Source organism: Humulus lupulus, chromosome 7, assembly GCF_963169125.1.
Source record: "Humulus lupulus chromosome 7, drHumLupu1.1, whole genome shotgun sequence".
Classification (NCBI taxonomy): Eukaryota; Viridiplantae; Streptophyta; class Magnoliopsida; order Rosales; family Cannabaceae; genus Humulus; species Humulus lupulus.
In genome coordinates, this window is record NC_084799.1 from 69,583,828 (window position 1) to 69,655,916 (window position 72,089).

The 72,089-nt window shown below is 39.5% G+C and overlaps 1 protein-coding gene across 1 annotated transcript; it reads left to right on the top strand.

Moving 5' to 3' along the window:
* The first annotated feature begins 19,648 nt into the window (after window positions 1-19,648).
* LOC133788259 (uncharacterized) lies at window positions 19,649-23,846 on the top strand. The gene is made up of 8 exons (XM_062225673.1): window positions 19,649-20,773; window positions 20,946-21,022; window positions 21,100-21,268; window positions 21,944-22,032; window positions 22,123-22,287; window positions 22,415-22,492; window positions 22,991-23,094; window positions 23,290-23,846. Exons 1-8 carry the CDS (start codon window positions 20,206-20,208, stop codon window positions 23,393-23,395), a joined length of 1,356 nt encoding a protein of 451 aa, XP_062081657.1. The 5' UTR covers window positions 19,649-20,205; the 3' UTR covers window positions 23,396-23,846.
* The last annotated feature ends 48,243 nt before the right edge of the window (window positions 23,847-72,089 follow it).

Genomic DNA, 72,089 nt, shown 5'->3' on the forward strand with positions numbered 1-72,089 from the left:
CTCGATGTGGAAAGATCTTGAGTCAATCGAAAGCACGACTGTTACAGCTCAAATCACAACTTTCCAACATTCAGAAAGGTCCCACAAGTATTTCTAATTATGTTGATAAGATTAAAACCCTCTGTGATTCTTTGGCTATTGTTGGTCACCCTGTCAGCAATTTTGATGTTGTTATGAAACTCCTCAACGTTCTGGGACCTGAGTTTGATCCAGTAGTTTCTAGCATAACTTCACGCAGTGATACTCTTAGTCTTGAAGAAGTTCAGGCCTTGCTCATGTCTCATGAAACACGTCTTGAGCGCCATCACTCAATGGTTGATTTGTCTACCAAGATGGCTGCCAACTTGACCTTTGGGTCATCAAGAAATGGGGGCTTTCGACCGTACTCCAATCCAAGTCGTGGGACTGCTTCTTATTCAAATCAATATCCTACTCGTGGGTACCCTCGTTCCCAGACTATGGTGTCCCACATGGAATAAGTGTCAAAATATTGAACCATTAATAAGAACATGTGTAACTCCACTAATCACCAATTGGTTTTTAGATGGAGCCTCATGATTCTTGTCATGGTATCAAGAGCCAATTCCCTAGCGGGCATTCAATCCACACCGATCCAAAGAGTGAGCCAACCCGTAAGAGATCCGCATAGTATGAAAAGACACTTGAGATCCAAAAAAATAAGCGAGCTGAAAAAAGGGGTCACTTGTGATCAGGTGATTCAAGATTGGTGAGCGAAAAATCGCCACTATCTTAAGGGGGGATATTAGACTATGGTGTCACACATGGAATAAGTGTAAGAATATTGAACCATTAATAAGAACATGTGTAACTCCACTAATTACCAATTGGTTTTTAGATGAAGCCTCGTGATTCTTGTCAGGTCTTATGCAGAAATTCAACTTGGTTCTTGCCCTGACAGAGAACTAATGGTCGCATAGGAAAGAGATAATCCGAAGGCATCTTGAGAAGCCCCAAATGGTTATGAATTCTATAGATCAAGCATGGATGATGGATCGAAGTATGCTTTCGTATGTTATCTTATTCTTATATAAGGGTTTGTTAGAATATTTGGTATGCATTAAATATCAGAACACATCAGCAGAGTTACGTTTTTTCTTCTAGTCTTGTCTACTATTTCACCAGATGAATCTGGGTTTATTCCTGGTATTTTTAAGTTTGATGACAACTGTAAAACCATCTATAAATAGGTCTTATTATCTCAGTTATTTGATAGTGAGAAGAGAACATATTTCATTTGTAAATAATAAGAGATATTTTAGAGGGAGAAAGAGAGAGAGCTTAAGAGAAAAACACTTGGGTCTTGGGTGAGAGATTTCTTTATACATGGTCAAGTGTATTTGGGGTTTTGCTTGGGTTCAAGGCATTGTAATCCATCAAGTGTAGAAGTTCTCAAGTGGTGACAAGTTCTAATCTCTATTGTTGTTTCATAGTGCAGAGAAGAGCATCCCAATGGGAGTTCAAAGAAGATGTAGGCTGAAGTTTATTTGGACTGAATCTCTATAATTCTTAGTATTAATTTTATTGTTTTTCTTGCTGATTTTTCTATTGAATTTGTGCATGTTGTGTCTACTAGTCTGTTGATTTTGTATTTGTAGATGAAGCTGGTGTGAGGAATGTGAATTTCCTAATAGGGTTGAAGCTCCTTTAGGCTTTTATAAAGGTTTTGATTTGATTCATATTTATTAATGTTTTTGTCATATTCTAACATTATAAACCACTAAACCACCTCAAAGAAAAAGAGGTAAGAAACGAGAGAGATAGATTGGGATTGAGATTGCATGCCCTCCCAATTTTTACATTAAATAAGTTATTTGCTTGAAACTAAAGTTCTTAAAATTAGAAGAATATGCATATTATATTTATACATACAAGTACAACCGCCCCTCGAGAATGTTGGGGAGGCAGATCCGCTACCTACCAAGCCAAATATCCCATTGAAGATTTGGATACAAAAAGTACAAAATTGTCGTTTTTTATGTTTTTTTAATTATTACTATTTACCGAAAATAATATTATCTTTTGAATATAGAGAAAATCAGACTAATTTGGTTTTAAAAAAATATATATTTCACCTTTTCATGTACTACACAGTTAGATGAATCAAATTACATTGCAATTTCTCTTGCCATTTTTGTTTTTTAATTAATAATTAATAATGATCATAATAAAGATGATAAGAAAAGTCCAAATAATTAAATTTGTTTTCTCTTGTCGAAACTATGAATATATACAATTAAAAGTGCCGACATCTCATGTGGTATCTGGTGTAGATGGTTTTTTTTTTCCGTTGTCTATTAAATATTTTTAAATACGAAATTTAAAAACGTGAAAGTTTCGAGTTTTAAAATATAGATAGATTTTAATTTCAAAAATATATATAGAAAGATTTACTTGTATTGTTTAGCTTATTATTAATGGTAATAAATAATAATATGCAAAAATCTATATATAAATATAAAAGAGAGCTTCAAATTTATATAAGATATTTATAAATTATGTATTTAAATTAATAATATTATATATAAATATTTCATGTTATATATAATATTATAATGAGTTTTTATCACAATACACTTAAAGTTTTTTTTAAAATTTTTTTTTTTTTTAAAATTACACAATCCACCTTAATACATTTATATATTTTTCTTTAAAATAAATTTAGTTACACATGAGTTTAAATTTAGTTATACATTAGTTTAAATTTAAATAAGATATTCACAATATATTATTTAAATCAATAAAATTATATATAAATATCTCTTCATAATTTTATATATACAAGATACAAGCAACGTGCATTATGCATGTTTGCTTGATTTTGTGTGTAGAATTTATTAATTATTTTTATTAAATTTATATTAATGTCATATAAATTTCAAATAAATATTCTATTTTAATTAAATAATTTATTTATTTTTGTTTAAGTTTATGTTTGTTCTAGTTTTTAAATTTGGGAGTGACAACAAGAGATTATATATTATACGTTTAATATAGTATTAAATATTATACGTATATTTTAAATTTAAGTTTCTTACTAGTTTTAAAAAAAAAACAATTTGTTGCTAATTGACAATAGATTATATTATTATCATAATAAGTGAGTTTAAGTTTAAGTTTAATTATATTTTATTTAACTTATAAAACATATGATTTTGTTATTTTTAAATAATTATCATTGTAAAATACCTCAAAAATATCATATTTTAATTTATTTAATTATTTATTATTTTTAAATAATTATTATTATAAAATATCTCAAAAATATCCCATTTTAAATTAAATATTCTGTTAAATATAATAATATTCTGTTAAATATAAAAATATTATGTTAAATATAAGAATATTCTGTTAAAGTTAACATTAAGAAAAATAAAAAATCGTTAAAACCAAGAATTTCCATTATCTACACACTTATTATATAGAAGAGATTATAAACATTCTTTATTAATCTCATATTTTACTCTACTCTAATTTCTTTTTTTTTTCTCTTCTTCTTCTCTCTTTGATATTCATGCGTGCGTGGAAATATGCATGAATATCAAACTATGTTGATAGTGCAATATATCTCAAAAAGTATTTTCAAGTAAGCTTTATGCACATGACAAATATAAAGAGAACTCACTAATTGTGCAATATATGTATATTTATTTATGGTTGATTTATAGATTTTGATATTTTTCTTACATTTTTTTAAAGCAGAAGAAATTGAACGTGGATCATGTTGTTGTGATATTTTTCTTACATGAAGATGCTCTGTTTTTCGATTTGAGTTTCGGCTGGATTTTTAGTTGGATAATGGGAATTGATGGGAATTTTTGGCAATGGTTACTTGGGTTATGATGCCTAGGGCTTGTGTATATGATATTTGGGTTCATTTGGGGGTTTGAAAGAAGTTTGGAAGCTAGTTTTCAAGTTGGAAATGGAGGACTCGAAGGAGGAAAAAACCAGGGTTGAAAACCCTGGTTGTAGCACTACAACGCCCATCAGTGGGCGCTACAGCGCTAGTCAGGGGTGTTTCACTCCGCCAAGGGCGCTAGGGCGCTAGGGGGGTAGGGCTATAGTGCTACCCTACTTTTCCATATTCCTGTTTTAGGCTCTTTTGAGGGTTTTTGGCTCGGGGTTTCAATTCCTAACGCTCAGGATTTAATCTACTCACCGTTTGGGTACAATTCGGGGTCCCGGGAGTGAGGTTTAGGTCAAGACCCTTTTATTGTTTATTTCATTAATTAGAGATTTTAATTGGTTATGACTAGGTGACCCCTAAGGAATCAAAATGATTGATCGTTCTCAAGGGTCGTTTAATTGTTATTAGAAAACTGCACCAAGTATGTGATGCACGAAAAACATGAGATTAGGGCATGCCATGAATGTTGAATATGAGATTGATCAGAGCTTGAGTCTCTGTGTTTGTGCATGATCATAATTATGTTAGCAATTGTTAAGTAAGCAAGATGAATGCCCTACATTTGGATATTTGACATATGATATATACCTGGTTTCATTGCTTACTTGTGCGTGGCGCTGACCCATGAGTCAGAAATTGGCAATGGTGTCGGTATTAACTATGAAGTTGTGACTCACTAGTCAAGTTCGACAGTAGTATTAAGCACTGGTCATATGGTATTGGCTTAAGAGTCAAGAACGGTTTTAGCGTGTTTAACGCAAGCCGAAAAGATTAGATCTAATCAACATCTGCATTGAATGACTCATCATGAGCATTAATGCCGAACCAACCTCATATTTGATGAAAATTAAAAGCGCTTGTCTAGCCTATTGCTAGTCACTTAGAGCCAGGGCCAGGATGCCCATGTGACTGCATCATCACATGGCTATGGATGCTGAGCCCCCGTAGTGACTCACTCATCTATTTAAGTTAGTGACTCACTCATCAGTCACTCATCTGGTTTACGTTAGTGACTCACTCATCAGTCACTCATTTGTTTAAGCTAGTGACTTACTCATCAGTCACTCATTTGGTTTACGTAGTGACTCACTCATCTGGTTTAAATTAGTTACTTACTCATCAGTCACTCATCTAATTAGGGCTATACGCCCCAGCATGGTTAACAGAACCTCAAAGTGTTAAATCACTCATCTTATTAGGATTGACTTGGTAGTCATCCATTCAGGAGGGCGGGATTCCCCATCATGGATCCCCCATCATTATCTGAACTTATTTGCATGCATGAATAGGGCTATCATTGTTAGGCATGCACATTATGATTTTGTAACATGTTATTATAGTTCATGAGCATATTGAGTTTTCTTGTTGGGCTTCGGCTCACAGGTGCTATGTGGTGCAGGTAAAGGCAAAAGAAAGCTGGACCATCCTTGAGTTGGAAAGCTTAGGTGACGATGTGTACATATGCGGCTGCTTGACTGCCACAACCAAGGGTTTAAAGAGGAACTAGGGTTTAACCCTATTTTGCCGCTTAGGTCGGTTGGTTGTAAATATTTTCTTGTAATTAACCTTTAAATTATATTTTTTGGATTCCAATGTATACAGTAAACGTTTTAGTGAAATGTTATATCTTAACCAAAAATTTTAACCCTAAACTGCTAATCATACTTAGTTACACGATTATGGCCAAATGACTCGATTAGCGAGTTTAGCACTGCTCAAAATGCACACCGTAACGGTCCCTGGAGGTTAAGGTGTTACAACTTGGTATCAGAGCGAGCCAAGGTTAAGGGTTCCTGAAGATAAGCAGGGCATGTACACTCGTCATCAAAGATAGCTTCACTCAGGGAATGGTAACTATTTATGTAGTTATGTACTTAACTGCTTAAATAGAATGTAAATGTTTTACCTGCACATTGTATTAGGGAGCATGAGATTCTGATAGAGCCTGGCTCTTGAATATATGATTACCTGCTCCATGAATATATATATATATATATAATTGTGATATTTGCATGCTGGAGTTGGAGGCATGGTAGGTATGTTGGAAGAGAAGGAATTATAATTAATGTATGAATGCCATGGGCATTTTTTTAGCACTGCAGTGGTTTGTGAATGTAGTGTGGTAAGATTGTTCCTGTGAGGGGAAAGCTCTTGATATGCTCATCATGTTTAATGGGTCAAGTTATTGACTGTAGATTCAATCAGAAGGTATGTATCCAAGGTAGATAATGAGATCTGATGGTGGTTATACAGAGGCTGGGAGTCTCAACCAGGGGTTGATTTCTTCATCTGCCCCTCAGATTATCCAGCAAATGATTATAGATTTGCAATTAAGATTGCAAAGGCAAGAGGAAGAGATTTGGTGTTTGAAGCAACAGCAGAACCTGTCGAGGAACACATCTTCCTTTGCTATGCCAGGAGTGGCACCAGTTTTGGCTCAGCCTAGGGTTGAGAGCAGATGGGAATTTCTTTGTGGAAGATTCCAGGATTATTACCCTCTAGTCTTTGAGGGAGGCCTAGATCCATTCAGAGCTGAGCAATGGATGAGCATGATCAATTCCATTCTTGATAGTATGGGGCTGGTGGGTCACGATAGGGTGATCTGTGCTACATATATTGTGGGATGATGCCCGGACATGGTGGGAAGTAATATCTCAGACGTGAGATACATCTGTGATGGATTGGAAAGAATTTAGGCAGCTGTTCAATGAAAGGTATTACTGTGATGCACCCAAGACTGCTAAGATGAATGAGTTTCTGAATCTTGTTCAGAGCAATGCAACAGTAACCGAGTATGTTATCAAATTTGATGGGTCGGGCAAGTTTGCTTTTGACATGGTACCCACAGATGTAGCTCGGAAGGAAAGGTTTATTTAGGGATTGCATTCCAGGATAGCTCAGGGCATTAGAGTTGCCCTAATGCATGAAATCTCTACCTACGCTCAGGTGGTAGGGAAGGTTCTTGTTGTTGAGAGCACAAGAAATCAGATTGAGAAGGGGAGTGCTGGAGAGCACAGAGTTCAGATAGTGATACCTCCATTTATTGGAGCGAGCAAGAAAAATGACTGGAGGACTTATCCTTTATGTGCTTGGTGCAAGAGGCGTCATCTGAAGGGATGTCGACCAAAAGCATGTTTCTTATGTGGAATGGTTGGGCATTTAAAGAGGGATTGCCCAAGTCGAGAGACAGATGAGCAAAAGAGGATGGACAGCTCGACTCCAGCTCGAGTGTTCATTCCGAGGAGTTAGAGTCAGAGACTGAGACTAAGACTGAGGTTGGTTCCTCAAGGGTGGTAGGTCAGGTTTCTAGTTTTGACTTTTGTATTGTGCTGGCTAGTTTGGTGCCATGTTGTTCTTTGTTTGCTGCATCTAGGGAAGCATAAATTTGATATGCAGATTGCATGGTTATGTTGTGATGAGTTAGGTTATGGTGGAAAGGACTCATCAGTTGTTTTGATAAAGTTGGTTATGACTGACTTCAGTAGGATCCTAGATATGGATTGGTTAACCAAGTGTGAGGCAATGTTAAATTGCAAGAAAAGGATAGTCATTCTTGGGTGTGAGAGTGGGAAACCCTCGTGGTAGCTGGCACGGTGCATGGATTTGGTATGCTGGTAACATCTGTATTTAGAGCTAAAGATCTATTGCAGGAGGATGCATAGAACTCTTAACTAGTGTGGTGGATACCACTTAGGTTGTGCCAGTGGGATCAGGACAAACTGGATTAGTCTGTGAGTTTCTGGATGTGCTTCTAGGGGAATTGTCAGAATTATGTTTACATAAAGAGATAGAATGGTGATTGGATTAGTGCCAGGAATAGAATCAGGTCCAGGGTGCTATTTTGAATGGCTTCAGTAGAGTTGTAAGACCTAAGGGACTCAGTTATTTAATAAGGTGGTATTTTCCAAGGTGGATCTTTGATCTAGTTAGTACCAGGTAGAGATCAGGGAGAGGAATATGCAGAAGATTGTTGTTATATTAGGTAAGGGCACTGGGAGTGTTGAGTTATGTTATGAGAATTTGGTTAATGCCAAGTTGTTCTATGAATCATATGAGTAGAGTATTCAAGGATTATCTGAATTGGATTTGTGATCATCTTGATCAATGGTATTGTGGTATATTCTCAGTTGGAGATTTTCCAAGGTCAAGGAATGCCTTAGAGGGCAGGAGTTTCCTTGGACGGGCAAGATATTATATGTGCTTTAGGAAAGAATTCTGAGCCTTCTTGCAGATCAGAATTAGTTTGTAGGTTGTTATGACACCTCAGTGACAGGGAAAAATGATTGCCTATGCATCATGTTGGTTAAAGGATCTAACCAGAACTAGAGTAGAGTTCTGATGGGCCAGGTGACCAGCTTTATACTTGAGTTTACTCCTTTAGAGAGGATCAAAGGAAAGACAATTAAGTGATCCACAGATAGGAAGATTGAGGAGAATGTCTTAGCTGGATTAGCTAAGGATTATGCAGTGTCAGATATGAGGTTATTTTGGTATAAGGATTGGATTTGGAATCCGATGGACACTGGGATTAAATGGGTGTTAACAGTCAGAAAATAATGCCAATACGTTACAGGAGGATGTTTCTGTTTCCTAAAGTCTACAGAAATTCTCTTTTATTGTATTTATGGTGTATTAAAGATAGTTTAATGTGTAAATCTGTATATAAGCCTAAGTTCTAGTTTGTAAAAATACACAGAAAAGAAACCTTTTTCTTCTCCTCACCATTTTATATGGTATCAGAGTCGTACGATTCTTTTTTCTTTCTATTCTCTCTAATTGGCTCCTGGCAGCTTCTTCAAAACCAGGTGACACCTCCGGCGCTCCAGGTGGTTGTCGCAACTTCCGGTGTCATCTTCGGCGACATCTTCGGTGCTCCAAGCGGCTTCTGCAACTTCCAGCGTCATCTTCGGCAACATCTCCGGCGCTCCAGGTGGTCTGCAACTCCAGGGGCAATCTCTGTCCAGCCCTCCTCGACAATCTCGGTCTTATATTCACTCTCATGTATTCAGCCAACTCTTCCTTATCCTCTCGCATTTCCTTGCCATAAAACAATTTTTATTTGATACATCCCCACTTGTCAGCCATCCCTAGCCACGTGCCATCATGTCAAGTGATGAAATCTCTTCTCAAACTAGTGGGCCTAACTCAAATCCAGCCCAAACTCAGGCCCAAAGTCAGTTTTTTTGGCTCCATTTATAGTCATGATACCAGCTCTCTCCACATTATAGGCCACAAACTTGATGGTAGAAACTATTTACAGTGGGCACAGTCAGTAAAGTTAGTCATTTGTGGATGTGGAAAACTCGAATATCTCACCGGTGACCTTCCTGCCCCTCGATTGACTGACTCAACCTACAAGGTATGGCAGGCTGAGAATTCTATTGTACTTGCATGGCTTATTAATTCAATGGATCCAAAGATCAATCGCAGGTATTTATTTTTTAAAACTGCTAAGGAAGTATGGGATGCTGCAAAAAAGATGTACTCTGATCTTGGGAATGCCTCTCAGATTTTTGAAATTTGTACCAAACTCAAAGAAATCAAGCAAGGTAATCACACTGTTACCCAATATTTTTCAGACTTACAAGACCTGTGGCAAGAACTCGATTTGTATCTGGATACCACTCCTTTGTGTTCTACCTGCACCACTCTTTAGCGCCAACAATTAGAAAAAGAGCGGGTCTTTGAATTTCTTACTGGGTTGAACAATAATCTTGATGAAGTTCGGGGTCGTTTGGTAAGTCGTTCTCCATTTCCTGACACTAAAGAAGCTTTCTCTGAGTCAGACGTGAAGAAGCACGTCGTCGCATCATGCTCACTACTCAAGAATTACCGCTCGTAGAGAGTTCAACTCTTGTCTCAAAATCTGGTCCACCACCGTTTGGCAGATCAAATCCTAATCCTCGACCTAATCGCAAGGGTGATCGACCTTGGTGTGATCATTGTCAACGTTATGGTCACACTCGCTCCACTTGTTGGGAAATTCATGGCAAACCACCAAATTGGACTCCCCGTCGCCAAAATGACAGAAAGGCCTACCAAACCCAGTCTGAGAATAACACTACTCATAGCGGTACTGCTGCCCTTTCATTCAGTAAGGAACAACTCAAACATTTATACACACTCCTTGGTCAATCCTCCATAAAAACCAAATCTGGTCCCGAGTCTCATAGTGCTTCTGTTGCACATTCTGGTAATTTCTCTTCCACTTCCCCTACACCATGGATCATCGATTCAGGGGCGGCTGATCACATGACAGGTTTACTTCATTTATTTGGTTCTTATAGTCCCTGCTCTACTGCCTCTAGTGTTAAGATTGCAGATGGTACTCACTCACCTATTGCAAGCATTGGCACCATAAAATTGTCTACTGATTTATTTCTTAAATCTGTTCTCTTTGTTCCTTCCTTAAAATGCAACTTAATCTCTGTTCAAAAATTAATCTTTGATAATCACTATCTTGCTAAATTTATGTCCGCTTCTTGTCAATTTCAGGATCTATCATCGGGGAGGACGATTGGCAGTGCTAGGATTCGTGACGGCCTTTATTTCTTTCAGCACCCAAACAAAGAGTTGCCTTACCTGCACTGTTTAACTTCAAGTTCTATTTCTAATTCATCTTTTGATGCAACTTCTCAAAATATTATGTTGTGGCATTGTCGACTTGGACATCCAAGTTTTTTATATTTAAGACATTTGTTTCCTTCTTTATTTTTAAATAAAAATGTTGCGGATTTTCAATGTGATATTTGCCAACTTGCTAAACATACTCGTGTTTCATTTCCTCACAAACTGTAAACACCCTCTAGTCCTTTCTCTCTTATTCATAGTGACGTATGGGAACCATCCAAGGTCACGACTTCTTCTGGTAAACATTGGTTTATTACATTCATTGATGACCATACACGAATTACTTGGGTGTACCTTCTTAGGCACAAATCCGAAACCTGTTAGGTATTCCAAAACTTCCACAAAATGATCCAAACACAGTACCAGACATCTATTCGGACACTTCGTACCGATAACAGTACTGAATACTTCAATACCACTCTTGGTCCCTATCTTCTACAAAATGGGATTGTTCACCAGAGCTCGTGTGTAGATACTCCGCAGCAGAATGGAGTAGCCGAAAGGAAAAATCGTCACCTTTTAGAAGTAACCCGTGCTATCATGTTCAAAATGAATGTTCCAAAATATCTTTGGGGCGATGCTGTACTCACTGCTACTTATCTAATCAATCGCCTTCCCAGTCAGCCTCTTCAATTTAAGACACCATATTCTATTCTTCAGTTTCTTTATCCTCACATTTCCACAAATACTCTGCCAGTAAAAGTCTTTGGGTGCACCACCTTTGTCCATGTGCACTCCCAACACCGGAGTAAACTTGATCCTAAAGCCATAAAAACAGTTTTCCTAGGATATTCTGCTACACAGAAAGGCTATCGCTATTACTGTCCCCTCACCAAGAAAATCTACATCTCCCACGATGTAACTTTTTTTGAAAATACTACATACTTCACTCCCACTCCGCTTCAGGGGGAGCATATTCACCACGAGCAAGAAGCTCAGTGGTCGTGGGGTTTAGAATTACCCCTAGACGTGTCCTTTCCTCCAGTGAATGAAATCATTCCCAAACCAGAAAATCTTCCACCTTCTTCTCATGACTCTCAAAATCAAAACATGCATAAAGAAATTCGGGTGTATACCAGAAGAGAAAGAAATAAACAAGTGATGAATTCTCATCACAGTCAAGAGGCCGATCTAGTGATAGAACCACCTCAGATAAAAAATTCAGGTACTCTACCCTCAAACACTCAATCAGATCTAGATATTCTTATTGCTTTACGAAAAGGAAGTAGATCTTGCACCCAACACCCTATTTCAAAATTCATCTCTTATGCAAAATTATCATCTCCATTTAAAGCCTTTACCACTAGTCTATCAGATGTTGTGATTCCCAGAAATATCAATGAAGCACTTGGTACTCCTCAATGGAAGACAGCAGTTCTTGAAGAGATGAAAGCACTTGAGCAGAATGGTACTTGGCAATTAGTGGAGTTACCACCAGATAAGAAAGTAATAGGGTGCAAGTGGGTGTTCACAGTCAAATATAATGCAAATGGATCTATTGAAAGGTACAAAACTCGGTTAGTTTCCAAGGGTTTTACTCAAACCTACGAAATTGACTACACTAAAACATTCGCTCCGGTTGCCAAACTCAATACCATCAGAGTATTGCTCTCGCTTGCAGTCAACTTAAATTGGGAATTACATCAACTTGATGTAAAAAATGCATTCTTAAATGGTGAGCTAGAAGAAGAAGTGTACATGAGTCAGCCTCCGGGTTTTGAAGAATCTCCCAATACAACCAAAGTTTGCAAGCTAAACAAATCGATCTACGGTCTAAAATAATCTCCTCGAGCATGGTTCAATCGGTTCTTGAAAGTTATCAATGGACTTGGATACATACAAGGTCAGACTGACCATACTCTCTTCATCAAACACTCAGAAAGAGGGAAAATGTCAGTTCTGATTGTATATGTTGATGATATCATTGTCACTGGCAACCATACTGAAGAGGTGATTCGGATTAAAGAAATGTTGGCAAAAAAGTTTGAAGTCAAGGATCTCGGTGAACTCGGATATTTTCTGGGAATGGAATTTGCTAAAAGCAAAAAGGGAATTTCTGTTTCTCAAAGAAAATACACTCTTGATCTCTTGAATGAGACAGGAATGCTAGGCAGTAAACCTAGCAAAACTCCAATCGAGCTCGGAGACAAGAGGAAAATGTTTGAAGGAAACCCAGTTGACAAAGAAAGGTACCAGCAACTAGTAGGAAAGCTTATCTACCTCTCTCATACCAGACCAGATATTGCCTTTGCAGTAAGTCTGGTCAGTCAATACATGCATGATCCATGTCAAGGACATCTTAATGCAGTATATAGAATTCTGAGGTATTTAAAGCAAACACCAGGAAAAGGTCTTTTCTTCAAAAAGACTACTGAAAGAAAAGTTGAAGTATTCACAGATGTAGACTAGGCTAGGTCAGTTGATGATAGGAAATCTACATTTGGATATTGTACAATTGTATGGGGCAATGTGGTAACATGGCGAAGTAAAAAGCAAACAGTGGTTGCAAGAAGCAGTGCAGAAGCAGAGTATAGAGCCATGGCCCATGGAATATGTGAAGCGATATGGATCAGATGCCTTTTAGGAGAACTAAAGATTGAATATGATGCTCCCATTCAGCTTTACTATGATAATCAATCTACCATCAGTATTGCACGCAGCCCTATACATCATGACAGAACTAAACACGTGGAAGTAGATCGTCACTTTATTAAAGAGAAGATTGATGGGGGAATTGTCAACATCAAATATGTTAATATGGATCAACAGTTGGCTGATATTCTCACAAAGGGGTTATCCGAGCGAGTATTTGAGTTCCTAGTAAACAAGCTTGGACTCATCAATATCTATGGTCCAGCTTGAGGGGGAGTGTTAACAGTCAGAAAATAATGTCAATACGTTACACGAGGATGTTTCCGTTTCCTAAAGTCTATAGAAATTCTCTTTTATTGTATTTATGTTGTATTAAAGATAGTTTAATGTGTAAATCTGTATATAAGCCTAAGTTATAGTTTGTAAAAATACACAGAAAAGAAACCTTTTTCTTCTCCTCACCATTTTATAATGGGAGATTCTGGATTAATTTTGTATTACTTTCTTATTCTCTTAATCCAGGCGTCAGGAAAAAGGTACCAGAGTTTGAAAGCTTTATATTGATGGCCTAGGATGGAGAGGGACATAATGGTATATGTGGCAAAGTTCTTAACCTGTTAGCAGGTCAAATCAGAGCATTGGAAATCAGTAAGGCCATTGTAGCCTTTGAGTATTCCATAGTGGAAATAAGGAAACATCGTGATAGGTTTCGCAGAGTGGCTGCCTAGGATAGTGGGTCAGTGTGATTTGGTTTGGGTCATTATGGACCAGTATTTAAAGTGAGATCACCTCCATCAATAAATTCATAACAATGGAGCTTTCGATCAAGATGTTCTCGCCTCCCCCATTTGGGCTCTCGCTCGAATCGGAACCTTTATGCAACTAAATTACTAGATTCTCCCGGAACGCTAGCTAAGCTAATAAAAAGTCTTAGTTCCCTTCAATCAAATCAATAATCTTATTAAGTAACACAGCTGATAAGTATGCAGATCTCTATCTGAGAGAGATCGTGCGCCTTCATGGAATTCGGGGTCTATCTTATCAGATAAGGACTCAGTTTTTACTTCTAGGTCTTGGAAATGTTGAAGAAGACGATGAATACACAGTTCAATATCCTCAGACTGATGGTAAATCAGAGAGAGTTATGCAATATGAGAGGGGCACTCTATGAGATGGGGTATGGTAGAAAATGTTTATCACCCATTCATTGGAATGAGATGGGTGAGATATTATATCTGGATCCTGAGGTAGTTCAGGGGATCATTGAGATTTCTAGAGGTTAGAGCTTAGATGCTCACTTCTCATAGTAAATGAAAAAGTTATATTGATTTGAAATGCAGGAATGTGGAGTTCCAAGTAGAAGATTGTATCCTCCTTAAAGTATCACCATAGAAAGGGGTGAGGAGTTGAGGGCAAGTTGAGCCCTAGATTAATATGACTGTTTGAATCCTGGATAGGATCGATCAGGTTGCCTTTGGATTGGCCTTATCTTTGGAATTGTCAGCTGTATACAATGTATTTTAGATTTCCATGTTGAGAACATTGGTTAAAAGAAACTCATGAGTTGAGTTATGAGAAACTAGAGATTTAGGCTAAGTAGCCAGTTCAGATTTTGACAGAAGGAACAAGGTTCTGAGGAACAAAGTTATACCTTGAGTCAAGGTAATGTTACAGAGATAGTGAGGCCGAGGGAACGACCTGGGAAACTGGAATCAGTTGTGCGGAATTCTTATTCCGGTCAGTTCAGATAAATTTCGAGGACGAAATTTCTGTAAGGAGGGGATAGTTGAAATGCCCCAAAATCCCTAATAAGGTTTATGACCTTGATTAGGAGGTCGGGAGGGCCATAATTGATTTATTATGCCATTAAATGATTATATGTATGTTTATGTGAATTATATTATAATATGATAATAAATGCATGCATATGTGTCCATTTTTAATTATAAGGGCATTTTGGTAATTTGGCATGTTGAGGGCGTAATTGTGTATTTTCATTCATGTTGGTGAATAATGAATAATACCACATTATATGTGGATTTTTTCGACCCATTCGGCATGAGACAATCTTTGAATGCAAGTTATTGGTCTGGTCATAACAAGGTTAGTTTCGGGCTCGGTGTGAGTCTCGTGGTAATTTGGTGATTAGAACATTACCGGGAATTAAAGGGTAATGAGATATGATTTATTAGCATTTGTGAATATTGAGAATAACGGAAATTGGAGGGTGTTAATTATGATTAACGAGATATGAAGGAAATTACGATTTTGCCCTTGGTGGCTATTAAGGGTTTTAATTAGGCATGAGGGCATTTTGGTCTTTTGACCTTAAGGATAGATATAAACCATTAAGTTGCAGCAAAATAAGATGCATCTTCTTTTCGGTAGCCCATCACTTGAGAACTCTAAAGTTAAGCGTGCTTGACCTGGAGTAGTCTCATGATGGGTGACCTCTTGGGAAGTTTTCCCAAGAAGCGTGCGAGTGAGGACAAAGCACGCTGGAAAGACTCGTGTTGGTTTGCAGGGCCAGTCGTCATTCTAGGAAGCAGCCATAGTGACGTGGGGTGTTATAGTTACAAACTTAGATGACTTCTTCGAAAGAGCACAGAAGTACATACGTGTGGAAGAGGGCCATAAGAACTTGCATGTTGAGGGAAGCGAACCTTCCTCCAGTCACCCTTCTACCGACACGTCTGAAGATTCCATGTAGAAGAGAGCGTCGTGATGGAGGAGTAGTTGATCAAGTTGAAAAGTTGAAGAGGACTATGAAAAGGCTTCAAAGAAGAAGCTAGTAGGATTCATCAAATCATCGCAATCGGCCCCTATAAAGATCCAAAGAAGTCGCCTAGTTGATTCCTGAGATCTGGAATTGTTAAAGCATATGGGAGAGAACGAAAAACAAAGTGCTTGGTAAGAAAGATCCGAAAAACAACTTATGAGGTATTGGACCTGACCTCAACATGCACCTATCCATGTGCAAAATAGGTGCCTAGCCTCGCGAGCCTTAACATGCACCTAGCCATGTGCGAAATAGGTGCCTAGCCTTGTGAGCATCAGCAAGCACCTAGTCATGTGCAAAATAGGTGCCTAGCCTCATGAGCCTCAATAGGTGCTTGCCCAAGTGCAAAAAAGGCGTCTGGCCTTGTGACATATATACATATAAAAATACTTATATTACATAGATGTGAGAGCAATGAACCTTATGAGACAACATTTGAATCTATAAGGACTAGCTACCCTTATAGAATCTAAAAAAAAAAAAGAAAGTCAAAAGGTCCCTCAAAAATGACCTCTTCACTAACAAACCCATCCTGCAAAAGGATCGCGTCGTAGAAGACAAAAGGGGAGCCCGAAGATATCCCCAAGCCTAGACCGACTAAGTTGCCTTGCCAAGGGTAAAAGGGCCTTGAAAATAGATGTTCGCAAGGTTGCACAAGGACCATCTCCCCACAAAGGTCCCGACCCGAGGGGAGATCACCCCAAAAACCAAAAAATTATCTCAAAGAAGACGCTTATGAAAATGGTGTCAAAGAAGACACTTATGAAAACGGTCTCAAAGAAAACGCTTGCAAAAGGGCCTCAAAGAAGACGCTTGCAAAAATAGTACTATGCCAAATGATGAGAAGGACGCTTCTCGCAAGAAATGATAAGCGTGCGCAAAAGTATACAAAATGATGACTAGAACCCAAATGGTCAACATATCCTTATAAATACAATCAAGGTGCACCAAAGAGAGATCTATCGAACCCCTTCACGTGGGCTCAAAAGGACCTCGAGCATAATAAATACAAAAAAAATAAGAAAGAGAAGAGTTTACAAGATCGCCGAAGGCCTCCCTATAGATTGGGGGGCAAGTGTGGATACCGAAAATCCACCAAGAAAAAAAGGTTTGGTCCCTTATTGAAGTAAGCGGCTAAGGGGAACCAAAGGCGCCAAGTACGCGATAGAGGCAGAGGTTATTATGTGCCACCAAGAGGCCACATATTTGCAAGGCCCTAGGCCTCACAAAGACATTCCATGCCAATGGGAGACAAGAATTTCACACCGATAAAAGGTCCAAAGCAATCAAGTCTAAGGCACCGTAAGGCCCACTCGCATTGCAAGACTATTACACGGGGCATCAAGCGCCTCACGCCAGGGTCTCGCGGAGGTCATCTCGGCCACACCCAGCGCCTCACGCCTGGGTCTCGTGAAGATGTATCGGCCACGCCCAGCGCCTGGGCCTCGTGAAGATGCCTCGGCCACGCCCAACCACTCACGCCTGGGTCTCGTGAAGATGCCTCAGCCATGCCCAGCGCCTCGCCTCGTGAAGACGCCTCAGCCACGCCCAGCGCCTCGGGCCTGGGCCTCGTGAAGATGCCTCGGCCACGCCCAGCACCTCGCACCTAGGCCTTGTGAAGATGCCTCGGCCACGCCCAGCGCCTCGCGCCTGGGCCTCGTGAAGACGCCTCAGCCACGCCCAGTGCCTTGCGCCTGGGCCCCGTGAAGATGCCTCGGCCACGCCTAGCGCCTCACGCCTGGGCCTCGAGAAGACGCCTCGGCCACCCCCAGCTCCTCGCGCATAGGGTCACATGTCGCTTGCCAACGCACCCCTAGCCAAAGGCATGCCTCGCCATAAGGCCCATAAGCCTCGCCATGTGAGACGATGTGCCCTACGCTCAAGGGTCCATGCGAGGCCTCGTGTCTTGCCTGGATGGAGACCCGCAAAAGGCGCCTTGCCTCGTCATATGAGGGGAACTAGTAAGCGCCCAACCATCATTTGGTATCAAACTAGGATTGGTGAAGGAAGCTAGGTATGTTGCTCATGATGGCGTGCAAGCTTTCCCACACTTAGCGAGATACAAGGGAGCTGGGAGAAAAGATATGTCTTGGAAATGTAAGAAGGACCATCAGGTACGAGACACGCATACTGGTACGAGAGGTACGGTTCTGAGGAAGATACAGGCGTGACTCTGACATCCATATTCGACAAGTAGTGGTGGTACGAATTAGTACGAGACGTGGTGGCATGACCTGCATGCTTCTGACCATTTATCAACATCTCCACCACAACCCTCTACTCCACCACAACATGTGCCACTACCATGACAGCGTACCTAAGTACCTTCTTGTCCCCTGGGACCACCTTGTATCCATGGCCATTAGAGCCAAACTATAAATAGGATTCCACCCCTCAAACTAAGGGGTTGGAAAATTCATTGTATACTAAGGCTATTAAGCAATGTATAAATGTTTACTCCATTGTTGATATGCATTTATTTCTCCTTAAGTCTATTCTATGTTCTTATCCAACTATTTTCTTACTAATCTTTGGGTTTTTCGATCTAACATCGTTGACGAGTTTTTGCCGTCAACAAGTATTAAATATCTAATATTGTATTAAATATTATTGTAATAATAATATTTAAATTCATGTTAATATAATTAGTAAAAAAATATGATTATATATTATTATCATAATAATATTTTATAACATTTAAATTTGAATTTATATTAATATAATTATCATATATGTAGTCTTATATTAAATATTATTATAATAATGATATTTTATAATATTTAAAATTAAGATTATGTATTATATATTATTATTATTATTAATATTTAAGTTTATATTGGTATAAGTATTGAATATTTAATTTTGTATTAAATATTATTATAATAATAATATTTTATAATATTTGAATTCATATTAATATAATTAGTTATCATAATAATATTTTATAACATTTAAATGTATATTAATATAGTTATTAAATATCTAATTTTGTATTATATATTGTTCCAATAATGATGTTTTATAACATTTGAATTTAAATTTATATTAATATAATTATTATATATGTATTTTTATATTAAATATTATTATTATAATAATAATATTTAAATTTATATTAATATAATTGATAAATATTTATTTTTAAATTAGTTTTAAATGTATATTCCATTAATTATTTAGAATATTTTGTTAAAGTTAACAAAATAAATCGTTAAAATAAAAAAAATTCATTATTTTCACACTTATTATATACACGATATATATATAAAATAATAATGTTTTTTTGAATAATAATAATAAATAAAAACACTTTTAAACTTTATTTTTGAAAAATAGTCTCTACCCACACTCTAAAACTCTAAAAAGAGAATATATTTTTTTAATAATTATAAAAGATGTTGATAATCAGGCTTATGTGATATTATGTTGATAATCAGGCTTATGTGATATTATGATTGGTATAATTTAATGTAAAAATTAATACAATAACACGTAAAGGAAGGAAAAAGACAAGTACCGATGAAATGTAACGGCGATGCCAAATATAACGTAGGACCCACTCATTCATTCTTTAAATATTCATAATAATAATAAAATAAAAAAACTATAGGATAATTTCATTAATTATTATTTATATTATTATAATAATCATCTGACGGTGCCATTGGTGGATAGAAAGAGACACAGCCCACCACACACACCCCACCACACACACCCCACCGAGGCTTCTCTCCCTCACACTCGTTTCAGGCTTTCACTTCTCCTTTGCCTCTCAACCATAATCATATTTTTTGTTTTGAAAAGAAAAAGGAAAGAAAGAAATAAAGGAAGGAAGAAAGTTAAGTAGTAGTGAAGAAAGATATGATGTTTCATTACAATTACACCACTCTTACTGCTTTGCTTTCTACCACTAACAAGTAATACTACTAGTGCTACTCCTCTCTGAAGACGACAGGGCACAGGGACTCGTCGTAACCAGGAAGAAGCCCACATTCCTATTCTTTCTTACGGAAAAGGGTTTTCCTTCAAAACCCAACTTCTACAATAAAGCTCACTCTTTGTGTTTCAGTCTCTCTCTCTCTCTCCCCCTCTTGTACGCGTAAAAGGTGCATTATTTCGCATGTTTTCTCTCTATTCATGTTGGTTTTGAGCAACTGGGTTGTGTGATTTTATTGGGGTTTCTTGTTTTTTGAGATCGGAAATCGGAAAAGGGATTTTTTTTTTTGGGTAGGGGGTGGGGGGGAATTGGGTGAGGAAGGAGCTTTTTAGGTGGGCGGAGATGGATTCATCCCCGGGAAACCCAGAAATGTATGGAAGAATTAGTAATAATACGAGGAGATTTGGAATTCAAATTCCGGAGTCGAATTTCATAAGGGCACCTCTGACTGCATTTTTGGAGCATACGGGTATATTTGGAGGAGGGAGCTCTGTTTCTCAGGCGACACGTGGGTTCGTCGGGAGCCGGCACTCGCTGAATCGTTCTTCGAGGGACTCTCTTCAGGAGGAGGAGGACGATGAAGATGACGAATACGATGTCGTTCCGGGGGACGGTGAAGATGAGGAGGAGGTTTCTATTAGGATCATTGGAGCGGCAGAGCATCAGAATGAGCTTCCCGCCGTAGATGGAGCTAACGTCGTTTTACGCAGTGGAAACGACAATGCAGGACCCAGTTCGGCGAGCGAAGACGGCGAGGGAAACGTTGAGTCTGGAGCCGGAGCCACGAATAATAATAGCAGGGACTCTCCTTATCAGAGATATGATATCCAACACTTCGCTAGGTGGTTTGAGCAGATTCTCCCTTTTACTTTGCTACTTCTTCTTGTCTTCATTAGACAACATTACCAAGGTAACTGTTTTTTCTGATTCTTCCTATTTGATTAAAAAAAAGACAAGATTTTCTTTGATGATTTGCAATGATGTGATATGATTACATAGATGGGAATGAGAAAAATACAATATCAGAATGTCTGTTCCTTAATGCTAAAAAAAGGTGGTACTGACCTTGATTTGAGTTTCAGGTTTTTCAATTACTATTTGGATCGCTGCAGTCATGTTCAAATCAAACGATATCGTGCGAAAACAAACGGCTCTAAAGGTGCTGTAACTTGCATTTGGCCATATCTAATTATGGTGATTATCAGATTGGTTTATGGGTCTGTGAATTTTCTGCAGGGGGAGAGAAAAATACCCATTCTTGTGTGTATCAGTTCAGTGTTCATGCTTCATGTGACCTGCTTTTACTGGTGGTACCGAAAGGATGACCTTCTGTACCCTTTGGCTCTAATTCCTCCTAAAGCGGTACCTCCCTTCTGGCATGCCGTATTCGTCATCATGATAAATGGTAATTACTAAGAAAAAGTCACAATTTAATGCTGTTATCTATTGAAGTTGAAACATTGGCTGTGTTATTATTGACAATTCACACTTTGTGGGGACTGTATTATGCTCAATGGAGTGAGATAATACAATTCTATGAACGATTGCCATTCAGTTGGATTTTCGTCTGAATGTCGTTCTGGTGATGATGAATTAGGGTAAAGATTACGAAGAAATTGATTCAAATCATTGGTGTAGTTTATATTATCTTTGGCAGCGGAAGCTTTATTTAGATATGAATGAAGTATCCCTGAAATTTTTGGTGCATTGTCCTTTCTCTAATCTCTTGAAAATGAATTAAATTACCTTGGGCTTTGGAGTATTGATTTTGTTATGAAATATATCAGTATTCCGCCAGTTTTTTTCTGTATGCACTATAGAATATTAATATAATTTTTTAAATAAGATGATCCTGGTATTAAAACCCTTTACTAGATCAGTTACTTATCTAATATATTTAGAACTTGGCAAGAACTGGTAGAGTAACTTGCCAATTTTTTTCTTGGAGCTTTAAACTCCAACATGAGGGGATAAAAGGAAAGATAAGAAGAGAAAAACAAGTGCTTCTCACTCTAGAGTAGATATAATTGCTACAATGATAATGTCATGATATGTTCTTGGAAACTGATTTTTTTGGCAGATATTATGGTCCGGCAGGCTGCAATGGCCCTCAAATGTATGCTTTTGGTGTTTTACAGAGATAGTAGAGGCCGTGATTACCGCAAGCAGGTTGCTTTCTCAATAAAGTTTTCTAAGTTGCATTTTATATTTAATATCTCAAATTTGCCACTTTTTGTTGATTGTGCTAATTTCTTCCAGGGTCAAATGCTAACTCTTGTTGAGTACCTGTTGTTGCTGTACCGTGCCTTATTGCCTACTCCTGTATGGTACCGATTTTTCTTAAACAAAGAATATGGGAGCTTTTTCTCTTCACTAACTACTGGGTTGTATTTAACCTTCAAGCTCACATCGGTTGTGGAGAAGGTATCAATTTGTTAATGTGAAACAAATTCTATTATTTATGCAGGGCCAATTTGAAATTCAAGATCTTGAAGAAATCTTAGCTTGAAATTATTGTATTAATAATCAAAGTTTTATTTTGAAACTTTAGGTTCAGTGCTTTTTTGTTGCATTGAGAGCCCTGTCTCGTAAGGAAGTGCACTACGGATCTTATGCTACATCCGAACAGGTCAGTGTTTCACCAGTCGTATAGTTATATTATGCTAACATCTTTCATACAAATACCTGTCAGAGCGTGTACACATTTCATTCAATGGAATTTTACATTATAGAAACCCATTCCACAGCTTGATTCACTTTCATCAACAATTCAGTACTGTCGTTTAGTATCAACTAAGCCAGAAATAGGAAAAACTATCTTCCAGTTTACTTGGGTTTGGTAATATATAACTCTAGATGTTGAAGACATCCATATTAGATGAGAACCAAAATAGAAGTGAAATTTGGTGAGACCGCTTTTTCTGAGATTTGTTTGATTAGTGTCTTTCTATATCATATCATGTTGTGACCTTTAAGATGCTACTTCCAAATGGGTTGGTTAATAAAGGCTAGTATCTGACAACATATACTGACATATTATCTTGCATATTGGTACATGGTAGTTGTTCTTTTCTGGATTTGAAGTTTTACTTATATTAATTTATCAACTGACAAAATACAATTTCAGGTGAGCGCCGCGGGAGATCTCTGTGCAATTTGCCAGGAGAAGATGCATGCTCCTATACTTCTTCGTTGTAAACACATATTCTGTGAGGATTGTGTATCAGAATGGTCAGTTCCTTTACCTTAAATCCTTTTCTTTTAGAAGATTTTTACTTCTTTCAGCACAAGATAACATGGTTTCACTGCGTGTTATTATAATTTACAGCTAACATCAAACAAGTTGAACTCCCATGAAGTCGCATTTTATTTATTCCAATTTTGTTTCTCACAAAATTTTATGGTTATTGTACTTGTCAACATCAGGTTTGAGCGCGAAAGAACTTGTCCATTATGCAGAGCCTTGGTGAAACCAGCCGGAATCAAATCATATGGGGATGGAGCAACTAGTTTGTACTTCCAGCTATTTTAGGACACACCAACCATCGTTGATGGAAACCTGAGCTTCTTTGAGAATGAAAAAAGGTCTCATGTGTTGCAAGCAAATGGATTCATACTACCGATGAAATTCTCATTCGCGTTCCAATGAACTTGGAATAGAATGTTTTGGACGTGATGAACTTGAAATCATCCCATACCAGCGTGGTTTTTCAATCCATTGTAGATAGCCTCTGCATGTAAAAATTGAAGAGGTTTATATCTTATTTGTATTCGAACCACACAAGGTTTATTTTTACTTGTGAAATACATATATAATAATAATATATACACGAAATATACGTATATGTAGATAACAAATAAAGGAATACTTGACATATGAAGTCACACTCTACGTTAGACCTTACGATTCATAGTGTGGAAACTGACATATGTTATTTGCATGATCATTTGATTTATTGAAGTTTCCTCTCAAGTTTAATAGTCATTAACTTTATGGTCACAGTCGATTTATTGTTTTTTTATGTCCCGGGTTTAGTAATTGACGCGTTATCCTCTTTTATTTGCCCAATACACGCAAGTGTCAAATGTACATTATTAGTATTAAAATGTTGACTTTTGAGTATTTTGACTTAGTATAATCGGTTGTGTTTTTTTAGTTGGCACTGTTTAAATAAGTAGGGGTAAAAGCGTAATTTTTGGTCCAATAAATAGTACAAAAGTAACTATTATAATTGACTTAGACAAATGTATAATAAAATAACGTAACAAAAACTGAAGCTGTTATATTTTTTTTATGCTGTATAAGAAATGAATATAATGTGGCGTCAAATTTTTAATATAAATAATAATTTTTTTTAAATATATTAATTATTGAATGACACACCCATTACCATTTAGTAGTTAATTTTTGCATGAGCTTTTTCTTTTGCATGAATATTGGGCATATTGGTATATGTATTAGCCACGTAAGAAGTTTTCCCTGAATAAGTCAACACTCTTCATTTTGGCCCCTTGGCAACAATGGCAAAACCTTCTCTTCTTTATCTCGTCAATGTCCGTTCGGAGATTGAACAACATGCTGAAAGCCACTTTCTGGAATGTACTCCTGCTCATGTAAATCTCAGGGTCCGATATCTCTGAGTCTGAAGAGGAGGAAGGGACCATTTTTGCATTTGACTTTTCCCGTCCAGCACGAACAGAACTCGCAGGGATGGGGTTTTTCCGGGGTCGTCCTTTGTTATAGCAAACAAAAAAACAGAAATGTCAGTATGTGAAAAAAAAAGTTTACCCAACGTGCATTGACTACCCTCTTCTCTTTTTTTTTTAAAAAAGATGTTCTTTAGCAAGAGGAAGGGCAACTGCTACATAAAGTCTTTACCTCGCTTACGCTGTGGTTGGGTGGTGGAAGGATGCCCTTGGAGTTCGCCACCTTCCACACTCTGTGGCTGTACGCCCTCTTCCACTGGGCTTGCATCACTTTTGATGGTCATTTTCCTGGGACGATCGACCCGTTGGAGGGAACGAGGCCTGTGAGAGTCCTTGATCTTTTCGGCCGTCATTGCGGGGGAGCGGGTGGCCAAGGCTTTGTATCTCATTTTCTTTGGAGTGGGAACTCAAAGTAAAGTCCAGGGGGAAAGAATTCATGAGTACATTTTCAAGTTTATTAAGTAATGTGAACCCTTGTTCTTCAAACAGAGAAACTGAACAGTCCTTATCAGAGTTGGGGAGGAGAATAACCTTGTTCGGTTAGTCGGGGGAGGGAAACAAACTGATTCAATTTTCATAAGTTTTTTTGAAAAAAAAAATGCAGTTAACACGAAGATAAACGGTAGCCGGTTAATGGGTACACATATGGGGTATTTAAGTATTTTTGCACACCCAAAGCCTTCAGATTAAATCCAGCCGTTGAACACAAAAAGTGCACACATCCAACAACTCACATTTAGTGAAGGACTAAGTCCTCCCAATGGAACTGAAGAACTTTAGAAGTACCTCTATATATATATATATTTTAAAAAAAAAAAAAAAAAAACTTGATATTAGAGCTGCAATTGTGAATATAAATTAATGAGCAATTTAGGCTGTAGGGTAGTGGACGTAAATTGAAGTATCATAACAATTGTGGTGATCAACAATTCATCAAAGACTTACTAGTCAAGTCGGTGGCTTTAAATTCCAACTTGACAATTATGGTGGAAATTGACAATGAACCATAAATATTGGATTCTATAAAGGTATGATTCTAGCTGGCTCCACTAGTCTAGACAGCAGAGTTTGCACTGATGTATACAGGTGACATTAGCGACATTTTAAATACTTGTGCAATTTACTCGTATCACTTGTATGTAAATGATATCCTTTTATGACAAAATGAGACTTAACCGAAATAAAAACTTCATATCAATCTCTCCCTACATTTATTTGTTGCTTATATGAGACTGTCCCTTTTTTTTTTTACTTTTGTAAGAAAATTGTAAGATATCTATCAAATGTAAAAGAAATAATCTATTTGACATAAAATTAATATCTATTTCTTTTTTTTTATGATAAAGCACTTTTTGTTCACAAAATGGTGTTCTTGGCTATTAAGTGTGTAATGCCTCAAATTTCTTAATAAGGTTTAAGACCTTGAATAGGAGGCCGGGAGGACCATAATTGATTTGTTATGGTATTTAATGATTATATGCATGTTTACGTGAATTATATTATTATATGATGGTGAATGCATGCATATGGGAGTATTCATTATTATATGGTATTTTGGTAATTTGGCCACTGTGGGCGTAATTGTATATTTTGGGTGCATGATTGTGATTAATTAATATAGCCACATTATAAGGTGGATTGGTTCGAGCTATTCGGCATGAGACGATCATGAGATGTAAGTGTTCGGTCTAGTCATAACGGGTTTAAGTTCGGAGCTCGGGGTGAGTCTCGGGGTGAATTTAATGATTAGAGCATTACCGGAAATTAAAGGGTAATGGGATATGATTTATTGGTATTTGAGAATATTGAGAATAGCGGGAATTGGAGAGCGTTAATTATAATTAACGAGATAGGCGGGAAATGACGGTTTTACCCTCGGAAGCTTTTAGAGGGATTTATTTGGCTTAAGGGCATTATGGTCTTTTGACCTTAAGGATTTATATAAGTTTTTGGGGGTTTGGAAGGCTGTAGAAACAGAACTAAAACAGAGCCTATCCTCATCACTTCTCTTTCTCTCCCATGCAAGTCTTCCTTCATCCTTTTCTTTGAATTTTAAGAGCCACCTTGAGGAGTTAAGCTTGGAGATCAAAGGGGGAAGCTAGGGAACTTGTCACAGCCATTAAAGGGGATTCAAAATCATGTTTGAGGTGAGTTCCAGTCTTGTATTTTATGGTGTGCTCTGTTTTTGAGTTAAGTTTTAGTTGATGATTTGTTAATGGATAGCTTGGATTACTAGAAGTTTGGGTGATGTTTTCTTTGGGCTTTGATGAGGGAGAGTGGTAGAGGATGTTTGGTGGTTGAATTGGGTGTTAAGTTGTGATTTGAGACAGGTTTGAGGGGCTAGTTTTAAGGGAAAACGCAGGGGAAAGATTCAGGTGCGTGCTAGCTTTTTGCCTGGTCTGGGCTGAGCGCCGCGGCCCTTGGCGTCTGGCAGGGAGGCCCTCTCTGTTTGAGGGCGCGCCGCGGCGCGGCTGGGGAGGGCCGCGGCTCTTAAGGTCATTTTAGCCCAAAATGATGTTTTAAGCTTGGGGATTCAAGCCTTAGGTCTCGGGGTTGTTCCTAGTACCCGGTTAAGTGGGGATTGATGTCCCGGAGGCTAGATATTGGTTTGGGAACTTATGCTGATCATTTTTATTTATGATATCTTATATTTGGTTATGACTAGGTGACCGCTAAAGGACTAAAAGTTGATTGTTCTCAAGGGTCGTTCTTTTAATCATTCTAGCTCGAATCTGAGGTAAGAAAACTGCACCCTGTGTATATGTGACATGCACGGCCATTATCGATGCATGTTGGTTGATTATTGAGTATGACATGCATGGTTATTATTGATGCATGTCGGTTGATTATTATGTGTGACATGCATGGCTATTCTTGATGCATGTTGGTTGACCATTAAACGTGACATGCATGGTTGTTATTAGTGCATGTTGGATTGTTGGATATATTGCATATGATGCATGAGAAACATGTGATTAGGACATGCTTTGTATACTGGGTATGATATTGTTCAGAGCTTGTGCCTCTGTGGTTGTGCATGGTCCTAATTGTACTAGTATCTGTTTAGTAAGCATGATGAACACCTTGTTTACGAGTATTGGACATGTGATATATAATTGGTGGCATGACTTACTTGTGTATGGCACTGACTAGTCAGGGACCGACCCTAAAGTCGAGAATCATGCATTGAATGGCTCTATGGCATTAATGCTGGACCGACCCTAAGGTTGATGAACACGCATTGAATGGCCCTATGGCATTAATGCGGGACCGACCCTAAAGTCGAAGAACTTATAAGTGCTTGCCTGGTCTAAGACCAGATGATTTCAGCCAAGGTATATGACCCCGGTGACTGCTTGTCACATGGCTGGGGGACGCTGTCCTTAGTTACGACTCTAGAGCTGGGAGGATGGTTATGTTGGTGACCTATCACCATGCACCTATCCTGATCAAGCTTATGACGGAACCACTTATCAATTAAGCCCTGGTGACCCTATCGTCACATGGCTAGAGGGAGCTGTACCCACTTCTGTGACTTTTGGCTATTGTCACCTACCTGTTTTGGACCGTTGGTCCTGAATGGCTGTTCAATTACTGTTGATATTATATCATGTTATATGTTGATATTATATCATGTTATTGGTTGATATTATATCATGTTATTTGCTGATATTATATCATGCTATATTGTGTTTTCTTGCTGGGCTTCGGCTCACGGGTGCTATGTGGTGCAGGTAAAGGCAAGAGGAAGCTGAACCATCCTTGAGTTGGAGAGTTTAGGTGATGATGTGTACATATTGTAACGACCCGAATTCACTAATAAGGCTTAAGGGCCTTGATTAGTGTGCCAGGATGGCGTGTTGGGATTTTTGTGTGATCTTATGAGTTAAATGCGCGGTTATGATTTAAAGCATGTTATTTGGCTATTTGTTTAACTGAGATGCATGGCTATGTTTACTAGTATGCATGTAGGCCCGGATCGTGTTAGAAGGGCGTAATTGTAATTTTGGCCATGTTGGGCATAACTGTATTGATATGTGATAATTGTATTCTGTGAATTGTACCACGTGGGTGTGGTTTTATTATTGTGATGCACGTGCCGAGACGGTCCTAGAGAGCTAGTTAACTTAAGAGTCACAACGAGATTTCTATACCCGGCTCGGGAGGAGTCTAGGGGTACCTCGGGAATTTTATGGTTAAGTAGAGAATTAGCGGTTAATGGTTATTGGTGATTTAGTAACTTGGGTAACCATTAGTTACTGCTGTGGGTAACAAGTTTAGTTGGAAAATGGTAGAATTGAAATATTAGTGAAAGGACTAGAGTACCCTTGAGGAATTAGTTGAGAAAGGATCATTTGGAGGGGTAGCATGGTCATTTGGCAAGGGTAATAGGCAATTCTCAGCTGGGTTTTAGTGGGTCACGGTTTGGGTATTTAGGGTCATTTGATGCCTTGATAAAATTGGAAGAGAAGAAGAAGAAAGGAGAAGAGGTGTAGATGGGGCTGAAGTTTTGAGACCTAGGAGGAGATTCAAAGGGATTTGAGGAACCAAAAACCAGATTTGAGCTAGGACTACTCAAGGTAAGATTTATATTCTGTTATTTCTTGGGTTCAAGGTTGATTTCTCAAAGTTTTAGTGTGGAATTTAAAGATAGGATGGTTGGTTTAAAGTTTGAGGAATTTGAAACTCTAGATGAGATTTTTAGGTGTGATTGTGTTTTGATCTTGATACTAATGTTGTGATTATTAATTGGTTTTGATTTGGGAGCTTTGGGATGGCTTAAGGTGAGGTTTTAAGCTTGAAAATGGTGGGTTTTTCTGGGTTCGAAGGGTCGGGCCGCGGCATGGTTCTTGGAGGGCCGCGGCCCTTGAAGGCTAAGTTGTGCTGAGGATGGAGGGCGGGCCGCGGCATGGTCCTTGTAGGGCCGTGGCCCTTACCTGTTTCTGGGCGTTTTTGTGGCCCTGTTTGGGGGCCATGCCGCGGCATGGTTGGGCCATGCCGGGGCGCTTAAGGAATTTTGGGATTTTGAGAATTTAGGCTTGGGAATTTAACCTAGGGTGCTCGGGGTTGAGTCTTTTACCATTTTTGGTGAAGTTCAACGTTCCGAGTACTAGAGCTTGGCTTGGAAGCTCATTTAAGGATGTTTCATGTGTGTTGTGACTAGGATATTGGAGAGGCTCGTGCTAGAGGACCGTGCTCGCGGCTTGAGTGCATCAGGAGGCTCGGAATACAGGTAAGAAAACTATAACACCCGTAGGATGGGGCGTGGGCCCATAGTGTGATTGCGGGGCACGGCCCTATATTGCATGTTGCATGATGAGATGATTGCCGGGCATGGCCCTATACTGCATTACATGTTAGGGTGCAGATTTAATTGAATTAGCATTTGTTTGAATGTTGCTTGATTTATGCTATATGTGGTTATAATGAAATGAACGGCAAGGGCCGAGTGCGGCATAGGCCGGGTACGGCAGCGGAGCCGGAAGTAACACTAAGCACATGGGATGCTTATGGTCAGGGCAGGGCCCGGGACCCAGAGGATATGTGTGAGATCCTTGCGGTGAGAACCGATACCCCAGGGCTTTGGTAAGGTTTCTGGGGCGGCATGGCCGTGTTTGCTTAGTCTAATGGTTGACTTGTTTTTCTATGGATTATCTGTTATGATTTACTGTATATTTGCATATGTTATGTTCTGCATGAGTTTTCTTGCTGGGCTTCGGCTCACGGGTGCTCCGTGTTGCAGGTAGGGCAAAGTCTGAGTCAACCAACCATGAGTACGGAGAGCGTGAAGCGACGCGTACATGTTTGGCCTGCCCGACTGCTTTGGTTGGGGGTTTATTTGAAAATGGCTGTAATAATCTATGATTTTGTAACTGATCAACTGTAAACTTATTTCAAGATGTAAATAGTTTTCAAACCTTATTTTGGGATCCCAATGGTCTAATACTAGAAGTTTTTATTGAGTCAACGCATTTTCAAAGATTACAGCCTTAACTTTTATTAGTCACACTTTTGCTTCAAAACCTCGGTTAGCGAGTTCATTGCACTGTTTTGTCTTAAAAACTCACTTAGTAACGGCTCTAAGGAAGTAGGGCGTTACACATATGCAGCTGCTCGTCCGCCACGGTCGAGGTTTAAAGTGGAACTAGGGTTGAACCCTGTTTTTCCGCTTAGAACGGCCTGTTGTAAATATTTTCTATAATAGACTCTGAAATTATATTTTCGGGATCCCAATGTATATACTAAACGTTCTAGTGAGACATTACATCTTAACCAAAGTTTTTAATCCCTAAACCGCTAAACATACTTAGTTCACGATTTTGGCCAAATGACTCGGCTAGCGAGTTTAGCACTGTTTACAAGGCACACCGTAACGGTCCCTGGAGCTTGGGGCGTTACAAAGTGATTGCATGGGCACATGTTAGCACCTAATTAGTCCAAGTGTAGTAAAATTAATTATTTATTACAAAAAATTATTTCTAAACAGATTTAAGTAAAAACAAAATTTTAATAAAATCAATTTTTAGTTAAAATCTATTTACAGATTAATTATTACAATTAAATTTAATCAAAACTTAAAATTAAACAAACATCATCACATACAACCATAAACTAAAATAACTTAAAATCCCTAAGATTGAAGATGAACACAATCCATTCAAACCCAGACATCATCGACAAGCTCGTATGAAACAAATCCATCTCAAACTCAAAAATCAAATCTTAGAATGATAATAATAAACTAATCAAAATTTAAACTTGATAAAAAAAAATTATATCAAATTAGAATCAAGTTAATTCAAACTAAAAAATGTAAATAAGAACATTAACCAGAATCAAACTCAAATTTAGTCTAAAAAATATATTCAAACTCAAAAATAAAAAAATAAAAAGGCCAAAGGCGTCTAGCTCACATTGTCGAGCTTTGACAGTATGCAATAGTAGCAGATCTGTGTTGCGAAAGTGAAACTACACCAAAATATTACAACTCAAAACAACAAAAACAATTGAACTATTACAAATGAAATTTCGTTTTTAAAGATTACCAACTGAATTTAACAAACAATTTAATTAATGCGGAATAGTTAAACAATTGATTGATCAGATTGATATTCTGATGAATCAAGACAGATTGTTGATGAATAAGAATATACGAACTGAAAGTAAATAAACTAAAAGTGACGCGACACAAGAAGATTTTTACGTGGTTCAGAAAACCTAGTCCACGAGACCACGCCCAGAGATAAAATCAATTAGTAAAATCTCAAGAATACAATAAGTAATTGGCTTATACAAGTTTAGACTCCCACTAAATCCTTGTTGCAACCTTGAAGTACTCCACTTTAATAATATGATTTTGATAAACACCAAGAACACAAAATCCCTTATGAACTTGATGAGTGCTTGCTTCCTCCCGAAGTGAGACTTATGGAAATCTTCTCTTGAAGATTGTATGTCACGTTCACAAGCTTTATGACCTGTTTAAGAATAAACAACACAAAGAAAAATAAACAAACAAAGAAATAGTTGAACAAAGACTACTCTTTACATATAAAAGAACTCTTCAAAAGATCAAACGTTAGAGCGGTGAAGAGATGAGAATGACTGCTGCTTAGGTCTAGTATTTATAGAGTTTAGAAACCCCTAAGCCAGCCAATCTCGTTAATAGCCCAAATCAGACCAAATTGGGAAGTTACTCAAAATAACTTCTTGTAACGCCCTGGTTACTCCAAGACCATTACTGTGGACTTTAAACAGTGCTTAACTCGCTAAATGAGTCATTTAGTTATAAACGTGCATCTAGGTGTTATTAATAGGTTAAAGTAAATTTTTTTTTTATCAAAAGGAATGAATATATTTTATTTAAAACATAAAACCAGACATGGGCCCATAAAAGTGTTTACAAAGTTATTTACATTCCAAAATGGTCATTATAGTGTAAAAATTACAACCCGTCGACTTAAGCGGCAAGACAGGGTTAACCCCTTGTTCCTCTGAGAAACACCTTGGCCGTGGTGGTCAAGCGGCCGCATATGTACACATCGCCACCTAAGCTCTCCACTCAAGGCTGGGTGAGCTTTTCTTTCCCTTTGCCTGTACCACATAGCACCCGTGAGCCAAGGCTCAACAAGAAAACTTATTATTGCATGTATACAATATCAATAAATGATTCTAGTAATCATACTGGAGCTTACAGCCCAATCATATGAGTAAATATCAATAATGATTATGGTAATCGTGTTGGGGCTTGCAGCCCAATCGGATAAGTGACTAAGGAGTCATGAACTTGGGTTCCACACCTTAACCAGATAAGTAACTAATAAGTCATGAACTTGTGCTTTGCACCCTAAGCCATGTGACGTTACAGTCACCTGAGCCTTTTGGTTCTGGCTCTAAGTAACTAGCCTTTAGACTAGACAAGCGCTTTTGTTTTCATCAAACTTGAGGTCGGTCAAGCATTTCATACTTATATTGATAATGCTTATGTTGATTAGATCTAATCTTTTCGGCTTGCGGTAAATACACTAATACCATTCTTGACTCATAAACCAATACCATACGACCAGTGCTCAGTACTACTGTTGAACTTGACTAATAAGTCATAGCATCACAATCAATACTGACACCATTGCCGTTTCCTGACTCATAGGTTAGTGCCATACACAGATAAGCAAAGCTTCTATGCATTATGCAATCAATGTCAATATATAGCGCACTCAACATGCTTCATCAATAACCATGCATATCACATACTGGGTGCAGTTTTCTTACCTCTAGTTTGAGTGAGAAATAATAAAAGAACAATCTTTGAGAATGATCAATGTTTTGGTCTCTTAGCGGTGACCTAGTCATAACCAAATATGGAATTCTATTAATAAAATAAATCATAAGAGGTTCATGGTCTAAACCTCACTCCCGGGACCTCGAATCATACTAAAACGGTTAGTAGATTCGATCTCGAGCCTTAGGAATTGAAACCCCGAGCCTAACCCTTGAAAAACTCCTCCTGGCACAAAAAGAAGGGGCGGGCCAGGACTTGGCCTAGTGAGTCGCAGCGCGCCCCCAAGTCAGAGAGCACTCTGCCTGGGTACGAGGGGCGGGTCGCGACTTGACCCCATGAACACAACACCCCTGCCATTTTCTCCATTAAAACCAACCAAAAACTTTTACCAAACAACTTAGAAAACACACCCAAGCATTACCCCAACTTACCCAACATTCAACCAACAAAACTTAAGCTTAAAACCATTTAAAACCTCATCAAATTCCCATCTATTCAGTCCAAAATATCAACTAAAAACCAGCTGAAAAACACAGCAAAAACCAGAAAAATAATGGCTGAAACCTTACCTCCAACTCAGAATTAAACCTCCTTCAATGGCTGAATACTAGCCTAGAACCTCAAGCTTTGATCTCCTATCTTGAACCCTCAATCACAGCTTCAAAAATTCAAAGGAAAAGAGAGAAGGAGATGATCGGGGAAGAGGAAGAAGAGTACTCTATTTTTGCTGCCTTATTTCTTCTACAGCCTTCTAACTTAAGTAGATAACCCTTGGTCGAAAGACCAAAATACCCCCAAGCCTAATTTATTTCCTTAACAGCCCCCAGGGGAAAAATCTTCATTTCCCGTCTATCCTGTTAATTATAATTAACGTCCTCCAATTCCCGTTATTCCCAATATTCTCCAATAATTAATAAATCAAATCCCATTACCCTTTATTCTCGGTAATGTACTAATCATCAAATTACCCCGAGACTCACCCCGATCCCAGTAAATAACCCCGTTATGACCAAACCGCTAACTTGCATTCTAAGATTGTCTCATGTCGAATAGCTCGAACATATCCACATAATAATGTGGCCTCATTCATAAATCATAAACATGCATGAAAATATACAAATATGCCCTCAACGGGCCACATTACCAAAATACCCTTACAATGAAAAGTGGACCCACATGCATGCATTTATCATCATACAATAATATAACTCACATAATCATGCATATAATCATTTAATTGCATAATAAATAAATTATGGCCCTCCTGGCCCCCTAATCCAGGCTCTAAGCCACATTAGGGAATTTGGGTCATTACACTTCTCATTTCATTTACTGCATAAATTTTCAGATGTGACAGACGACCATTCTGTAGCATCAGGAAATGGATGAACCTGATCTTAAAGCTCAGCCAGGTTCATTTTCGAAGTTTCCTTTCTTGGGCATCAAGACTTACTGATTTTTCTCTTTTTAAATAAACTAGAACCAATCAAAATATTCAGAGAATAATCCTATAAAAAATTCATTCTTAAAATAGACAAGTTACCATAAACAAATTAGGAAACTTGACTAAGAATAAAATGTACTTTAATAAGGAATTGATTCTTACCAAAATAAGACACAATCACACTTAATTACCCAATATACAATTTCGAAAAATACCCATTAAATAATAAAATATATATTTTTTTAAAAGTTAGCCAAAATAGAATTTTACAATCTCTCCCTTTGGCAACTTTTTAGACAAAATATATTTTCAGCAATATGAGCTCAAAACCTGCAGCAAACACTTTGTTAGAAAAAATACAAGTTTTTAAGAACTCCCCTTGCAAACAAGCATACTAACAAAGATAAGATTTGTCAACTTTTTGGAAAAAGTTTAACAAGACATACCATACAACTCCCCCTGAAAATAGGGTCTAGAGTTGTACACAAAAAGCATAAAAATAAAAACAAAACTCAAACTACTCCCCCTTTATGTCTATCAAGGTGCCAAAGTCACGAAAAAACAATAAAAGACAAGTGATCTTGTTCCTTGGACACAGAAACAAAAAATTACCAAGACAAAAAATAAAGCAAGATAAAAAACTAAACACCCTTGGATATGGCAGATAGCTGAGCAATGATTGCTTGTTGGGTGGCCTCCATGGTTCCAACATGATTATTAACCATTGCAAGATCAGTTTTGACAGTGAGAACCTCTAATATCTCAGGAATAACACCAGATGGAGCAGAGGAATTGAAAGCACCGGCAGAGGGCTGGGGATAACCGATGGTCTTGGTTCGAACCATTGATTCCTGCACACTAGGAAGTACAAGAAAAAAAACAACAGAGAAGAACCAAGGAGAAAACAACCAGAAAAAAAATGATAGAGTGAGTAAATGGGAGAGTGATCGTGGGAATGTGAGGACCAATGTGAGTTGATGGGCACAAAATGGCCAGTTACCCGATTCTTGACTAGGACATTTATAAAGGAAAGTTTTATCTTAATTGTGAACACATAAAAAAAGCAACAAAATATATTTTTTATTTTCCAACTGTCCTTTTTCACACATAATACACAATTAATAATTAGAAAACCTTAACTTTAGAGAGAAAGATGACAAAAATAACACAAAATCATATTGGACCAAAAAAAAAAAACAGTAAGCATCGAAATTCAATATACCCCACGAGATTCAATTGGTTTAAAAATTTTATTATTTTTTTTTATTTTCGATATTCCCTATTTTTATGTATATTTTTTTTTATAAATGACCAAAATATCTCCTTCTGTTGTTATCAAAAACTGTGAAACCTGAAAAACAATAACCAACCAATACAAAAATTAAGTAAGTACTGATAATGTTAAAAAAAATTAATCTAAATAACATGCTTGAGAGTGTTGGAACAAAAATAATTTTTTCTAGAGCACAAAGTATTTTTAGGAAAAACATTAACATAGAGGATGAGACTTACACTTTTTTACTTTTTCTTCATACAAAACATGTATTTGTGTGTGAAGTGTAAATAATAGGGTCATTGCCCATGTTGGCAATTTTGGCCTTTTTTTGTAGGACCTATAGGAGACGATGTCACACTACACTAGTGGTAGCCCTTTTCAATGGTAGCGTATCCTCTACATAGGTCTAATTACACAGGCTCAACTTACTCAAAGCTATCTTTCACACACTGACATAGGTAGCTATATTCTCTCAGATGAACCTGAAATTGAAGAAGTTTTGTAAATTATTGTTCAAGACTCTCTTAGTAGGCATTTTTCCAAAATTTAAATTGTGAATAAATTTTTATTTTGCAACCAACAAACTTAGCATCTCATATATAAAAAATAATTAATCTAACAGAAAGTACTCACAATTTTTTTGAAAACACTTGAAAAATTATTTTAGCATGTATACAAATATTTGATAAGCAGCTAGGATGGTCAAGAATAAAACAAAAATTACATGCGACAAACCCCCAAGGATTTCCTGAGGGAATCAAACCAAATTGAATCAAGGGACTTGGTGAAAATACCAGCAACTTGCTTGTCAGTCTCAATGTATTCCAAAATCAGTGTTTTATTCTCAACAATCTCTCTAATGAAATGGTGCCTAATATCAATATGTTTTGTGTATGAATGTTGAACAATATTTTTAGAAATATTTATTGCACTGGTATTGTCACAAAAAATAGTTAAATTATCCAATGAAAACCCATAGTCAGTCATCAACTGTTTTATCCACAATAGTTGAGTACAACAATTGCCATAAGCAATGTACTCGACATTAGTAGTAGATAATGAAATTGAATTTTGCTTTTTGTTGTGCCACGACACCAAGTTGGTCCCCAAATAGAAACATCTTCCACTTATGCTTTTCATGTTTTCCTTTTCTTTCATAGCTTTAATCCAAGACTCATCAGTTAAAGATTCTTTCACATTTTTTGGTTCAAGTGAAGAGGTAAAACACACATATTGGATGAGATTTACATACCTTTTCCTTGTGACCATGCTTTCTTCTAAATCTCCCAGAATGAGATCAGCTGGATGATTCTTTTCAACTCTGGCTGAAGGTTCCCTCTGAATTAGATCAGTGATAATTTTAGGCATTTGCGTCTCTGTCTATTCAGATGAGGATGTATCCGATGTGTCGGGTGATGATTCAGTTTCAGATCCTGTGGCAACAGATGGAATTGCTGATACATCATTTTGGACTTTTGATTGATCAAAAGATTCTTCCATAAATTTATCTATATCTCATATTCTATTGAAAAATTTGAAAAATCTTTGCGATCATCAACAATAACATTAGCAAACTCCATAATAGTTTGGGTTCTCATGTTGTACACACGATATGCCCTACTGTTTATAGAATAACCAAGAAATACACCTACATCACTTTTAGCATAAAATTTTCCAACATTTTCTCGATCTCTTAATGTGTAACACATACACCCAAAAATGTGAAAATAACTTACATTTGGACGCTTACCTTTCCAAATCTCATAAGGAGTTTTGGCAGTACCTAGACGCAAAAACAATCTATTTATTGTGTAACAAGCAATATTAATGGCTTCTGCCCACAATCTTTTGGATAGTTTCTTGCTATTCAACATTACTCTTGCCATTTCCTAAAGAATATGATTCTTTCTTTCAAAAACTCCATTTTGCTCAGGAGTTTTGGGAGCTGAAAATTCATGAGATATTCCACAAGATTTACAGAATTCATCATACACAACATTCTCAAATTCTTTTCCATGATCACTAGGAATCCTAACAATTTTTCCAATATTACAATCTTTTTCAACTTTTAATTTTAAACAAAGAGTTTTGAAAGCTTCAAAAGTGTCAGATTTTTCTCTTAAAAAATCAACCCAAGTAAAACAAGAGAAATTATCTACACACACAAAAATGTATATTTTTCCATTTAAGCTTTCAACTTGTATTGGACCTATTAGATCCATATGAAGCAATTCTAAAACCTTGGTGGTATTCACATTTCTGATACCTTTGTGAGTGATCTTTAATTGCTTACCAAGTTGGCAAGATTCACACTTACTGGTAGATTCTCTACCCAGTTTGGGTAAACCACGAACAATACCTGCATTTGACAATTATTTCAAGTTTTTGAAATAATGTGACCAAGTTTTTCATGCCACAAATTAGTAGAATTGCTTGTGGCTGAGTGACATGAAATATTTTGAGAGAGAGTATAGCAATTATCAAGTGATCTATCCTTTTAGAGCACAATTTTCATTTTGATCAATCACACTACAATCATCACAAGAAAAGTTAATAGTGTATCCTTGATCACAAATTTGACTTATGCTAATTAGATTAGCTTTCAACCCATCAACCAGAATAACATTTTTCAGTTTAGGTAACCCTTCCAAATTCAGGGTTCCCTTTCCAAGAACTTTACCTGCTACACCATCACCAAAAGTGACTGTACCATAATTTATAGTCTTGAAATTGATGAGAATATTTTTGTCACCTGTCATATGTCTAGAACATCCACTATCAATGTACCAAGAATTAGATGTATAAGTTTTATGACAAGTAAATGCAGCAAGACAATTATTCTCATCCTTTTTTACCCATTTTTGTTTAGGCGCGGGATGTTTCTTTTGCACCTTTTTTTAAAAATTTGCAAGATGAATATAATTTGAATTGAAAAAATTCATTATTGTAAAACATTTTGGTCGAATGTGACCCTTGAACCCACAAAAATGGCAAGTGGGAATCAATTTTTTAGTCCTTTCATAGGACGTAAGATTCTTACCAATCTGTCTCTTTGTTGATGAGAGATTTTGAGATGCTGATGGATCAGAAACCTGCAATGTTAGATCAGAAGAAAAAATAGGTAATGAACGAGCTTGAACAAACACAATTTTTCTCTTGATTGAGAGCCTTTAGATCCCAATCCAGCATTGTTTCGTTGACCTACATTCTGGACCTCCTCAAAAATTGTAGATCCTGGATTAAGCATCTTAACATTTTTCTTAATAAGATCAAGCTCTCTTCTCAGACGGTTAATTTCAACATTTTTGTCAAAAATCTCAGTTTCAAAAACTTTAGCATTTCTACAAGAAAGAGAATTGATCATTTTTACATTTGACTGATTTACAACACATAATTTAATCCATTCATCATACATTTTTTTGTAAGATTCTTTCAGTGAATCTTCATTGACTTCTGATTCATCAGAATCAGTGTCAACAACATCATCAATAACTTTTTTTTACCGAAACAATATTGTTTAGACAAACAATTTTTTTATTTTCCTGAAAAAAAAGAAGGAAGACTAGAGAACAAAGATGTTAAAGCAACATTTTCACCATCTTCATCACTACTTTCAGAGTCATTATCACCCCAAGTAGCATTCATACCTTTTTTTATTTCTTTTCAAGGTATTTGCACATTCTGACTAAATATGACCAAAACCATCACATTCCCTGCATTGAACTCTTTTTATTTTTATTTTTAGGAGCAAAATGTTTAAAATATGTGTTCCCTTTTGAGAATTTAGAAAAATTCTTTTTATTGCCCAATTTATTCATATATTTTTGAAAGTTTCTAGTCATTATGGCCAACTCATTATCATCTTCATCATCTGAACTTACATTTTCAAAACTTTTCAAAGCAATATATTTTTCTTTCTCTTTTACCTTGTTCGGCTTTTCTTTTTGTCTAATATGTTGATTCATGTAACAACCCAAAATTGCTAATAAAGCTTAAGAGCCTTGATTAGTGTGCCAGGAGGGCATAATTGGTATATGTGTGATTTTAAATGATTAAATGCATGAGTATGTGGCATGCATGATTATATGATTATATTAATATGATTAAATGCATGTTTATGAGTATTAAATATGCATGCATGCATGCATTGTTTAGCTTTTAATGGCATATTTGTAATTTTGACCCATTGAGGGCATAAATGTAATTATATGTGATAAATTGTTGAGACCACATTATTATGTGGATATATTTGCAGCATATGGATCGAGACGGTCCTAGTGAGCGGATTGGCAAAATAGTTACGACAGAGATTAATACCTGGCTCGGGGGGAACCTAGCGGTATTTTTGGGAATTTAGAAAATATATTGGGGATTATTAGACATTGGGGAAATAAATGGTAATTAATTGGATGACGAGATTTAATTGGTAAATATTATGAATATTTGAGGAATTAGCGGGAGTTGGGAGCAAAATGACCCTTTTACCCCTAGGGGCCACTTGAGGAATTAGTAACCATAGGAGGGGCAAATGGTCTTTTCCTGGAGAGCATATATTCTGAATTTTGTTTAGAATATAATTGAAGGCTGTAGAAATATTGAAGAAAGAAACAAAAGGCACTCTTTATCTCTCACGATTTCTCCTCACTATCTTTCACTTGTTGACTGAATTTTGAAGCTAATTGAAGGGAGTTAAGACTTGAGAGCTAAGGAAGAAGGAAAATGGTATTAGCTTGGGCTTTGGCTGGAGTTTTTGAAGAAAAGCTAAGGGATTTCTAGCTGGGAGTTGGAGCTGGTAAAACAGGGAGAAACTCAGTCACAATTGAGGTAAGAATTTTGGTCTTTAACTCTGAATTTTCCTGGTTTTGTTAGCTAGAGTTTTGAGTATTCAAGTGATGAGTTGTAGTTAAATTGGGGTATGGATTCTAGTTGTATTAAGCTAGTAATTGAGGGATATTCCTGTGATTATTATGTCTGAATTGAAGTGGGTTTTCTGTATTAATTATTGGGAATTATTTGATGAAAATAAGTGAATATGGGTTTGAATTCGTGGATGATTGGTGTTGTATTGGGGAGGTTTTTGAGGGAAAATTCTGGGTTAACTTGAGTGTTCTTGGCTGGGAGAAGGAGGAGAAAACCCAGGTTTTCTCTGGGTTCGTAGAGCGCACTGCGACCTAACCTGGGGGGCGCCGCGGCGCGTGTGGCCCTTCAGGCCTGGGATGCTCTCTGACTTGGGGCAAGTCGCGACTTGTTGAGCCAAGTTGCGACCCACCTGGGGATATTTTTGCCTTAGAAGAATTATTTCTAGAATTGGTAAGGCTCGGGGATTTTAACCTAGGTGCCCGAGACAATTTCTACTACCAAGTTTAGTAGAAATAGAGGTCCCGGAGGCTAGTTTCCGTTTCCTAGGTATTTTATTTCGATTGGAAGTTGATGGATACCCATTGGCCTTCGTGACTAGGTTTATCGCCAAGGCTCAGGACTGAGGATCATGCTCAGGACCGCTCTTTTATCGCCGTTCGGAATTTAAGGTAAGAAAACTGCACCCGTTTGTGTGGCTATGTTGGGGATAAGGTTCCCTATATTTGAATGCTATATAATTATGATATGCCATGTGAGCATGAAATAAATGGCCTAAGAGTGCCAAGACTGATATCTGTGCACAGGACGCGGCTTGGCCACTGGTAGCTAAGGTTAATTAAATAATCACTTAGCTCGGCCTAAGCGAGCCAGAGTTAGTGGGTTAAACACTGGGCTCAGCCTAAGTGATCCAGAGACAGTGGGTTAAACAAAGGGTGCGGCCTAAGGGCGTCGACCCTGAGTATTGTATGATATGTTTATTGTTGTTAATCTGATGATTATGGCATGTTGAATACCTGGATGATAGATTGTTGATTTGTCGATTGTTATCACTGATTATGTGAATGCTATGGCCTGCTGAATATCTCGTTAATGTCTTGTGAATTATTTGATTATCGTTATTGATTAATCTATGATATTATGGTTTTCTTGCTGGGCCCGGATCACGGGTGCTACGTGGTGCAGGTAAAGGCAAGGGTAAGATGGTTCAACCATGAGTTTGAGAGCTCTGGGGGCGAGGTGTACATTGCCAGCTGCTCGCCTGCCATGGTCAAGGGATTGTACAGGGATGGAAACCTAAAATGTGTATTTTTCCATTAGAGTGGTCTTGATTATATATAACTTTTGGAAATTTTATAAATATGTCCTTTAAACCTTGTTTTTGGGTAACCATGTACTAAACATTTATTTTAATGAAAATTATCTGTTTATGATCAAAATCTTTTAAACCTAACCTTTAATGACTTTAGGGTCACATTTTCATTTAAATGACTTGATTAGCAAGTCTTGCACTATTTTAAACATACAGTGTAACAATCTTTGTTATCCAGGGCGTTACAACTTGGTATCAGAGCGGTCTAGGTTTAAGGGTTCCTGAAGACTGGTTGGACATGTACACTCACCGCTAAAGACAAGCTCGACTTAGGGTTTTGTAATTGAATACATGAGATTATATGCGTAAGTGCTTGAATGAAATATGAATGTATTAATTTGTATGATTAATAGGGAGCATGAGACATTTATAGGGCCTGGCCCTTGACTGTTGTGTGATGATATTGAAGCGTGCTTATTAGCATTTCTATTGCATGTGGATGAATATTTGGATAATGGTTTGTATATTGATTGCATGTGGTGAATTGTTTAAATTGAACTTATATGCTTTATCTGCTTGTTGGTTTATGAAATGTTGGACCCAAAACAGGTATGTTTTAAAAATTTAAACTCGCAAGTGCACGAATCGTTTCGGAATATAATGTTCATGTAAGTACGAGGTCGAACCCATGGGAGTTGACTAACATCAAAAGAAACTATTTCAAACAAAGCAAGAATATTCTAACCTAGTTCCAAATATTTGATGAGATTTTGTTTTAGAAAAATAAAAGACAAGTAATAAAAAGATTTAAGATTAAATAGAAAAATGGTTTTCAAATGAGATATGTAAAATAACATTATTAAGATATCAGAACCCACAAAATGCAAGTTCAATAGTATTTATAAGTATATTGATTCCCAAATTTAGATATAGTTGAAATAAATCACACTATATTTTTTCAAAATACATTTTCTATTCAAGCACAAGTTACTTTAAAAAAATGTAGCATTTTTCTTCACTTATATAAGATATAATTTCTAAGCATTAGTTGTGTTACAACCTAATGAAACTACAAGAAATCAAAGAGATTATGTTTAGGCAAAATATGATACTTATGCTCTAAGAATTAGATGTGAACAATTTAATGAAAAACATTTAATCAAAGAATATCATATTTTTGCATAATGAAGAACTAAGTGTAATATGCTTTAACAATCAACACTAGATGAAAAATGCATATCTTTGATAGAAAAATCCATAAACAATGTTACACAAGTGGGAAATCAACATACAATAAAAAAAAAATACTATCTAGTTACAGTTTGCTTCATCATCATCTTAATAACCTTTGAAAAAGATTAGAAGCTCATAACTAGATTGAAATAAAAATTACAAAATAACATACTTGACATGCTCTTCAAAAGATGAAAATGGTAGATAGAAAATAGTGAAAAGAAGAGAGAAAAATATGTGTAGAAGATGTTGAAAAGATGAAGAAGAAGAGCTTCCCAAATGGTCTCACAAGACTCTATTTATAGGCAAAATATGGAGATTAAATTAATCAAATTAAAATAAATAAATTGATTAATTTAATTGTGTTGGGAAGTGGTAGGATAAATAGAGTAAGTGTAAGAGTATTGGAAAAATGAAATGTTTGGTTGGGTAAAAGATTAGTGAAAAGCTAGGGTAAAAAAATGAATTAGGAATGTTTATTTAGGTAAGAAAAATAGGAAAAAGTGAATTGATATTTGAGTGAAAGGAAAAAAAATATTGGGAAGAAAAATGTGACTTTTTGCTCTTTTTGGTGGCTGTTTGGTGCTGAAGGAGTGCTGGGCCGTGGACTGCTTTGTGGTGCAGCTGGACATTCATCATGCGGTTGGGCTTGTGGGAAGGCTGGCAGCTGGAAGGTAAGAATGGGCCTGGGCATATGTGATCAGGAGGCGTGAGGCATGATGCATATGAAGAGGGTCTCTTCATCTTGCTTCTTCTTGGAGGCGACAGCTGGCGAGGCAAGGAGATGTTGCTATATGCTAGAGCAAATGGCTGAAATTGCTTGGCTTGTGAAGGGCTGGTAGCACTTGGTTTGTGCAGCTGATGGATGGGCCTGGGCCGAATTGCTGATGGAAGAGGCTGAGATGGGCGTGGGCCTGCCTTGGGCTGGTGGAGGCAGCTGAAGTGCTTTTGAAAAATGCCACCTTCTCTATATATTTTTACCTTTAATTCTTGTCTTCTATTCTTTTTTCTAAACATCAAAATACCACAAATTCCCTGACAAAATAAACATAAGATAAATCATAATAAAATATTTTCACTATAAAATAAATCAAGTTAATTCTTTGAAAATATTAATTATAACTTAATTTATATTTAACATTTAAGCTCAATAATACAACATTTTTTTACCACTAACTTAACAATAATAATTCAAATAATTACTACAACATTTCACAACAAATTAATTATAAAAACACACAAAAATATATAAAATTAAATTAAGCCTAATAAATTCAAAATTACTTAAAAACTTAATAAATCAATTAAAAACTCAAGAATTAAGCAACAATTAGCACATAAAAAGTGGTAAAATAACTCTATTTTGTAGAGTTATCATGAAAGCATGATAAATATGAATGTATCGGGTAGCAATGAAATTTGATAGCTAATGTATAGTATTGTAGATTGGTGTTTGTTACGCTTTATGTGTGCATGCTTATTGTGGTTGTTTAGACTTGCCTATGGGAAGGTTCTAGATATGGACATCACGGCTGAGGGGTTAGTCGGTGATGGAAAATTAAGTCTGATTGTGTGTGCTCAAATGGTTAAGTGGACCTGGTATTGTTATGGTAAGGGTTGCAGATGATAGCTAGGGTTGGAATCCTCCATCTGCCCCTGAGATTCGCAGCAAACGTTTGCGGGTATGTGAGTAAAGCGGTGAGGTCTGATAGAGGAGATTAGATGGGTGAAATAACAGGTTTTGCTAGGGAAAGAGCTGCTTTGTATATCTTGACAGTAGGGTTACCATTGTTGGTGTAACTTGAAGGTATAAATAGATAAGAATTACTATATGGAAGGCTTTAGAGGCATTATCCTCTGGTTTTGAGGAAGGCTTGGATTTTGCCTAAGAATTGATTAGTGGATGGGCATAGCTAATCCCATCCTTGATTACATGAAGATGATAGGTCGTGACAAAGTGGTTGTGCTAAGTAGTTGTGGCAGAAGGATGCCTGAAAGTGGTACCCCAGATCCGAAATGTTGGCATGATGGGTTAGGAGGAACTCAGACAGTGATTTGGTAAAAGAGATTACGATGAAGTAGTTGGAGCTGCAGAGACTAATGAGTTTATGAACTTGGTTTAGAATGGTAAGACAACGACATAATATCTCAATAAGTTGGTGGGTTGATCAATCCAGTTTGAAAGTTGATACAAGTGGATGTAGCCGGAAATGATGACTCATTTAAGGATTAAACTCTGGGATGGCCCAGAGCATCAGGGCTGCTCCAAGGCATGAGATTTTTATCTGTGCTTGGGAAGCAAGGAGTGACATGTTATTTAAGATATAAGGAATGAGGTATGGAGTGTGAATGCCGTAGGGCAAGAAATGTAGATGACAATGTTCTCATTTGTGGAATTTAGTAAGGGCAGATGCTCAGTAATCAGAACAGAAGGACCCTTGATAGTTTTATGGCCCCTGGTTTTGACAGGAAAGGGAATAGTTTATAGGTTAGCCGTCAGGACAGTGATGAGGCCTAGTGAAGTTATTTAGTATGCACCAGAAGCAGGAGATGCCATTTAGAAAGATGCCAGGTAAGGGTACTTATCTACATGGAATGGTTCAGTACGTTAGGTCGGACTAGGGATTGCCCAGGATTAGAGAATGGAAGAATGGAATGCCTTGTTACATTCGAAGCCCGAGGCTAGTTCCTCGAAGGTGACCAGTTGACTTGATAGTTCACATTTTTGGTTATATAACGAGCTGAAAGAGTTTGGTGTTACATATCTCCCAGGAGAGGTTCAAATATGAAGTTTATGTCTCAAGGATATTGTACGAGGGGCTTGAGATAGTAGTTCTTATTGGGGATGAATTAGAAACTTCTTAAAGAAGAATTGGAATACAAGTAGTAAAAGGGGTTCGTAGTGAAAGTGATTGAGCTCGTCATATGATAGCCTTGATATGAGCCGGAGTGGGAGCTGATTTGTTAGATAAGGGACAACCATGGATTTTAGGGGACATCGCTTGAAGTATATTAGTTGGATTGAATGGAAACTGATTTGGCCAGTAGGGATTCAAATGGGTGTGTAAGGAGTTGTTGGGTACACTTCAGGATTTGGCTAAGGACAGATTCGATATCAAGGACATTATGAGGAATGGTATTCGTTTGGCAGAAATAATTACTGGTTCAGTTGAAGAAGTATTTGACTTAGGGATGAATTGGATGAAGCATCGTATCGTGGGATTTGTTGTCATCGCCTGTTAAGGATGAAGAGTTGAAATGCCCGGTGACAAGACAGGACGATGTCTTCAGGAATTGATCTTTGATCTGGTTATTACCAGCTGAGGATCAAGGAAAGAGACATTTTAGGAATTATTACTTGAACCAAGTGGGGCGTGATGGATTATCAGTAAAGGTTCTTATTTACCGAGTTTTTTGGAAACTAGAATTATAAGAGATAAGAGAGCTCAAAAAGAAAGGATTTAGAAAATGCAAGCAAGGTTTTTACGTGGTTGGGGCGTTAATGAGCCTTAGTCCACGAGACAGTTGTATTAGAGCTTAGAAAGCTTTTTACAATGGAGTTCTCTGCAAGTTTGAGCAGAGCAAGTGCTTATAAGAAAAATCTGGGGATCCACTCTCCAATGCGCCACTATTCATATTTATAGGCAGGCGAGTGCACTGGGGTTGGGCCGGACTGGTCCGGGCCCAATAAGGGTGTAAATATTATTTGCTCTCTAATGGAGGCTCAATACAAAGGATTGAAATATAAAACATAAATTAACCAAGGCCCATTGGGCCAGCCCAAACACGATCGCATTATAAGACTTGCGACAAACTGGTGTTTCAGTCTGGGTGTCATGGGCTACGAGGTAGATTAGGGGGACAAGGTCTGTCAGTGTAGTGGCAATGCAGTTCTGAACCAATGACATACATTCCTGAGGCAGCCTCCTCTGCAGGTTACTTATGGGGACATAGCTCCATGCTTCTTGGGGATGATGTCAGTATCGAAGATACTTTACCACGCCAAACTCGGCCAACTAACCCAGGTCCGTTTACCAACATCCCCCTCCATTTACTAGGGTCCCGGTCTGTTTACTAGGACTCGGGTTCATCCACAGCGATCCCGGCCTAATCTCAGACTTGGGAGCCGCGACCTCTTTTACCGCTTCTCAGGAGACATCCCGGTACGCGGTCTCGGGTTTATACAACGTGCCCCAGCGATGGTCCCGGCTTACACTCCCAGATGCCCTTTGGGCCTTGCCGAGACTTGGGTTGCCAATATTCATTTTCTCTTAGTCTAATGGGCCTGATTTGGGCTTTAACTCCCTGAAAGGCGGCCCATGGACTTAGAGTGTGGATCCGTACATTTTGGAAGAAACGGGGATAACAATTACCCCCCAAGCCTTCATCTAGGCTTGCACGGTGGAGGCTTGTCTCCCTCCCAGACCATCTCAGCATTTCCCGGGTTCATTTCCAAGGTGACGGGTCTGCGGATGGGGGCATTGCTTGCTGAACGATCATGGAGTGAAAGCTTGTTTCGATGTCCTAGACCGAATCCAAAAAGCCCGGTCCGTTTACCAAGATCCAAGTTCATTTACCAGAGCCCCGGTTCATTTACTTCATTGCCGTCTGGAGGCCTCCCGTTCGCTCTACTTCATCTGAAGGGCGTACGTGTTCTCTTGCGACTGGCGCATTGATGGCACTCGAATTTGAAGGGTCAGCAAACATTCTATTGGTTACTGCGTTGGCAGTTAAATGTCAGCTCGATTTCTGAAGCGTCCCATCCGAACAAATGTCCCCATTATTATCTCTGCGACAAAGAGGATTGTTGGATGGGATGACCTTTGAGGTGCTCTTCTTCTGGGTCGTTGGATTGGGTCGGTGCGGATCGCACCTTTGGGTAACCGTGATCCAGTACTCAAGTAGGCCAATTAATGTCCTTGAACGATCCAGAACCGTCCGATGGGGGGGATCGCGCTAAACCGTTAGATCACAAATAGCCTCTCGGTTCTTATAAATAACTTGAGGCTTGCATTTCAAACTTTTACACTCTCAACACGAAATTGCACAAGGGACCTTTTATGTTCGAGCTCGCCGACGACATTTACCAGCAGCTGCTTCGCCTTCGCCGTCATTTATTCCCTACGTGCCTAATCTCCGCACCTCTGCCTGAACAGAAAACCTCGGCCTGTCCACTAGAGGAACTTCTACATCGTCTCCACCTGTTCAAAACAGTGGTTCTTCCGTCGCTGTCGCCGGACATACGCCATTCCTCATGGCCAGTCCTTTTCAGTAAGTTTTGCTAACTTTTTGCTTTTAATTTCTCGCGTTTACCATATCGCCAAGTTATTTTTATTGTCGTAAGGTTGCTAGAGCCATCGTCTCTGTTTAGGGTGGCTCTGGGTGCATTAGAGTAGGCGAGGAAAAAGTTGTATGGGCCATCCCGAATCTTCTTAGGTTCGGGCTGTCCTGGGACAAACGGAAATAGGCCGGCTTAGGAAAACTTTAGCAAGAACCCTTCCCGTTTGTTCCTGATCAGGATCTTGCAGATCCTTGGTGATCTCAGATCCGATCTGGAGGGGACTCTTCCAAGAAGTTTGTAGGAGAGCCCCCGCACCTTAACCGACCTCTTTGGGTTTTGGTGCTGATTTCATGGTTTGTGTTGCTTCCTTTTGTCCTCAGATCAACGGCTATGACTTCCGGCTTCAGCCTTCATTTAGAAGAACACGTTCAAACAGGCCCTTTCACTCTGCTAGGGCATAAATCTCCTAGTGGAAAAAAATGGGAGATGGATGGGGTGATTATTCCAGAATTATCGAATGGTGTACGCCCTGGAGAAGCATTTGGGCGTGGAAACGACTCCCAGACTGTTTTTGTGATGCCCCAAATTTCCTAATAAGGTTTATGACCTTGATTAGGAGGCCGGGAGAGCCATAATTGATTTATTATGCTATTTAATGATAATATGCATGTTTAGGTGTATTAAATATGCATGTGAACCCCTTTGTGATTAATTGGGTGATTTTCATATTTTGGCCATTTCGAGCATTTTTGGTATATATGTGAAATGAGTGTGGTGCTTTGTTATTATCTGGTTATGCCAGGGTTACCCAGCACAAGATGATCCTAGGAGGTAAGCTAGTGGGAAAGTCACAACGGGATTTAAGCTTGACTTGGAGTAAGTCAAGGGGTATTTAGAGCATTACCGGGTTATTGGGTAATGAGAATTAATATTTGGTGATAAATTGGGAGTTAGTAAGATCAGGGGGAAATTCTGGAAGTTTTGACTATAATGTCCCCAGGGGTGTTTTCGGGACCCCGAGCATTAGGGTTTATTGGAAGCTACTTAAGCTTGAAGTAACCTTTTAAGAAAATATAAAAAACGTTATGTACGTTCTCTCTCCCTAAAGTTCCCTTTTCGTTCCCGTTTGCATTTTCGAAGGTATCTTGAGTTCTAGGACTCGGAATCAAGCGAGGATCGAGGCATAGCAATCCTAAGGAGAATTAGAAGCTTATTAGCCGGAGGATTTAGTTGGAAACAACTCAATCGGAGGTAATTCAAGTTTAAGTTTTAAGTTTTTAAGCTTGAATTGGACTTTGTGAATCGTTGAGATTTTAGTTTGTTTGAACCTCGAGTTTTAGTGGTTTTGGACCATTGGGGGTTTGGGAACTTTGATTTGATGATTTGGGAATGTTTAGACATGTTTTTGGGAGGTTTTAAAAGGTTAAAACGAAGGAAAATGGCTGCCCCGAAGTTGGGCCGCGGCCCTGTTCTTGGGCGCCGCGGCCCTTGCTTGATGAAGCAGGTGCCTTCTCTGTCTTGCTGGGCGCCGCGGCCCTTGGGTTGGGCGCCGCGGCGCTTGCTTCTGGTGGTGCTGGGGGCCACGGCTCAGAGTGCCAGGGCCGCGGCTCAGGCAGGCTTTTGAGCCCGTTTGGGTGTTTTGACCCCGGGAACATGGTTTTAGGCCTCGAGATCATTCCTACTACCCGGATTAGTGAGGATTGATGTTTTGGAGGCTAAGTTTTAGTTCAAGGGTTGGTTTTAGAACTTGAACTCATTGGATCATCATTTGTGGTTGTGACTAGGTTAACACTAGAGGCTTGGATCAGGATCGTGCTTGTGGCTCATTTGTTGGTAACCTGTGCTTGGACCAAAGGTAAGAAAACTGCACCCCATATGTGACATGCATGGCTATGATTGATGCATGTTGGATGTTTAAATGTAAACATTGATAGCATAATGAATGCTTGGCAATCTTTCCCATTTGCATATGATTATTATTAAGGCATGCTGGTTGGCTAAATGTGATGCACGAGAAACATGTGATTAGGGCATGCCATGAACGATGAATATGAGATTGGTCAGAGCTTGAGTCTCTGTGCTTGTGCATGATTATAATTATGCTAGCAACTGTTTAGTAAGCATGCTGAATGCCCTATTCTTGGATAATTGGCATATGATACTCATTGACAGCATTGCTTACTCATGCATGGCTCTGACTAATTAGTCAGAATTGGCAAGGGTGTTAGTATCAACTGTGAAGCCGTGACTCACTAGTCAGGTTCGGCAGTGGTACTGGGCACTGGTCACATTGTGCTAGCTCACTAGTCATGACAACCCTAGTGTGTAGTGCAAGCTTTGTCGATTGGATCTAATCGACCCTCTGCATTGAATGACTCAAAGAGCATTAATGCAGGACCGACCTCAAGTTCGATGAATATAAACAAGCATTTATCTAGCCAAAGGCTAGTCAAGTAGAGCCATTGCAGGAAATGGGCACTGGGCCCCTAGTGACTTGGTTGTCAGTCACTCAGTATGGTTTACCAGGACCTCAAAGTGATATTCACTCATCTGATCAGAGCTATGAGCTCTGTATGATCATTTTGATCATCATATGCATGGCTTTGGGCACTGAGGCCCCAGTGACTTGTTTGTTGGTCACTCAGCATGGTTTACCAGAACCTGATGAAGGTTAGAGGCTTACCCAACAGCCAGCCTTCCACTTGAATCAGTGACTTGCTTGTCAGTCACTCAGTATGGTTTTCCAGAACCTACCGAAGGGTAGAGGCTTACCCAACAGCCACCCTTCCACTTGAGTTAGTGAATCGTTTGTCGGTCACTCAGCATGGTTTATCAGAACCTCTAGTGTTACGACACTCATCTGATTAGGATTGACTTGATAGTCCTCCAATCAGAAGGCCAGGATTTCTTATCCTGGATACCCCAGCATCTGTTTGAGTTCATTTGCATGCTGATTAGAGCTATGAATGCTAGGCATGCCAAATATGGTTTGATGTCATGATATGACTGTTTATGAGCATATGAGTTTTCTTGCTGGGCTTCGGCTCACGGGTGCTTTGTGGTGCAGGTAAAGGCAAAAGGAAGCTGGACCATCCTTGAGTTGGAGAGCTTAGGTGATGATGTGTACATATGCAGCTGCTCGACCAATACTTGGGCGAGGTTGGAAAGTGGAACTAGGGCTGAACCCTGTTTTGCCGCTTAGTACGGCTTGTTGTAAATAATCTTTTGTAATAAACTCTGAAATTATATTTTTGGGATCCCAATGTATACAGTAAACGTTCTAGTGAAACGTTATATCTTAACCAAAGTTTTTAACCCCTAAACCGCTAATCACACTTAGTTACACGTTTATGGCCAAACAACTCGATTAGCGAGTTTAGCACTGTTTGCAATGTGCACTGTAGCGGTCCCTGGAGTTGGGGCGTTACAGTTTTACAATCGTCTGGCCAGGAAGGAAGAAAAAGCCCACACCGCCGTGGGTGAATTCGGGGCCTGGAGCGTGGGTCATATCAGTGCAGGAGCCACTCTCCCGCTTCATGATTACTTCACGCAATCCCTCAAGTTCGTGGGGATTGCACCGTTCTAGCTCTTGCCTCAAGCATACCGATTGCTTGCGGGATGACGCATCTTTTGCATAGCGAAGCAAATCCCGAACCCGACTCCTACAGAGGTGTTGTACTTCTACAAGCTGGAGCCGCAGCTCAATGCTAAGGACAAGAACTTGGATGGCTTCTACAGACTAAAGCCTCGTGACAACTACGCGACCCCCACCAGCTCCTGGAAGCACCCCCTGGATGTTAGACACTACTGGTTCATGACATCTGAGTTCCTTTTGGATAAGAACCCCACACTGATGCTGGATTTCCAGCGAATGGGTAAGTAGCTTCTCGTTTGCTAGTTCAATTTTGTTTTTTCAATTTTTATTCTCTGTTTTCAACTTGTTGTCTTGGACGACAGGACCTTATGCCCAAACTCCCCTCACCCAGTTTATCCTAGATCGGAAGAAGTTTTACTCCACGCTAAGCGCGGAGGACCTGGACGTAGGGGGCTACTTTAACACCGAGAACCTTCGAGTGTTTGGGATGTTAGCAGCCAACCAGACGATCAGGGCCCCTAGTCTCCAGAGGGATACAATGCAAGAAAGATCCAACCTTGAGGGAGGAGCTGGCCCTCGAGCACATCAGAGCTGTGGAGGTCGCGACTCTGGCAAATGCGGCAAAAAGGAAGAGGGACCAGGCTCAACAAAGGGAGAGTGTTGTATCCGAGGAGTTGGAAGCCCTTTTCGACGAGGTCCAACCGAACATGGGGACTCCCGGTGCTAGTGTATCAGGGTGAGGTAATTCACCTTTGCTTTTGACTTATGCTCCCCATGTTGGGGACTTAGATATGGATAGATTAGTTTATTGAGGCCCCCTATTCGGGGCTGATGGAGAAATGAGACCTTCATCTCCTATCACTGTATATCTGAAAACTCTCATGTATTCGTCCAGGTTCCTTCAATATGGGAACTTCCTGGACCCGGATGACATGGGAGACCGAGTCCATTCTTTCGCCTTAGGAGAATTAAGTAGAGTCCGAGTTCTAGGTAAGGGTTCGTCCCGGAGTACTTTTGGATTTGTTTTTACTCACTTATCCTGGCTTGTTTATTTTGCTAATTCCCTTTTTGTTTATCCATTTCAGAAGGCTCCGACATGTCCAACCCGGTGGAGAAGCCCTTGAGGCCCAGGCTGCCAAGGCCAGGGCTACTGCTAAGAAAGCTGACAAGGGTGTGTCCAAGGCGAAGGCATTGGATGCGGTACTTGAGGTTTCAGTGCCGGAGCCGAACTCAGTCAGGGAGGCCCTACTTGCGTTTCTTGTTTCGACAGTCCCTGCTGAATCCGTGCCACCTCTTCCTGCACGGCCTCCAGTGATTGACCTGGAGGAGGACCACCTAACTAGTTGGGGATTCAAGAAGAGAGCCGCGGACCCGGCTGTAGGTGACTCCATGAAAGGGGCGAAGAGGGCCATGACCAAAGACACCCGCCTGGCCAGGGAGTCCTCCTGGGAGAGTCAACTCGCTGCCTAGGATCTTTCGGAAGCGCCTGCGCTCCCCATCCATCCGGCTTTTCCCGAAGAGGGAGAGGCGGTTTTGCGGGAGGAGCAGTCCAAAATGGTGTCCCGGACGTGGGATAATGGTCGGGAGAAGAGGGAGGAGGTTTACTGGGCCTTGAAGATTTGTCGAAAGGTCAAGTTCTCGAAGCGTCCGACAGCTTTTAGCTTCCCAGCTGATCGTGGACCAGCTTATTGCTGAGACGGGGTTCTGTCCCAAATTGGGGCAAGACACAGCTCCGTTCGCCGCGGACTTGCTGGAGCAGGTTGGGGATACCATGTCCAACCTGCAGTTGAAGCGGTACGCCACTATGGCCAACCAGGATGCGCTATTCATTTCCCAGGCGATTCGCCATCAGGCCACCGCTGTAAGTTATCCGTATATACCTCTTTTTTCTTCTTATTTTTAGTTCTTCAGACTTTTCTAACTTCAATTCGTTCCAAGATGCTTTACTGGCCCATTAGAATGCTGACTTGGTGGCTGAGATGGCGATGAAAATGGAGATGGACCAATTGGAGCTAGAAGCGGTCGTGAACCAGCGGGAAGCCACTAAGGAAGCCCTGGCCAAGGAGGTGGCTCAAGCTAAAGCAGACCGCGAAGAGGCAGCCCGGACCAAATTTCAACTCGAAGAGACTTTGTCGCGGAGAGATGCCAAGCATAGAAAGTTGGTGGCCAGTTTGGAGGCAGAGCTTCTCCATGTTAAAGCTCTCTTGGAGGCAGCCGAAGCCCAGTCATCCCAAGATCGGGAGAGGATCACCGGTCTTGAGTCCCAGATCCAGTCTTTGGATGATTCGCTCCAGCTGGAGGTGAAAAGTACGAGGAGACCCATCAAGGGAAGGAGCCATGCTGGAGGCTACCTTTGATGAGGCCATCTACATGGCCTAGCTTCAGAACAAGAACATGAACCTCCTGCTTTACTTCAACCTTGCCGAGAAGAGAGCCAAATTTGAGGCCAAGGAGAAAGCTAACGCGGAACCCTTGGACGAGGAAGAGGCAGATGGAGCCAACCCAGAGGCATCAGGGCACGACGAAGCTTAGGCCCGGGTCTTCTACTTATTTTTCTGTCTCTTTTTTCTGTTTTTGTAACACTTTTATGGACGTGGATGCATCTAAGACAATTTTTATATTCGCATTTACTTCATTTCTAGCATAAGGTTTTCCTGTTTCCATTCGTTAAACTTTCACTAAGTGTTTTTACCACCTTGTGTAAATGAGTCAAATGTTTGGTCCCGGTTCCAACGGCCGGGACCGTTGGGGAAAAGTTGCAGAAAATGTCTCTTCTGGTGACCCGTGTTTGGGTCTTGACGGCCTGGACTAAATTATTCTGATTTTACAATACGAGCTCCAATAGCCCGGACTGCCCGAGATCCTTCTAGATTTTAACTTATTCATTCGCTTTAACTCTGTTGCTCAGGTTCCAACGGCCTGGGCCATTAGGGAGTTGGTTAGCTTATTTTGATCCATGGGACAGATTTTTTTGGCCTGGACCATTTATAGAGGAGACGTGGACGGGTATTTGGTTATTCGGGATCACATTTTAGTCAACCGAATATACCCGGACCAAGCGTGTCTGGGTTAGGATTAGGGTTGGCCTGTATGTCCTATTGGATATTATACCTCTGAACCATGTATGTCCGAGCCAGGATTAGGCCTGAGCCTTAAGTCCTATTGAGTTTGTAGCCCCGGACCACGTATGTCCGGGTCAGGACTAGGCCTGAGCCTTGCGTCCTACTTGGTTTGTACCCCCCCAGACCTTGTCAGTCCGGGTTGGAGCTAGGCCTTAGCCCTGCATCCATTTGGGCTTGTACCCCCCGGACCTTGTCGGTTCGGGTTGGGACTAGGCGTTAACCTTATGCCCTTTCGTTAGGAGTTGGGCTTCCATTACTATCCGTTGGTTCGAACCAAGAGCACTTATCATCCTGTTTTGTTTTTGTTCTCGGATTTTCTCGCATGAATGGATATATCCCCCCCCCCCCCCAAGTGATCGAGGACTGGTCATGGGTCACTTGTTTATAGAGACAGACGAGAACTTTCATTGTTTCACAGTGTATTTTTTTTTTTTCATATATGATGTTTTGAACACATCATTTTTATTATTTATGAAATCTCCCTAAGGTGTACATTGTTTAAAAGGAAAATTAAAAGCCTAAACATGGTCTCCTAACTACTGATAGTACTTGCAGAGATGTTCTGCGTTCCAGGCCCTTGGGACTTCGGTCCCGTCGAGTCGCCTTAATCGATACGTTCCCGGACATACTTCCTGTTGGATTTCATGTGGTCCTTCCCAGTTTGGGCCCAGAACCCCCACTCCTAGATCTTGGGTTGCAGGGAAGACTATCCTTAGGACTAGATCGCCGATTTCAAACCTTTGGTTCTTTACTTTCGAGTTAAAATGTCGAGCGATCTTGCCTTGATACATCCTCAACTGAACTTGAGATTCTTCCCAGATCTCTTTGATAAGATCTAAGGATTCTTGGAGCAAGGCGTGGTTCTGAGCGGGATCATACGTGTCCCTCCTGTGGGATGGGACATCTGTTTCTACTGGGATAATGGCTTCGCACCCATACACCATGGAGTAAGGAGTGTGTCCAGTAGATGTTCGTTCGGTGGTCTGGTACGCCCATAACACGCGGGGCAACTCTTCTAGCCATTTTCTCTTGCAAGCTTGAAGCTTTTTCTTTAACGTGCCCTTCAATATTTTGTTGACGGCCTCTGTTTGCCCGTTTGCTTGGGGTCTGGCGACCGCAGAGAAGCTTTTGATGATGCCATGTCTCTCACAGAAGTCCGTGAAGTGGATGTTGTCAAACTGTTTCCCGTTGTCAGACACGATCTTGTCGGGGAGCCCGTACCGACATACAATGTTGTTGATGACAAAGTCCAAGGCCTTCTTTGAGGTGATGGTGTTTATGGGTTCTGCTTTGACCTACTTGGTGTAGTAGTCGACGGCCACGATTGCATACTTCACTCCACCTTTTCTGTTCGGGAGCGATCCTACTAGGTCGATTCCCCATACCGCGAAAGGCCAGGGACTCGTCATCAGAGTTATTTTCGTTGGGGGGGCTTGTGGGATCTTCGCATATCTTTGGCATTGTTCGCACTTGCAGATGTAATCAACACAGTCTTTCTTCATGGTGGGCTAGAAATACCCTTGCTGCAGGATTTTCTTGGACAAGCTGAGTCCGGTTGTATGATCTCCGTAGAAACCTTCGTGAACCTCGTGCATGATTGCACTCATTTTGGTCCCGGATATGCATTGGAGGTATGACATGGATAGCCCTATGCGATAGAGTTTTCCATCCATCATGACGTATCTGGGGACCTGGTACTAAAGCTTCCTGGTTGCTGCCCTGTCCGTGGGCAACCCCCCGGTCGTTAGGTATTGGATGATGGGTCCCATCCAGGACGCGGAGTAGTCTATAGCGTTGATTGTGGGGGCATGGATACTTGGTGTGGGGAGATGGTTGATCGGGACCAGCCCGAAAAGTTCTGCCTCGGCATCCGTGGCCAGCTTTGCCAATGTGTCTGCAAACACATTTTGTTCCCTTGGGATCTGGCAGATGAAGTGCTTATTGAAAGACTGAAGTATCTCCCGCGTCTGCGTCACGTAAGCTGCCATCCTTTCCCCTTTCATTTGGCATTCTCCTAAGATTTATCTGACAACCAATTGGGAGTCGCTATAGATCTCCAGGTTCGCGGCCCCTACTTCTCGAGCTAGACGCAGTCCGACCAACATGGCCTCGTGTTCAGCCTCATTGTTCGAAGCCTTGAATTGGAAACGCAGGGCACTTTACAACGGGTGTCCCTGTGGTGACACAAGGATGACTCTGGCCCCTGCTCCATTTTCATTTGAGGCTCCATCTACGAAAACCTTCCACAAGGGCGTTGCAAAATCGGCGGGATCGTCTTCTTCAGTGATCCCAGAGCATTCCATGATGAAGTCGGCCAAGGCCTGCCCTTTGATTGATACCCTAGGGATGTATGCAATATCGAACTGACTTAACTCCATGGCCCACTTCAAGAGCCTTCCCGATGATTCGGGTTTTTGTAACACTTGTCTGAGGGGATGGTTAGTCAGTACTTTTATCGCATGGGCCTGAAAATAAGGCCTAAGCTTTTGGGACGCGACTCAACATGCAAAACATCAATTTTTCAATTAAAGGGTATTGTGATTCTGCACCTAATAACCATTTTCTTACATAATAGACCGGGAGCTGGGCCTTCCCATCCTCCCGTACTAATGCGGCGCTGACGGCGTGTTTGGTCACGACCAAATAGAGGTACAACTGTTCTCCCTCCACCGGTTTTGCCAATATTGGTGATCGGGCCAGATGTTCTTTTAGCCTTTGGAAAGCCTCTTCGCATTCAGTCAACCATTTGAACCTTTGGCTTCCCCGAAGGACGTTGAAGAATGGGATGCACTTGTCTGTGGCCTTCGAGACAAAACGGCTCAAAGAGGCTATCCGCCCAGTTAAGCTCTGAACATCTTTGTGCTTCCGTGGTGAGGGCATCTCAATCAGTGCCTTGATTTTGTCTGGATTGGCCTCTATTCCCCGGGAGCTTACTATGAACCCCAGCTTCTTCCCGGATGCCCCGCCGAAGGTGGCTTTTTTGGGATTCAACTTCATCCCATACCTTCGAATGATCGTGAAAGCTTCGGCTAGATCGTCAGAATGTTCCCTGGAGGTCTTAGATTTGACCAGCATGTCGTCGATGTAGACCTCCATGTTCTGTCCTAGCTGGGCTTGAAACATTCTGTTGACTAGTCGCTGATAGGTGGCTCCGACGTTTTTGAGTCCAAAGGGCATGACGGCGTAGCAGTACACCCCCTTGTCGGTTTGGAAGCTGGTATGTTCCTGGTCCGCTACATGCATAGAGATCTGGTTGTAGCCTGAATAGGCATCCATAAAACTCAAGATTTTGTAGCTGGATGTTGCGTCCACCATCTGATCGATCTGAGGGAACGGGAAGCAATCTTTGGGGCAAGCTTTATTGAGGTCCGTGAAATCGATGCTCGTTCTCCAAGTCCCGTTCGACTTCGGCACCAGCACTGGATTGGCTAACCACATGGGGTACAAAACTTCTTGGACGAAGTTGATCGAGTATAGCTTTTCAACTTCCAGCTTGAGGGCTTTTGCCATTTATGCACCTAGGGGTCTCCGTTTCTGCCAGAATGGGGTTGCGTCCTTGTCGATATTTAAGGCATGGCAGATGATATTGTGGTCAATCCCGGTCATATCCGAGTGAGACCAGGCCAGTACATCCTGGTTCTCTTTTACCCAGGTGATGATGGCGGCCCGGACCTCCGGACTTAGGTTCTTCTCGATTTGGATTATCTTGGTCGGGTCAGTGTCACTGATGCACACCTCCTCAATTTCCTCCATGGGCTCTAGTACGCGGTCTTCCCCAATCTGCGGATCCAGCTCGTCTTCTTCTCGGACATCCCATCTTAATAGAGGGGGCGAGACTAGATCAGCATCTTCCTCCTCAAGAGGTTCTTTGCGGACCATGTAAATGGGCTGGGCAGACACGTGGTAACATTTCCTGGCACTCTTTTGATCTCCCCAGACTGTTCCCACTCCTCTGTTATCGCAGGGGAATTTCAAGCAGAGATGGCGGATGGAGGTGACAGCCTCGAAGTCGACCAATGCGAGCCGACCAAAAATGATGTTGTAAGCGGTGGGGCAGTCAACCACCATGAATGTGTAAAATTTGAACGAGCTTTGCATTTCGTTCCCTAGTGTTACGGGCAACTGGATTTTCCCCATCGGGAGTATTGAGTCTCCATTGAAGCTGTAGATCTGGATTGGGCATGAGGCCAGATCTACCTCAGTTAAGCCAATCGTGACGAAGGCTGGTTTGAACAAGATGTTGATGGAGCTTCCGTCGTCCACCAATACTCGGGACACCATCTTATTGGCTATTTGGGCATCAATGACCAGAGGGTTATGATGCGGGAAATGGACGTTGCGGGTGTCGTCTTCTTTGAAGGTGATGGGGAGGTTCATCAACTTCGGGCGTTGAGCCGGTGATTGGACCAAGGCGCATACCTCTTGGTCGTGGTCAAGTTCACTGAGGTAGCGCTTGTGATCATTTCAGGACGGTCCTCCTAAATGGGATCGCCCGAGATGGTGGCTACGTGACCATCTACTTGCGGGGCGCAGTCCCGGCAGGATAGGGCATTCCAGGTCTGGGCGCTTGCAGGTGCGCCCGGGACCATGGTCTGTCCGGGGACTGCTGGCAGTCCCAGAACACCCATGGGCATCCTGACCCACTAGTGGAGATGTCCCAGCTTGATCAAATTTTTGATCTCGTCCTTCAGCTGCCGACATTTTTCAGTTGTGTGGCCCACTTCCTTATGGTACGTGCACCTTTTGCTGGTATCCCTTGGGTTCTTTCCTCCTTTGAACATGGGGGCTTGTTTCCGGTAATGAACCGTCCTTTCTGTGGCCAGGTAGATGTTTTCCCTGGTATCAACTAGGTTGGTGTACTCCGAATACTGGGGCTCATAACCCCTCTTGCCCTTCTTAGAGGGTTCGGACCGATTTTGTCCTTTCCCGGGAGGGATTCACACTTGCCTCGGTTCCCCCCATCTGAGATGGTTGGGCCCCATCGGGAGCAGCGCTGTACCCGAATGGCGTGACTCCGTACCCGGGTAAAGGGGTAGACTGGGCTGAGGTGTACCCCGAAGATGCAGGGCCATAGACGGCAGGCGCGGCAAAGGTCATTCCAGGCGCAGCTGTTGATCCCAGCGCTATCGAGGGAGTTAGATATTGCTGGGCTGGATATTGCACCCCGTATCTCGGAAAGGTTTGGGAATTTGGCTGAGGGGCTGGTTTCCATCTGAATGCCTGGATTTGAGCCTCCTCCCAGATGATAAAGCCTTGTGCCCTCCTTATAAATTCTTCGAGGGTGGCCACCTTGATGCGCTGCATGTCGTCCCAGAGGGGGGATCCGGCCAGGATTCCGGATTGTAGGGCCACCAGGCGCTGCCCATCATCCACCTTGGTTTTGGAGGCTTCCTATGTGAAACGCTGGATGTAGGCCCTCAACGTCTCTGTGGGGAGATGCTTGATGTTGGCGAGAGCACTGGTCTGCATGTACATCCTCATGGCGGCCACAAACTATTTGCAGAACATCGACTGCAGTCCAGACCAGGATTGGATGGATCCTAGCTTGAGCCTCATCCATCATTCCTCTGCAGGTCCGCGTAGAGTAATCGAAAAGTAGAGGCACTTGCCATTGTTGCAGACATGGGCTACGGTCATTAACCGATTGTAACACGATAGATGATCTCTCGGGTCGGTGTTCCCAGTGTAGGCAGGTAGATTCGGCATTTTGAACCCTTTGGGGAGCACCACATCCAGGATGTGCTTGGCGCAGAGCTCCTTTTCATCTTCTTCGGAGTCGGAGTTTCCTCCCTCCTGTTTGCGGACAAGGCGGTCTGTGACCTTTTTTAAGGCGGTTAGTTGTTCCACGAACTGTCTGATCGTACCATGATCTAGGGGAACTTTCTCGTTCCTTCTGTCATTGAGATTATTTCTCAAATCTCCTCCTCGGGGGCGAATCTTTTCCTTGCGGGCCCGTTCTTTTCGGGCGTTCAACCCCTCGTGCATGTCTACCCGGGACCTGTCGTCCCTAGAGCTAAGGGTGTTTGGTTCATCATCATGCTAGCGTCCCCGGTGATCTTTACTCACGGAGGCGCTCGGGCGAGATAACCGCTCCCGTCCAGGCACTCTTTCTCTCCCACAATTTCTCCTCACTATCTCTCACTTGGTGACTAAGTTTTGAAGCTAATTGAAGGGAGTTAAGACTTGAGAGCTAAGGAAGAAGGAAATGGGTATTAGCTTAGGCTTTGGCTGGAGATTTTGAAGAAAATCTAAGGGATTTCTAGCTGGGAGTTGGAGTTGGTAAAACAGGGAGAAACTCAGTCACAATTGAGGTAAGAATTTTGGTCTTAAACTCTTAATTTTCCTGGGTTTGTTAGGTAGAGTTTTGAGTATTCAAGTTATGAGTTGTAGTTGAATTGGGGTATGGATTCTAGTTGTATTAAGCCAGTAATTGAGGGATATTGCTGTGATTATTATGTCTGAATTGAAGTGTGTTTTCTGTATTAATTATTGGGAATTATTTGATGAAAATAAGTGAATATGGGTCTGAATTCATGGTGGATTGGTGTTGTATTGGGGAGGTTTTTGAGGGAAAATTCTGTGTTAACTTGAGTGTTCTTGGCTGGGAGAAGGAGGAGAAAACCCAGGTTTTCTCTGGGTTCGTAGGGCGCACTGTGACCTAACCTGGGGGGCGCCGCGGCGCGTGTGGCCCTTCAGGCCTGGGATGCTCTCTGACTTGGGGCAAGTCGCGACTTGTTGAGCCAAGTTGCGACCCGCCTGGGGATTTTTTTGCCTTAGAAGAATTATTTCTAGAATTGGTAAGGCTTAGGTGTAATGCCCCGAATTTCCTAATAAGGTTAGGACCTTGATTAAGAGGCCGGGAGGGACATAATTGATTTATTATGTTATTAAGTGATCATATGCATGTGTATGTGAATTATATTATTATATGATGATAAATGCATGGATATGGGCTTATTTTAATTATAAGGGCATTTTGGTAATTTGGCTAGTTGAGGATAGGATTGGGTATTTTCGTGCATGTGGGTGAGTTATGAATGGTACCACATTATATGTGGATTTGTTCGAGCCTTTCGGCATGAGACGATCATGAAATGCAAGTGTTCGGTCTGGTCATAACGGGATTAAGTTCGGTGCTCGGGGTGAGTCTCGGGGTGATTTTAATGATTAAAACATTACCAGGAATTAAAGGGTAATGGGATATGATTTATTGGTATGCGAGAATATTGAGAATAGCGGGAATTGGAGGGTGTTAATTATGATTAACAAAATAGGTGTGAAAGGACGATTTTTCCCTTGGTGGTTGTTAAGGTTTTATTTTAGACTTAAGGGCATTTAGGTCTTTTCACCCCTAAGGATTTATATCAGCCATTAAGGCTGTAGAAGCTTGTTAAAAATAGAGTGTTGCTTCCCTTCTCTCCCGATGGTCATTTCTCCTCCATTTTTCTTTGAATGTTCAAGCTCTTTTTGAGGAACCAAGTTGTGATAAGCTAGTGTTATGCTCCACCATTAAAGAGGGTGTGTTGCTGAGATTGAGGTGAGTTTTTAGCCATTAGAACTCTTGTTTTTTCTCTGTTTTCTTAGTTGAGTTTCAGCTTGTTTTTGAGTTGGAAAGTTGGGAATTGATTGGAGTTTTGGCTAGGGTTCTTGGGGTTGTGGTGCCTTGGACATGTGGTGGTGGTATTTGGGTTCTTTTGGGACTTAATTTGATGTTTGGAAGCTTTTGGTTTGGGTTAGAAATGGTGGAATCGAAGGAAGAATTTTCTGTGCAAATTCTGGCTGGAGGTAGCGCTACAGCGCCCAGTAGGGGGTGCTACAGGGCTACCTGAAGGGGGTGTTAGGGCGATTTGGCTCTGTGAAGAGCGTCGGGGTGCTAGGAGGGTAGCGCTACAGTGCTACCCTATTTCTTCAGAACCCCGTTTTAAGTGTTTTTAAGGGTTTTTGGCTCGGGGTTTCAATCCTTAAGGCCCGGGATCGAATCTACTCACCGTGTGGGTACTTTTCGGGGTCCCAAGAGTGGGGCTTAGATCGAGACCCTATATTTGTTGATTCTCATTAATCAGAGATTGTATTTGGTTATGACTAGGTGACCGCTAAAGGATTAAAGGATTGACCGTTCTCAAGGGTCGATCTTGTTCTAATTCTCGCTCGAACCAGAGGTAAGAAATCTGCACCCTGTGTATATGTGACATGCATGGTTATTCGTGATGCATGTTGGATGTTTAAATGTAATGCATGTAATGCACGAGAAACATGTGATTAGGGCATGCTGTGTATATTGAATATGAGATTGGTCAGAGCTTGAGCCTCTGTGTTTATGCATGATCCTAATTGTGCTAGTAATTATTGAGTAAGCATGTTGAATGCCCTGTATTCGGATATTTGACATTTGATATATGTGTTTGGTGGCATTGCTTACTTGTGTATGGCACTGATTAGTCAGGGACGACATTGGTTGCATATTACTGACCTGAGAGTCAGAAACGGCATAAGCGTCCTGAACGCAGGGTCGATTGAAGATTAGATCTAATCGATATCGGCATTGAATGACTCTAAAGCATTAATGCTGGACCGACCCTAAGGTCGATGAAACTTATAAGCGCTTGACTAGTCTAGGACTAGTTACTCAGAGCTAGAGCCAAAGGCCTAGGTGGCGGTTTGTCACATGGCTAGGGAGCAGAATCCCATGGTTGTGACCCTATGGTCATGCGATAGGTTATATTGGTGACTAGTTCACCGAGCACCTATCTGGTTCAAGCTAGTGAAATGATCACTTATTTATTAAGCCTCGGTGACCCTATCGTCACATGGCTAAATGGAATGGAACCCACCTTAGTGACTTGTATCACTGTCACTCTTCTATTTAGGGCTATAAGCCCGGTATAGTTACCGGAACCACCAGTATTAAATCATTTATCTGATTTGGATTTAGTTGATAGTCATCCACTCAGGAGGGTAGGATTCCTTATCCTGGATACCCATCATTACGTGGATTTGTTTGCCTACTTGAATAGGATTATAACTGCTAGGCGTGTGCCTTATGATTTGATGACATGTTATTACTGTTCATGAGCATATTAAGTTTTCTTGCTGGGCTTCGGCTCACGGGTGCTATGTGGTGCAGGTAAAGGTAAAAGAAAGCTGGACCATCCTTGAGTTGGAGAGCTTAGGTGACGATGTGTACATATGCGGCTGCTCGATTGCCACGACCGAGGGTTGAAAGAGGAACTAGGTTTAAACCCTGTTTTGCCGCTTAGATTGGCCTGTTGTAAATATTTTATTGTAATGGAATTTTAAATTATATTTTTGGGATCCCAATGTACATAGTAAACGTTCTAATGAAACGTTACATCTTAACCAAAAATTTTAATCCCTAAACTGCTAATCATACTTAGTTACACGATTTTGGCCAAATGACTCGATTAGCGAGTTTATCACTATTTATAAGGCACACTGTAACAGTCCCTGAGGTTTAGGGCGTTACATCGAGGATTCGAACCCAGGTGCCCGAGACAATTTCTACTACTCGGTTTAGTAGAAATGGAGATCCGAGAGGCTAGTTTCCGTTTCCTAGGTATTTTATTTTGATTGGAAGTTGATGGATACCCATTGGCCTTCGTGACTAGGTTTATCGCCAAGGCTCAGGACTAAGGATCGTGCTCGGGACCGCTCTTTTATCGCCGCTCGGAATTTAAGGTAAGAAAACTGCACCCGTTTGTGTGGCTATGTTGGGGTTAAGGTTCCCTATATTTGAATGTTATATTATTATGATATGCCAAGTGAGCATGAAATAAACGGCCTAAGAGTACTGAGACTGATATTTGCGCACAGGATGCGGCTCGGCCATTGGTAGCTGAGGTTAATTAAATAATCATTGAGCTCGGCCTAAGCGAGCCAGAGTCAGTGGGTTAAACACTGGGCTCGGCCTAAGTGAGCCAGAGACAGTGGGTTAAACAGAGGGTGTGGCCTAAGGGCATCGACCCTAAGTATTGTATGATATGTTTACTGTTGTTAATATGATGATTATGGCATGTTGAATACCTGGATGATAGATTGTTGATTTGTCGATTGTTATCACTGATTATGTGAATGCTATGGCCTGCTGAATATTTGGTTAATGTCTTGTGACTTATTTAATTATCATTATTGATTATGCTATGATATTATGGTTTTCTTGCTGGGCCTCGGCTCACAGGTGCTATGTGGTGCAAGTAAAGGCAAGGGTAAGATGGTTCAACCATGAGTTGGAGAGCTCTGGGGTGAGGTGTACATTGTCAGTTGCTCGTCCGCCACAGTCGAGGGATTGTACAGGGACGGAAACATAAAATGTGTATTTTTCCATTAGAGTGGCCTTGATAATATATATAACTTTTGGAAATTTTGTAAATATATGCTTTAGACCCTGTTTTTGGGATCCCATGTAGTAAACACTTATTTTAATGAAAATTATCTATTTATGATCAAAATCTTTTAAACCTAACTCGTTTATGACTTTAGGATAACCTTTTCATTTAAATGACTTGATTAGCAAGACCTGCACTATTTTAAACACACAGTGTAATTATCTTGGTCTCAGTTCAAAGGTTCGTAGAGAACCCATTAGTTCTTCCACTTTCATGGAATTAAGATCTTTGGCCTCCTCCATGGCCGTTAGCTTAGTGCTAAACCTGTTAGGTAAAACACGAACAATTTTTCGAACTAAAACAAATTCATCTAATTTTTCACCTAAGGCAAAAAATTCATTAGCAACATCACACAATCTCTCATAAAAATCAGTAAAAGTGTCAGTTTCAGACATTCTAAGATCCTCAAATTTTGTTTATAACATAATGGAGCTAGAACACTTGACATCAACAGTTCCTTCAAATTGAGTTTGAAGGATTTGCCAATCTTCTTTGGTCGAATCACAAGATGATATAAGTTTAATATACCCTTCACCAACACCATTGAACAAAGTGTGTAAGGCCTTGTTATTGTAACTGGACAATAAATCATCAGTAGTTGACCAATTTAACTCAGGATTTACCATTGTTTCACCAGTTTTTGTGTCAACCTCAGTCGGTGTTGACCAACCTTTCAAGACAGATCGCCATGCCTTCTCATCTTGAGATTTGATGAAGGCTTTCATTCTAACCTTCCAGTAAGGATAATTTGAATCATTAAGCAATGGTGGAAGAGTTATAGAACTCCCTTCTGCAAATAACGACAACTTGCTAACAGAACTACAAACAAAAGGAAAGAAAAACACAAGATCTCACTAAGAGTTTAGTGAACCGCTCTGATACCAATTGAAATTCCATTTTTTAAGATTACCAACTGAATTTAACAAACAATTTAATTAATTCGAAATAGTTAAACAATTGTTTGATCAGATTGATATTCTTATGAATTAGGACAGATTGTTGATGAATCGGAATATACGAACAGAAATTAAATAAACTAAAAGTGATGTGACACAAGAAGTTTTTTACATGGTTCGGAAAACCTAGTCCGCGGGGCCACACCCAGAGATAAAACCAATTAGTAGAGTCTCAAGAATACAATAAGCAATTGACTTATACAAGTTTAGACTCCCTCTAAATCCTTGTCGCAATCTTGAAGTACTCCACTTTAATAATCTGATTTTGATAAACACCAAGAACACGAAATCCCTTCTGAACTTGATGAGTGCTCGCTTCCTCCCGAAGTGAGACTTATGTATGGAAATATTTTCCCAAAGATTGTATGTCACATTCACAAGCTTTATGACCACAAAACAAAACAAACAAACAAAGAGATAGTTGAACAAAGACTACTCTTTACATATAAAAGAACTCTTCAAAATATAAAACATTAGAGTGGTGAACATGTGACAATGGCTGCTTCTTAGGTCTAGTATTTATAGAGTTTAGAAACCCATAAGCCAACCAATCACGTTAATGACCCAAATCAGACAAAATTAGGAAGTTACTCAAAATAACTTCTCATTTCATTTACTGTAGAAATTTTCAGATGTGACAGACAACCATTCTGTAGCATACCTGGTCTTAAAACCCAGCCAGATTCATTTTCGAAGTTTCCTTTCTTGGTCATCGTGACTTACTAATTTTTCTCTTCTTAAATAAACTAGAATTAATCAAAATATTAAGAGAATAATCCTATAAAAAGTCCTTCTTAAAATAGACAAGTTACCATAAACAAATTAGGAAACTTGACTAAGAATAAAATGTACTTTAATAAGAAATTGATTCTTACCAAAATAAGACACAATCACACTTAATTACCCAATATACTATTTCAAAAAATACCCATTAAATAATAAAATATATTTATTAAAAATGTTAGCGAAAATATGATTTTACAACAAAATAATTGACAAAAAATTATGGGAAATCAAAACATGATGAACTCGCAAACTAAAATGATGAACCCAAAAGCTTGTACATGATGAGAATCGTTGTCTAAAATCTCTATTTCAAGCCTTTCCAAAGGTTCTTGAAGTTCTACAAAGATTGAATGAGCAGTGGGATTGAACAAGCCTTGAAATTCACATAAGTTAAGCAATTCTTGATGAGTTTCTATGAGAAAATTAGTGTTCTTGGAGAGCTCGAAAGAAAGGTTAGAAAGAGAGTCGATAAATGTGATCAAAGATTCATAACTCTAAATGACCAATTTTATAGTGTTGTCATCTCATTAGGCTTAACCAATACGATTACAACATTTAAAACACAATTTTGGAGCTAAAATTTAAACATGCCAACTTAGTAAGTGGCAACGTGTCATCATTCACCAGGTGACGTGTCACCTGACAAGTGATGCCTTGCTTTACAATAGGCTATGCATTATCTTTTGTAGTTTCTAAGGCTTTCAAGACCTTAGTGGACATATCAACACTAGGTCTGGTCAACTCTTCTGTTTTCATGACAAATCAACTTCAAATACTCTCAAATTTTTTAAATGACTGCAACACAAACTTAAATTTTGCACATCTATTATATGAAATTGTTATGTTTTTTACACCTCAATGTGTAAAGCTACTTGGGTCTCTGTATTTAACTAATCCTAACCGATCTTTGTGCCACAAGGTCCTGGTATCATAGAAGGTTTTGAATACATGCCATACCATAGTATAAAAACTACAATCATTACATCATGATAGGCTTGGTTAATATCATAAGTATTGTCCTCCAAGTCGAGCTTCGATACCCTCCTTTGTGTTTATCAAACTAGATGTCGAATCCCTTATCATACTTGCAAACCCAGATCCCCCACAAACTTAGATCTCTTCTCCTTTACTCTGTGTCGCGAGCCTGAATCTAGCACCACTCTCCCTTTGTCGTCAATCTCTTCTTCTGTGCCAAAACCCAATCATTCTAGAGATGATACTAGTTTGTTTTTTTAATCAAATATTTTAATTTGTTTAAAAAAAAATTAGTTCTGTTTTAAATTTTATTTGATTGATTTGTGATTGAATTTAGTTTATTAATGAAATTTAGATTTTATTTATTCTTTCAATTTTTAATATGACAACTAATTAAATTTATTTTAGAAATATACTTTAAAATAAATAATTAATTTTATAACTCGTGGTACATTCATGTATTGACATATAGGTCCATGTTAGTATTTATAGTTAGGGAAGAACGAACGTACCATTTGGTGAACCGAAGGGTATCTTGCTAAAAAAATGAGTCATTCAAATACAACTTTTAGCATAAAATTAGAGCTTGTATATGTTACTTGTGTTTTTCAAACTACTATCAATTTGAGATATTATGAGCGGCATGTGATCGTCTTAAGACATGTGTCATACTTGATGTGGTGAATGAAACACCAAACAAGAAACTTAGAACCAAACAAGAACTTAAGAATTCAAAGTAGTAATAAAACTTAAAGGGGGTGTTTGGTATCAGGTAAAGTAAAGGTGGGAATGAGAATCTAAAACACTTTCCATGTTTGGTTCAAATTTTTAAGGGGAAAGTTAATAATTTTCGTGGGCCCCACATGTATTTTAAGGGTAAAGTGAATTATTTTATACACTTGAGTTTAATATTACCTTCATCCTAAGCCCCTCTACACTTTCAAAGGCCACTCAACTACTCAAAACAAACACCCCGTAAGAGAAACACGAACACAAGTTACATTGTTCAGCACAATGTGTGCCTACGTCCACGGGAGAGAACAACCAATAGGCTTAGGATCTTTATTGATGAAGCACAGTTACAGATTACACAAGTAGGAATAGATTCCTTTACAGGCAATAACAATGGTGTCTTGCACCTGAAACTAAACACAAAAAACTATAGAAGAAAGACTTTAGAACTTTGTTCTCTTCACTAAACTCTCTTCTATTCTCACTCTGTAATTTCTGAACTTTCCTTAATGAGGTGATGACCTCTTTTTATAGAGCCTTCGAAGTAGACCTTGCTCTAATTTTTGTTGTAACAAAATTAACTAACCAACTAATTTAATTGCCAGCTTTGTAAACCAAGATTAAGTGAGTCGAACCTCACAAATTCCACCTGGTTTAGTTCACTTAATCGAATATAGAAGAAACTTTTAGAAACCGAGAAGTTTTTCTCTAATTCCAATGAATGAGTCTCAATAAGAGACTTAGCAACTAAACTTCTCTGCAGTAACACTCTTGGTGAAGACATCAGCCAAGTTGTCATGAGTACTACTTATTTTCTTGACAAAAACTTGCTTAGATCGAATTATATCTCTAATAAAGTGTAACTTGATGTCTATATGTTTAGACCTCTCATGGAACATGGGATTCTTCATAAGGTGCAGGGCACTTTGATTATCACAATGTACTATGATATCATCTTATTTAAACCCCAGCTCTTCAGTCAATCCTCTAAGCCATATTGCCTCCTTAATGGCTTCTATATCCGCCATATACTCAGCCTCTATTGATGATAAAAGCAACTACCTTCTGTAAGTTAGACTTCCAACTGATACACCCTCTAAGAACTGTAAAAACATAGCCAGTGAGTGACCTTCGAGTATCAATGTTTCTAGTGAAATATGACTCAACAAAACCTGTTACTTACTCCTTGAATTGACTGCCATTTTTTAATATCAATCCTGTATTTAATGTTTCCTTGATGTAGCTCATGACCTACTTGACAACGTTCCAATTTTCAGCTCCAGGGTTAGCAATATATCTACTAACTATACTCATAGAGTGAACCAAATCTGGTCTTGTGCATACCATAGAGTATATTAAACCACCAACACAGCTAGCATAGGGAACTTTACTCATGTAATTTGTTTCAACATTTGTATTAGGTGACTGTGTCATAGACAACTTGAAGTGTTGAGCAATTGGTGTTGAAACATCCGTAGAGTTATTCGTTCCAAACTTATCTAGTACCTTATGTAAGTAACTCCTCTAAGACAAAGTAATAACATGTGGTTCAGGCCTTTTAATGTCAATACCAAGAATTCTCTTCGCATCCCTGAGATCCTTCATCTCAAATTCATGTTTAAGCTTTACTTTGAGCTTATTTATTTTTGTTCTCTCCTTTCTAACAATCAAAATATCATCGACATATAACTGTTGGGAAAACTTATACAGGATCTTATTTATTTTCATGTAAATCATATATTACACAAATTAATATAAGAAAAGCTAGAACATGTTCCTATAATTGAATTTAAAAAGAGATAATGAAAATAACACTTACATTATGTGCAGCAGAATGAATAAGTCTTTCCTTCAGTTTCTCTAACCCTTGTATCATTTCTGTCGAAGGGTATCACCAAGAAATTGAAATGATCTTCAAATTTCTTCATAGTCTTCCAAAGTATCCTTAGAATCACCTAGAATAGAGTGAGAAATTCTCAACACATGAGATAGATATAGAGAGAAGAAGAGAAGAGAATATTGAGGCTTAGAAAAGAATTTTTGTTGTAGAGAGAGTCTAAAACCCTAAAGCATCAAGAATGGATCTTATGATCATCTGTTCTGCTCCAGATCTTATGTTCTCAAATCTCACATAGCATTCCTTTTATAGGCTCAATTAGGTCACTTATTTAATTAAAAAATCAATAAAATAATAGGTAACATTAGCCATTAGGTCGAAATTATCATGGGTTTTAGGCTCGTAAAATTTCTCATTTAATTATAAGCTCGTTGGACTTAAAATCAAGATATGTATTATTTTCAATTAATTAATTAATTATTTAAATCCTTTATCAAATTAATTATTTATAATTTGAACTTTGATTTAAACTTATTTATTAAATTAGACACCAATTTGTCTTAATTAATAAATCTGCCCTAAGAACTCTTTTCTTCTCTAAATTGCATAACTCTGAGAAACTATCCAAATTGACCTGGTCAACTTTGATAATTCTAATTGATAATTAAATCAATTAACTGAGACTATCTAGAAGATTTTATCCAGGGTACAGTGGGGACCATGGGCCTATGAAATCAAGCTCCAATAATTTATCATAAATTTAACAAATAAATTTACTAACTTATTAATTCCCCGTAACTCCACTAAAGACTCAGAATTGCATTCTTGAATTCATAGAAAGCTTTATAAGCAATATAGATACGTTATTAGTTATCCCTTGTTACAACAATAATTATCACTCAATCATCTATAGATGGTCTACAATGAG

Coding starts and splice junctions, on each gene's coding strand:
- LOC133788259 (XM_062225673.1), top strand. CDS start 20,206: ATGGATTCATCCCCGGGAAACCCAGAAATGTATGGAAGAATTAGTAAT. Junction 21,269..21,943: donor ATTCGTCATCATGATAAATG/GTAATTACTAAG, acceptor TTTTTTTGGCAG/ATATTATGGTCCGGCAGGCT. Junction 22,288..22,414: donor TCACATCGGTTGTGGAGAAG/GTATCAATTTGT, acceptor TTGAAACTTTAG/GTTCAGTGCTTTTTTGTTGC.